General features: G+C 42.1%; 4 protein-coding genes across 5 annotated transcripts; 2 read left to right on the top strand and 2 right to left on the bottom strand.

Annotated features, from left to right (window-relative positions):
* Window positions 1-4,034: 4,034 nt before the first annotated feature.
* geko lies at window positions 4,035-6,644 on the top strand. Its single transcript, XM_066302141.1, has 4 exons — window positions 4,035-4,401; window positions 5,152-5,287; window positions 5,889-6,106; window positions 6,451-6,644. Exons 1-3 carry the CDS (start codon window positions 4,179-4,181, stop codon window positions 6,058-6,060), a joined length of 531 nt encoding a protein of 176 aa, XP_066158238.1. The 5' UTR covers window positions 4,035-4,178; the 3' UTR covers window positions 6,061-6,106; window positions 6,451-6,644.
* Window positions 6,645-8,029: 1,385 nt separating this feature from the next.
* On the top strand, window positions 8,030-10,961 carry LOC136350471 (uncharacterized). The gene is made up of 3 exons (XM_066302205.1): window positions 8,030-8,603; window positions 9,535-9,730; window positions 10,183-10,961. The coding sequence occupies exons 1-3, from the start codon at window positions 8,408-8,410 to the stop codon at window positions 10,307-10,309; spliced, it is 519 nt and encodes a 172-aa protein (XP_066158302.1). The 5' UTR covers window positions 8,030-8,407; the 3' UTR covers window positions 10,310-10,961.
* Window positions 10,962-11,269: 308 nt separating this feature from the next.
* On the bottom strand, window positions 11,270-13,234 carry LOC136350340 (uncharacterized). 2 transcript variants are annotated; one of them, XM_066301910.1, is made up of 4 exons: window positions 13,020-13,234; window positions 12,819-12,962; window positions 12,158-12,481; window positions 11,270-12,099 (listed from the first exon to the last, which is right to left on the bottom strand). In XM_066301910.1, the coding sequence occupies exons 2-4, from the start codon at window positions 12,917-12,919 to the stop codon at window positions 11,292-11,294; spliced, it is 1,233 nt and encodes a 410-aa protein (XP_066158007.1). In that variant the 5' UTR covers window positions 12,920-12,962; window positions 13,020-13,234; the 3' UTR covers window positions 11,270-11,291. The 2 variants fall into 2 exon arrangements, with proteins under 2 accessions (XP_066158007.1, XP_066158006.1); XM_066301909.1 differs by lacking the exon at window positions 13,020-13,234 and having other exon boundaries at window positions 12,819-12,993.
* Window positions 13,235-23,831: 10,597 nt separating this feature from the next.
* Window positions 23,832-32,100, bottom strand: LOC136350411 (uncharacterized). Its single transcript, XM_066302054.1, has 3 exons — window positions 31,492-32,100; window positions 30,498-30,790; window positions 23,832-26,567 (listed from the first exon to the last, which is right to left on the bottom strand). The coding sequence occupies exons 1-3, from the start codon at window positions 31,676-31,678 to the stop codon at window positions 26,424-26,426; spliced, it is 624 nt and encodes a 207-aa protein (XP_066158151.1). The 5' UTR covers window positions 31,679-32,100; the 3' UTR covers window positions 23,832-26,423.
* Window positions 32,101-60,948: the final 28,848 nt, after the last annotated feature.

Here is a 60,948-nt window from a genome sequence, read left to right as displayed (position 1 = left end):
TAGGAGAGAAAAAGTTGCAACGACGAAAATCCTTACGGCATTCAACGTCAAATTGCCCGAATTCAACCGGTCTCTTGTAGTTCCTGAGATCCCCGCGGCTGGGCTCCAGGCACCCCGTATATCGTATCTCAGGTTGACTTTTTGGCCGGCATGATGGCAAATTTGACTAATCCCCATGTCACCTCAGTTTCCTGTGCGATTTCCACCACGCCATGGTCAATTACCCCATATTACTCATTTTTATGTGTATTTTAATCTGAGTTTCAGGCCGGAGCGTTCACCTTGCACCACTGTTCGCGACATAATTAGCAAATTGGCTGAGTTACTTCGGACATTTATCACATTTAGGGGTGCTTTATTATGCACGAATACATAATGCATCGGTATAAATCTTATAGGTTTTCGCATGGCGGAATAACTTAGTTCCAGCCACGGCCGAACAACAATATAAGGCAATGGAACCGGGATATAATAATTCTTCGCGGAGGTTAATAAAATAGAGTGAACTTAAAAACTGCATTAAAACATGGCGGGCCACCTTTGCATGAAGCAATAAATTGCAAATTCAACGGCTTTAAAAAACTTGATCTCTGCCATTAGTGCTTAAACTATCATAAATCCTCAATTGGTGTTCGACATGTCGACTTTGCAGTCAGGGACGGCGCATCGATAGTCCCGAAACGAAGGCGCCGATATATCCCTAAATTTCTGATAAACCGCGATTTTGCCTTTTGTAAGTAATTTTTTGCGCCGCTCTTGGTGCGCCTGACGCACTTTTGGTGCACCCGACGCACTTTTGATGGCGCACGAACGAAGCGGAAAGCGGCGAGGGTTCGCATCGCCCCAAAGGCGCGCCACTGGAAATTCGTCGCTTTTAAAGTAACTGCAGGCGAGCATTTAAGGGCGCCCAAGTATGAAGTTTATTTGTCGTCCTGTATCGGATATGGTGAAATTTGGGGGCGCGTGACACTTTTATTTTTTAAGGGATGGGAGGAGGGTTACCCCTGTTACTCTCTTCAAGATCACCCGCACGTAATTATCAGTTATCGGCCAAGCGTAAAAGCACGAGCTTTTTAGCGCCGTTTTCTTTAAACATATTTATGTCAAAGCTTTTCAGTTTGCCCATGTCGGAGCCGATATTTCACGTTCGAGCTTCAGTTCACCCAATTACCCGGCAGCATTCAGTTTGATCAGCGATGTTTTAGACGCTGCACACAATATGTCTTAATTGTAATCCTCGAAAAATCTCGATATATTGTCTCATGTTCGTACGTTTAACGCTATTTCCCTGACCAAACTCGCCTATCTATCTGGCCAAAGGGCACTTGTACTGGACGCCTCTGGAATTTCCTCGTTTTGTGCAAAAAAAAAACGCGAGCTTCGTCCTAACCACCAAAAATTCTCAGGGTTGGAAACTTTCATCCACGAGACTTAGCTCCCGATTCTCGAGGTCGGCCGAAGGTCCGAAAAGTCGCCACTTCAAGGCTGCACGGGAAAAACGGCGCCGCGAAAATTTTCCTGCGAGCTTTTCGATTTTGAACGCCGATATCTCGGGAACGCGTTGAGCAACGACTTTGGAAAATGGCCCAAATGGGCGGGATCTTGCATAAGACGAGTTGCAAGACGGTTTTAGTTCCCGAGATTTGGGGCCGCATTAGCACTGATTTGTGCGATTTTGAATCGGCTCCAGGATCCCGCTGAAACGATGCACCGCAGTTCGAGGAAAAATGGGACGAAAACTCCTGAGTAAGGAGTACGTAGATTTCGTTCGTATCGCGTAAGTTTCTGTTCAAGTCACAAACTGCAACGATTGAGAGTCGCCTTGCGTAAAACAAGTCATATCAATTTGATGCGCTAAAAAAGGATAAAGATACATTCGAATGTCTAAACAGTAAACGTCAAACCCTATTTTTTGCGCGGTTGCCGCTTAATTTGTTGACATTTTTGGAAGTAATTTTTTTTTTATTTGCAGCTCGCAAAGTCCCTGCTACGTATTTATTTTAAAGAGATGTGGCACCACCGCTGCGGCGTAGCCTGTGACGTGCATAAAGTACGTGATTTGAACCTTACATCAATAAACGCGCATCACAAATATTAGCTTATGGTATGCACAGGGTTGGCTTTAGCGAGTCTGGCGAAATTTTCAATTACCACCTGCCCACCCCTCAAAAAAGACTGTCGACCAGGAGAGTCTGCCGACCTGAGCCGTCCTCCTACCACCCCTCCCCCTTCCAATACGGCCGGTACTGCGCGTGCAGATATGCGCCAATGAAGAATACCTAGATGGTAATTGAGTAATAATACAATTCTGATTGCCGTGGTGTGTTCTTTACACGCAAATTGCCATGAAATATGTCGAAGCAAATATATGCATTACCGAACGTCGATTTTTCCCAAGTCCTCTTGTAAACAAAACCCGAAACAAATTACCTTGGAGCTCGCCCCACTAATTCGATTTACTGTGTTCCTTTGGGGGATAAATATTTATAGTATTGATGTTAGAAAGGCAAAATTATAGGGGTTGCAGGTGAAATTATAAGAAAATTGTGCCTGACATCGTTATTTTTGACTGAAGGCGTCGCCTGAAAAATTTTTCAGAACGTCCGAGGATCCTATTTGCTCTATCAACTGAAAGTACTGTGAAAAAACGGCTAAAAACACAATTATGTATGATAGTAATCTTGACAAATTTCCTTAAATAGTACACATTCTGCATAATGGTGGCTTTGTACTTAATTGGCAAGAGAAAAAACATGTGTCCGTACATGTAAAAGGGTAGAAATTAAATCGTTCGAATTAGATGGTCACCACCATAGATAATATCTCTGGGACGAATGATACGAGCCTCATTTTCAAATACCATTAGGACAAATTACCTGTAATTTGGACGGGACACATTTCTTATCTATGAGTTTTATCCTGGAAGCAGGTCTGTTATTACTAGTTTCGTGAAATCTATATCGTCTCATAATTAATATTACAATGAACCAACGTAGTATGAGGTTATTTTAGAAGCGGACAGGTATATGAGAGGAAGTTTGCAGCAGTTGCAGAAGGGATGTTTCCCTTTCGGCCCTCTCAGTGCTGCGTCCCGGGTGCGGTCCAGTTTTTTGTTCCAACGGTGGTACCAGTTCCTCCACAACAGTACGTAGATATCGAAGTTAATAAACGGCCGGCAGGCATGCGTACAGCACACCAAAAGTTCCAAAAATAAAAAATTGCAAAAAGTAAAAAAAAAATTTTTAATGCAGAAAGTGCGGAAAGTATAAAAAAAAAACGAAAAATACGAAAAAATACAAAAAATACGAAACACCCAAAAACTGCCAAAAATAAGGAAAAGGGCAATTTTTGCTTGTTCAACGCTATTTTTCAACTTACCAGGTCAGTAAGGCAATTCACTCTTTACGCTAATGTCTGCGTACAGTTTGTTAGTTGTGGTTCTTCTAGTTTGTACGTTTCGTTGAGCCACCTGTAGTTACGTAATTTAAAATTTTAGAATAAGCGTGCGCAGATTAAACGACTCGACCAACCAGACCAGTTTCACTTTCATCTCGGAAGGTTGCTAGGAAGTGTGTCGGTTACGTAAAATATCCATTTCTTCGTCTGACCATGTTAGTGTTACAGCAGCAGATAACAAGAGCGTCTGTCTGACGTAGAGTTTTAGCAAGAATTTCGTCGGTTAATGATGATTACCACGTATCGTACGAATGCGTGCGTTATTCGTTAATCGACTGCCGCCATATGGCGGCAGCACAAAAAAAAAAAATGTTTTGATGGTACATCTAGAACAGCTGAAATTCTCCAGAAAATACGGATCGGCACCTCTGGGCACATTTCCTCGCTGGGCCCATGAGGATATTGCTCGGCGAGGCGCAAGGCTTAAAACCTTGGATAAATCCCTGCTTCTGCTCCCCTTTTATTTAAATACGATGCAAGAAAAGCTCGTTTAAAGAACCTCTTTGGTTATTACCGAACCACTGCTAAAACGAATGCTTTGATTTCGGCTTTCACTATTCGGCGTGTACACGACGAAACAGAGGTGCGCGGAGGGGCTAAAAACCACAAGGTGAGCGGGACTTACTAAGCGTTTAAACAATCAGTTTAACCATATTTTAGTTCCACATAATGTGAAGTAAAACGTTCTTTTGAAATTTTGTCACGAACAGATAGCATGTATCATGGTTCTTTCTGGAAAAGTAATTATAAGAATTGTGTTCGTTGTGTGTTTAGTGCTTCTTATAATCTCGGATTACTCGGGACTCTTCAACAAGCTGATTGGGGGCAGCCGGCCGCAGGAGAGTAAAAACACTCCGCCTCGCCCTACGAATCCTGGATATGGAGACTCGAAAGCCGACATAGATATAGATGCGGATATCGAGGAGGAGTCCGTAAGACATTTGAGTGAGTTCCAATACTTAATAAAGCGATAGTGCGCAAGTGATCAGGGCCGTACCTCCACGACATGACACCTTCCAAGAACCGCAATTTTCGGCTTTTCTCTACGTGCCATTATGGATCTTAAAAAAAAAACTTTTACTTTTTACGAGTTCATGAAAACTTTACGGGCAAATATGCGCTGTAACACTTAAGGCGTTGCGTAAGTGATTGAGGGTTTAGTTTCGGTGCGGGCGCAGTTTTAGAAAGTGAAGAGTGAAAGGAGAAGTCTCCTAGTCGCATCCTCAAAAAGGCTTTCTTGCGCGGGGTCGGGGAGATCGGCCTCAAAGGATTCAGGGCAAGGCAAAAATAGGGTCGAGGAGCCTGTGCCGTGTGACGAGCGGTTGAGGCTTCCGTGGAGATGACGAAAGAGACTGTCAGATCCTCTTTGAGGTTGTTGGAGCTCACCAGAGCCCCAGTCAGATCTCGTCGGCCTTTGCCAGATCCCGTTAGGCCTTGCCAGAGTTTCAGGCAAATCTATATTTTGACACTTATTTTTCATCTCTCCCAATTTGCATCCGGTGCCGGCAGCACTGAATTGAATAGCAAATAAATCCTTGTATAATTCACATCGCAACACACAACCACATTCCCTCTGTAATTAAACTCCGTTATAGATTTCTGTTCAGCAATTAGATTTTCCATATTTAGCCCAATTTCGATTAAGCTTTATTGGCTTTATTACTGTTGTATTAACATTTCATTATGTATTTCCAGCTACTCAGACTGCGAGGTCGCAAATATTGCAAATGATCAAAAACGCCTGCCTGCCGAAGTTGATCTGCGAACTAACGGCAACACCCCAAAAGGAGAAACTAACCGAAACTGAAAAATCCCTATTGAACTTACTGCGGTAAGTCCCCTTTCGCCAGGTCGAGATTGGAATTTTTTCCAGAGAGTATCGGAAATGGCCCCCTTCGCTGCGCCATAATTTCAAGTGCACTGTGCACATTTACTTACTTAACCAGCGATAGTTATCCGACAGTGACGTAACTCGCCTTAAACTGGCACACACGCATTCGCTTATTCGGAGAAAGTTTCCTGCTCAGTTGTTAAGTAACAGTAGTGTTACATATTATAAAGACGTGTGTAAACAATGCATTAAAGCTGCTTGGGCACATGTTGCACGCGCAGGTATCGCTTACTATTTACGTTTAAAAGGACATAATATGTACGTGCGCAATTCAATAGACGCGTTTGTAAGGCAAGTACGCGTTATGTTCTTGACCCTTTCAATCGAATTTCTAGACAAAGACTTCGTTTTGGTACCGTTTAACGGGGACATAAACTAAACCTATTTCGCTCCGCTCGCTCGGAAACCAACTCGAGATAAAAAGAGCTTGCTTTGGCCGTCCGGAATTAATCAACTCCATAAGTTTTCCGCTGACCAGTCGAACGTCTGGTCAATAGCAAGCGGTCAATGAGAAAACGGAACCTACTAATGATTTTTCCAGGGACACAACTATAAGCACTACGGCGGAATTGACCTCTAAATATCACTTTGCGGCGCACATGGGCCAACTAATCGCCGGAGTTGACGGAAATGGTTGCCATAATTTTTATCCAACATGTCCATTTCCTGGATTGCAAGTCCTTCAGATGATGAAAAAAGTTCGAATGCGGTGAAATTAGGACGGGCCGTTCAGAGGGAATTGGGAGAGTCTCTTTTAAGGTGGGTAATTGGCAACGGATTGTCCGGAGGAATAAGGCGTAGCAGTGCCCAGAAAGCCCGAATATATCTACTGACACTGTAATGTTGGAATAATAATGAAATTTTAACTATCTAAAGAGTAAACGGACCTCCGTTTACCGGCCCACGTGTTGGAAGTTCCTGACTTTGTTACCGAAATTGAGCGATAGTGGGACTGATCCAGCCGGTCAGGAAACCATCCCAGAACTGCTCGGGATTTTTTCTGGGCGACACACGTTGCAAATTTTGACCCGACATTCGCACTGCGCCTGCCCTGGATTGGTCTGGAGTCATTGTTTATGTACAGTAAAACCATTTCTTTTCAGGTGTATTCAACGGACACAATATTTAATAGTGGTTTGGTATAGATACAAAGAGAAGGTGGCTGGTTCGAGCCAACTGCATCGACAATTACGAAGCTGTGATATAGATTGTACATTAAAACTCCGCTTATCTCCGTTAATATGTTATCTTAAGTTTTTTATTATTGGACATGCAAATAAAATTATTAGAAAACTGATATATGGTTTTAATATGACGATAAACGTATGACGGGTGACACATGACAAATTATCAGTGACCCATCATAAGCGACAATCGAAATGTGACGGGTGATTGGTGACAGTTGAAGTGTGGCAACTGTCATATGTCATCTGACAACGCGAATTTCCTTGCAACGCAGGATTCTTCTGGTTTGAGCTGCCCCGTTGACCCTGCCATACGTAGACCGAATGACGATGAAATATCCAATAAAATCTGCACACTCTGGCGCTCGTAGAGCTGCCATGGCTTGAATTTGATTATTGCTAAATCTGTGTACAGAGAGCGTAACTTTACAGCGGGAACAAAAGGTCCTAATTTCAAAATGAAATAGTTTGGAAATGTATTCATGGGCGGCAATAAAGACCCAGCTCTTTGTTTTTATGCAAAAGAGCCATAAAGTTTCGCGCGCGATATATAAATTTATTTTCCAGAGAAGAATTACAACGTCTTTTCCATTTTATATCAGCATATTTTAAGTTAATTTGGACGGAAAGTGTACGAAAACTACATTCATTTCCATAAATAAGCTCCTTCCTAAGTTTTTATGACATTTTGCTGAAGTGTAACGCGCTTAATTACATACAATGAAATATTTCTTGTTTGTGTTTAATCTTCCTTAATAATTTAGGTAACGGTCGAAGGCGGCAACAAGAAGATACATTTGTAACACTGTTGCCCCTTTTTTTTCGGAAAAATGCGTTTAAATGATCCATGGGGGAAAGTGTCTCCAGCTAGTGAGGATAGCTTAAAGAATTCGACGGAAATGGGTTGGAAAGACCCGCAGAAAATTAAACGTTCAGTACGAGTGCTCCACGAGCGATTTGTCATTGCCTTTCCGACCAGAGCGTCGGCGGCAAGATCCTGGCAAGTCTGGGGTTCCCAGATAGATGTTGCCGGTTCCCACTAAAATCCGTCCGCCGCGCGAAGCTGCGAACGCGCCTTCGACCTCCCCACAACGCTAACCTGAACTAACCAAGTCGTCGTAGAAGGTGAGAGATTTTGTCACCAGAGATGTAGTCTCGGATCGATTTTCGGGACCTACACAGTATCGGCCGGGTATGTCGGTCCAGGATTACCTGCCTCATTTGTACCCCGATAATCCTGCCGGAACTGCAGAGGCTTTCGTTCGGGAAGGGGCTGGACCAGTTTCTCGATCATTCAAAAATTGTCCCTCCTTTGCCCCCCCCCCCCCCCCTTCTCCTTGCTCGTCATTATTTCATTTTAAGTTTTTTTTAATCCTTTATCAAAAACCCCGCGACGCTGTTCTTTGCCAGTCGCACATGTAGGACTTTTCGAGCAGCAACCCGGCAATGTCCTCCCAATCCGGCAATTTTGCCACCTTCGCAAATGGCATTTTTTAATATTCAAATAATGTTCGAATTTTTGTGCAATCACCCGGTACATTACATAAATTAATTATTCCAGAGTGACGCAACGCCGCCAAATTAATGAAGCAGCTTCATGCGCTTCATTTTAATGACTTTGTTCATTGTTTGTTTAATTCATCATCGCTCAACTACGATTCTATATTGCATTGTTACTCAATTTTTGCTTATCTAATAGTGCCTATTTCGCATATTTAACATCGGCATGCCCTCCACAGACAATTTAATTATGTAGAGTGGTGGTCACTTTCACTCTTAAAGTCTGACTTACAAACATAATTCTTAACCCACTCTTGCTTTCGCGGTTCGTGGTACCATTGAACGTCTGCGAGTCTGTTGTCAAATATTTCATAATATGAACGTTCTTAATTTTACTTTTCTTATGCACTTTTGCACGTGTGTTATATTCGTTTTCATGGACTGTCCTAACCTAACGGCTGCCCAAGAGCCAACCTTCGAGTTACCAGTGGAATTGGTCGGGTTTCCTGTTATTATTGTCGCAGTGCGATTATCCAATTTTGTTAAAAAATTGGCCTACTCATTAAATCCCAGTAAGTAATTGCATGGTAGGCCATATGGTTCAATCGAAATTTTTAATTTCTGGTTGCGTTAATAACATGACCTATTTGCTGGGTTTATGAAGGTTGCCCGCTTTCTGTCCGCATTTCGTTCAAAAGCGCACTTGAAAGCGGCTTTTGTGCCATTGATGGTTTCAACGGACCTACAGCACGTACGACCTTGGTGTTCGTTTCACTTCCTAAGAAATCATTATGGCTTAGTTGCACATGTATGACAATAGCAGAGGAACGTAACTGGTTTTTAATTTTGCATTCACCGTTGCGAACGAAGAAAATCATAATTGCTGTAATTTCCTCAGAGCTGGTACTTGAAGGGGAGTGTCGGGTTCTAGCCGTATCAGCCGCGGAGCCATCGGTAGGCACCGCTGGGGACCTCCGGAGGTTTTGATACGCCCCTTGGACCGAATCCAGCGTCCATTTCTCGGGGTGGTAGCTGACGGCAACGTCCCCCGATCGTCGGGGATGGTCCGGCGCCCCGAGCGAAGTTTTTAATCATTCGTGAGAAAAACCGCCGAGCGGCGAGGCCCGCCGCCCCGAGGAGAGTACTGCCTGCAGTGAACCACGATTTTCCTTTAAAAGCCATTTTTCTCCTCGCAAAACTCTGGATTTTAACGGATTTTTACCCGTCACCCTTCCACGTCATTTCCTCTCGGGTGGAAAGTGCCCCCGCCCACCCGGGTGGATTTCGGTCTCAACCAGCGTCAAGAGATTCCTGAAAAACGCAGGAAGTTTCCCTCGTAGAATGACTCGTATCGTTGCCAGCGATAAGCAAATTAGGTCAATGTTTGCCCCTCGCTGGGGCGTAGGTTGGCCCAGGTTAGCTGGGGCGCAGGTTGGCCCAGGTTAGCTGGGTCGGAGTCACGTTAATTTATGACGTCCAAAAACTGTTTGATTTCTCTTTTAGGCACGTATGCCAGCAAGAGGGAACGCAGGAGCATAAGCGATGAGGAAATGATCAACATGATCGAAGCTGAAAAGCGTTTGGTAACCGAGCTTGGTCAGAACGTGTGCATCTACCCGAGGGTGTGTCTGCACCATGCGGAAAAATCCCGGAAATTCGGTCCGCAGCACCTCGAGATCAATTGGGACGATGTGTTCAAGTAAGTAGGAACCTTCCCTGTGGGTAAGCGAACGAACTGCCTCGCTTACCCCCAAAAATATCACACGTTAATAACATCACTTAATTAAGATACTATTTGCATAATAGCGGGCGCTATTATGGAACTCTAACACATCCAAAAACCGAGATAACAATCGAAAGGGTTGTCTAATGAATTAAAATTTAATTAGAACAAATTGGGGTGTTTAATTTTTAACTGTGCATATTGTGGAACAACGTGTTTTTGGACGTTGGATGTAACTGCTGGCGTTCTCAATGTAAATTGGTCACGGTGGTGCTGTTGGACACAAGTTGCATCTGCCCCTAAACGAGTCTGTACCAAATTGCAGGGGAATTTCATGCAAATGATTTGGATTTAGCATTGCAGTATTAAATTCAAATATTTCGTTCTCGTCCGAGCAGGTTACTTAACGAACGCTTTTTTATCCGCAGCAGTTACAAAGCCTCCAAGGAAAAGCAGAAGGAGTTTTACCTCCTTAGCGTGTTTCTGGGGGACTTCCTGGCCTCTCCCAAGTTCTGCAATCAACTAGTCAAGAGGGGACGCAGCTGCAAAAACTAGGCCTCGAGCGCTGCGGAAAGGTCACTTTTCGTGCACCTAGTGCATGCTTTGTGATAGGTAATTAGGGCAATGTGGTGATAGTGCGAGATGAGCGTTTTTTCAATTTAGGCGCATACGACGGTTCTATCTTCCTAGCGGAGCGAATACCTTTAAAGAAAATTAGGAGCAATTAAAGTCAATAAACGTAAATAGCTACAGATGAGATCGTTTTAGGGGTTGCTGACCCCTAAGAAATTCACGCTTTTTTCACGCCCTTTTGGTGACGCACAACCAATCTCCATAATTACACGGAACAAGAGGAGAGCTTGTTCGCATCAGTTCCAACCACCCTGTATATTTATAAACCCTACGTCCTCATGCGCCATTTTTAATTATAGGTAGTGTAGTAATAAACACATGTAAATAACGTTATTTATCGAAGAAAAATCAACTAGCTGCAGCTGAAATAAATCAACGCAGACACGAGAGTATATCTTTTTAGGCTTAATTGATTGATGAAAATGATGATATAATTATTCGTGTATACGCCCGTATACTATAAAGGCCGAACGTGCAATAAAATATGTTTTAAGGCTTGCTCATGTACATAGATTGAATATTTTTATACTAATTGTAGCTACTCTTCAACAAGCACAGATTTACCAGAAGAAAATCGAACAGGAGTTTCATTTAAATTTCCACAGTTCGCGCATACTACAGTATGGTTTTTCGCACTTAACCGAGTTTCAGTGTTCACGTACCATCTTCACACCACTTTAAATAGATTACCGAACTGGGAAAGGCTAAAATCCAAGATGGTTCCTTTAAGAAAAAAGAGAGCCGATGGTGGCTCTCGGAAGCCGAAACGTCGGATTTTAAATATGACGTCGCTTCTTCTTGCGCCGTGACCCGTACCATAAGCATAAACGCCAAATTAATTTGTTTATTAACAACCAGAAAAGCGTTAACGATATAAATTAAAAAAAAAACAATCCGACAACTTCTACTTGACAGAAAATATTACATTTGGACTTCCTTGAGTGGGGAAACTCAAACGATGAGACTTCATCTTGTTATCACTAGGAAAACTATCATAGAGAAGCTCATTGTAGTGATCAGCTTCATACGGAGAACTCTCTTGGTAAACCGACTCCACATCGTGAGAATCCAGCTTCAGCTCTCCAGTTCCAGTTCTGTCAGGAAATATGTTTTTGGATGGAACGTGGTTGGGTAGTGGTCGTTGAATGTCCAATGAGTCCACGTCGTTTGATTGCAAGAATTTGAGCCTTTTTCCGTGCCTAGATGGAACATCGTGAGTTTCCAACGGAAACTTGAACAAGCTATTTTCCTCCTGCTGAAGGCCATTATCTCGAATATCAGTTTCCGGAAACGCCACCTTCGTCATCTCCCGTACATAATCATTTACGTTATTATGACCAAATGAAAAACCTCTGTATTTGTTATGATTTAACCCCTCGGAATTGTCTGCATAGAGTCCTGGCCGGGTTTGAATTCGCTTTTCAGCTACGGCCGCTCCGTTCCCGAAGAACCCTGAAGCATAGCGGTTGAAGCTCTGAGCGTAGTTCTGATGGTGATATTGATTTTGCTGGGTATTCAGACCTTGAAAGAACCTAAAGAAACCACCATTGTGATTGTTCAGATACTTGATCAGTTTCTCGGGATCGCTGGGGCATTCCGGATACGCAACTCGACATGACCCGGTGTCGCCTCTAGCAGCAAACCCCAATAGGGCTGCTTTCCCAAAATGCAGCACTGGAGACATGTTTGCACTGTGCAAACCCGAGAGGAACCTATTAAAATGGTAAATTTTAGCAACAGTTCCAGCATGATTCGAGAATAACAATGTACGTGGTTAAAGACCCCAAATCAACTCCCATAGGGAAGCTCGCTCCTGCTTGTCTCCCAGTTAGGCCTCCAGCAGTGACTTCACACAATAGTTTTGGAACACACTGTAGATCGTCATTCTGCGCTATGGAGAATAAAGCGTCCATTACAGACTCTCGGCTTTTCTTGAAAATGTTTGGAGCCTGGTAAGGTGGTTCTGGGCGATATCCGTAATGGTATTGATAAGGCTGATAGTGCTGGTAGTAGGGTGGGTATTCATCGTATTGGGGATGGTAAGGAGAGTACGGTTGGTATTGTCTTCCTTGTATCGCGAGGTTGGAAAGGGATCTGAAAGATGAGAGATCAATACGAAATGTAGGCTAGTCTTAAGTAGAGGGAAAGAGGAGGAGATGGCCAGGACGAGTGGAATTTGCACTGAGCACTCTCCCCATTGCCGTATTTGGTGGGAAACGATGCAGGGGAGAGTAACTCGAGGTGCCGACCCACTGAACACCTTTGGTGTCCCTCCACAAAGCCTTCCCGAAATGTCGTTGGCATACCTTCAGAAGGGGTGGAGGTGAGTGAACCTAATTGAACCAATCACCCTGCTGAAGTACTACACGAGAACGGATTGAGTTAGAAATTCGCGATGAGTCACATAACCCTCGGAAAAATTTGTACTTACAGCGAAGCTTGATCTATATCCCCAGATAAATTTCGATTTGAAATGCACCGGACCCCATTTATCGCGAAGATGACCACTGATGCACTAAACACTGAAAACATTTTCACACGAGAATTTAAATGAATGCGATCTTCTCAAAGAGTCCTACAAAATGTTCATAAACCTGAAGGCAACCATCAAAATATCTCTTAAGAAAGTTACGTAGGATAGAAAGCCCACGCTGGGATTGCAAAATATGTGTTTTTGTTTGGACACTTTCTTTCGCCAAACATATCGAACTCGGTTATAACGAACGATCGTCTTTAACGAACTCAATGCGTAGGTGGTACAAAGTGTCCGTTTAATTAAGTGTTATTATTGGTCGGATGTACCGGACCATCGATTTTAGCGAACGCTTTTCGGAGGAACCATTCGGTTATAACGAACTAACGTTCATCAAAAAGACCATCCTGAAGAACTGCTTGGGCTAGTTTTAGGGTATTTTTTTGTCGGGATGCTCTTAGCGCCAATGAATCCCCAAGTATTGAATCGACTTTGCACGATTTGGGATTGCATTACCTGCATTTTATTACCATTGGATGTCAAGACTTGACCGAGACACAAGTCCGTCGATGCCCATTCGTATAAACTTAATGTGCATATGTATGGGTTTAGTTCACACCCTTAATCAAGCGCCCTTCTAGTCGACGCAGTTAGCAGCCAAAGCGCGCGTAGTATGTGTATGGACATATTAACTAGAATCGGATATAAGGAACATCTGGCTATAGCGAACACAATCTGTGGTTTCCTTGTGTGCGTTAAAACCGAGTTCGATTTCTAGTGTGCGTCATAACCGGTCGTTATAACCGGGTTCGACTCGCTTATAACGATCGGTTACCCAATAAGATTGCTGGAAATTCTACGAGCTCGTGTCAACATCTCTCCTGCAAATGGTCACTATTGGGGTCATCTAATTCTTGATTTTATAGCCTCCTCGTAACGACGCCGCAAAGACATACTTTTCGAATCTTGCTCGTTGTTCAATATTGAAGAATTAAACGAAATGAGTGTTTCGAATATGTCCCCGTTCCGCATTAATATTAATGTGATGTACGTATTCATTTATTACGGCACAGTGTATGACATCAAATACGTGATTCACTTTATATGCGGGATCCATACGGCGTAATTCTGCATATTTTTCTGTAAAATTAAATTCATTAAATTTAAAAGTCACCGCATTACATAACAGGCTAGTGTGAACAGTAAAGGGGACTCGAAATTGAATGGAATTTATGGAAAGGAAATATGACGGTGCGGCGGTAGGGTTAGGGCTTTAGATTAAAACTCCTCAAATTAATATCAAAGGTTTCACTATAATTAAAAAGCGGGAAATGGTAATTCATTGTGAACTATAGAGATGCAAAGGCTCAAATGAACGTAATAATAAGTAACCGATGACAAAAGATTCTTTGACTGTGGCAACTTCAAAGTGTTTGCGACACGTCGAAATCAGAGAGCTTCCCCCAGTTTTCCGTTTATCCCTTAATACTATACAAATCCGTGCCTCCACGGAGCTTACCGTCGGTTTTTGTTATTCCTCCAGACATTGTTCTTCCTCATAGATTTAGAGGAAATCACAAGGGTGACGATTCCTACACGCCTAAATGATCTTTTTATAATCCGCAGATTTTACAGGTGCACGGATCTGCCTGCATAGACGCAATTTCATTATTCACTGGTTTCAATATTTTACGTTATGAAATTGATGGAAAACTTGGTCACATGAAAACTTAATCGATTCGCGGACATTATTTTTAGTTGATTTAACCGTTTAATTACTGATTCTACCAGATTTTCTATCGGGAAATTCCAAATTGGGAAAACAAATGGCGGGAGGCCATAAATGTCAAGTTTCGGCGGGCCTCGAACTTGATGTTTCGGCGCGGCTGCGCAGTGCCAGCACGACCGCTGTCGTTTCACGATGGAAACTAGTAGTGATCAGAAACTCCAGATGGCGTGGATTCCGTTGTCAATTAATTCGTTGTTTAAAGCCGAATTGTCCAGAAATCTTCTACTCAGAATGATTCAGGGGTGAGTCGGTGAACCGTAGAGGTAGACCAGGGGACGAGGCACTCCTCAGAAAGTCGAGAAAAGCTGAATCATTTGTGTACTGCTCGACGTAGGGATTTGGCGTTGGAGGCTAAACACCCGCGGCTTCTTCTATCGAAAATATTTATAAAGTGTTTTGAACCTATCACGTTGGACTCACAAGTCATGGGCATCATTCACCCAAGACTCGAAAATAGCGGTGATGCGACAACGGTCGGAGGTAAGAAGCAACGAAGGGGCTGGCTAAATTCGATGTTAGGCAGGAATATCGCACAAGAACCGGAGTATCCTCGAAGGGAAAGGGGCTCAATGAAAGCCAAGTCTCAAATAGAGGTATTGATCCTACAAACGCCGAGGAAAAGAGGGAAAAAAGGGGGCTCGACAATCGCCTCTTTCCACTCTCTTCCCTTCAGGAAGGCAGGAAAATCCGACGAGCATCCGAGAGTAAAAAAAAAAATAAGATGGTGAATATATGCGAATTGCAATAGAAATCGGGAACAAACGCCAGATCCAAGGAAGAATTTGGAAAATTGAAAGTTCGTCGGGCGAAACGGTGAGAACGGTGTGATTTCGAATAAATCATCATCACTTCGTAAGCAAAGCGGTCACCGAAGTATTCACTCCTGCGTTAATTGGAGACGAGAAGAGAGTTCGAGAGCTTCAAATTATTCAATTTTGAACGGTTCAAAAAGGTGGACGTGGAATTCTCATCGACCCCCGCGAGTGCGCGACGCCCATCTCATCACTCCATAGAATAACTTTTGAAGAAATTGTGAGACCTCGTCAACCTTCTCATCTACTCGACATTTCAGAAGATCGAATTTCACCTAGTATTGAATGTCGCACGGGGGCCATGAGTCATTCAATTTACATTTTCGACCATACAGAAGAGTCTGCTAGTGGTTATCTATACTAAACTCAATACGTGTGTCTGCACTATGCATTAGAAATTAGGGAGGAATTCGTGATTCTGTTCGATTTACATGCCATTGTTACGGATCGTGTTTACTTAACATTACCATTTCATATCTCTTCACGTGAGGTAGGAAGAATATACGGAACGTTGTAAAGATATAATAGAACTAAATATTGACTCGTGCCATTCCTACGTGCAGATGCGTTCGGTGATGCGGCACTGTGAGTCGAAACACTCATACCAAGCGGGGTTCGCAAATTCACGTTTCGTCATTACCGAGGGGGGTGATTTTTTTCAAAGGCATTTAGTCAAACACAAAGAGCTGCAGTATAGCAAGAGACCTTGCACCGAGCATAGACTATTTATTGTTAATTACGATATCCCTTTCTTCCTTCTAATTAACGTGGCTGAAAGCAGTGGCCTATATAGTAGAGTGCATGATGGAATACTGCAAATAATCTCGGTATTACTAACCTACATTACACCCCTCGCTCTTGAGTTTTCATAAAGGAAAATGTGCTTTTTATATTTAAAATCCAGAAGGGGGGTTTTTTCCTCTCGTATCAAGGGCTGTAGTGCATCTTTTGTTCTTTAATAAGCGTTCCTGAAATATGCAATATGAAACTCGTTTAGTATCCACATAAAACCTTTTATCTAGGATTGCTACGCAGAAATTACGCCCCGCAAATATTCGGCTTCGTCCCATTTTCCCGCACAGAAAAATCGCGAAAATTACACTTATTTAAAGGGTTAAAGCGATCGGACCTTTATGACTGATTATTTCTCTTTATTTGCGCGGCTTCGCCGCAGCCCTTTGGGCACAAAAGCCTATCGAAACCAGATGTCTCTCCCCTATTTGCTCTTACTTAAAAATATCCATGGAACACTTAAAATCGTGGAGACAAACGCTATAACATCAGTGTTTCTAATTGTTGATACTTGGAATAAACGAGCGACCAACCGTATTTACATATCTATCAAACACAGGGTTTCAAAGGGTTATCACACGCTAAGCAAGAATAATTAGATGATTGAAACGGGCATTTTGTATCAGTCAACCGCACACTATTTGCTAATTGCAAACAATTAATTACAGTGCCACGTGATGACATTGCGAATGACTATTGTTCCCAATATCTTGCATACCACACGTTAATCAAGGAAATGTGATATTCAGACAAATTTCACCGGTCGAGTATTACATAAATATTGATTTACAGCTATGGCGTTTCCAGATTATACAGTTTCCAGAGGCCGGGGTTCGGGAGAGCGCGGCTGGACTCAGAATCTTGGCAACGGCTCTACACTCCCGAGCCCCTCCGTGCCCACTGAAACTCGTTCTCCGTGCGGAGTCGAAGGACTGTGAGTGGGTAGACGGTACCTGACCACCAACAAGGATATGCTGAGACAAGAATTTGATTATTGCGAGCTTCTCACGCTTCCAAAAAAATGGCGGTAGATTCGGGTGGTGAATCTAACCGAGATCGTTTGAGCATAGGTATATAGCGGAACTTTACAGAACTCTCGAAGAAGCTTAGTCGGTAGAGGGTAGCACCCTACCAACTAGGCTTCTTTCGGAGTCTTCCTTGGGGATTCGGGGATTTGTCGTGGCTTCTGCAACGAAGGGCGCGAGAAATACGTTTTGCGCGCGCGCTCATATCTGACCTAAAACGACTGATTGCTGGTCGACAATCTGTGGCACACTTGCCTGAAAACGATAACCAGTCTTGACGGAAATTGTCACCTTGAGTTCGTAACTTTACGCAAACGGTAATCATAAAAATGAATCTATGTCGAACAGAAGACTTATTAAGCTGCAATTTCACGTTCAAACACGGTAATTTTGGAATTCATCTTGGAGTATAGCCTGTGATTAGCAACTATAGAGGAAATTTAACCCGATTTTAGTGTCTTGTTACGCAAATTTCTGCAAAACGAGGAAGTTTTGATTTAAGGGGTGGGGGGGGGGGGGGTAAGGTGTTGCAATGCACGTAATGGGCAGTTACCGCACGAAACTTCCTATCTGGCCCAATGCTCTGCCATCGGGGTTTCGCATTAAGACAAGTTGCATTTCGATAGGAAAGAGAAAAAAGGATAATGAATGCAAAGTAGAATTTTCAGTGCTGAAAATCTCCGAATCGCTCTTCCACTGCGTAAAATTTTACGGTACTCGAAAAATCTTGTAACCGAAGCCTCTTGATATGATAATGTAATTTTCAATTTCAATTCTCCTTCGTAATTATTGTCTTTTTTGTCAGGAAATTGATGGCACAATAGGGCAAATGGGGGCGTAATATTACGTTCCACGAAGGCCCCAGAAAGTTGACAGCCAACAAGAGTCCCCTTCACGTCACCGACAAATTCCACTTGGAATAAATTTAGCCATCGAATTGTTATTTTCCTGTCAACCAGTTCATTGCCCGTATCACTTGGGGGTTCCATTCAAGGAGGCAGAATTTTTGATTCGAGATATTGCTAGTGACAATTGTTTTCAGGACAATCTGCTCTCTTGCAGCATACGAGTTTAATAAATCACTCTAATCCTCTCCGGATTTCTTATTGAGGGCTAACGCCAGATAAGAGTTTCGGTTTGAGGCGGCCCATCTACATATCCGCAGCAAGTCAAATGAGATGTATCATCGGCAAATCGGATCACAATGCGAACAGTTCTTTATGGCTAAAAACGAATGAAAGACAAACAGTGACACGCGTCACATGTGTCAAATATCAAACGCCCCCTCGCGCGCTAGTCCTAAACAAATGAACTCCGCAAGTCACGTGCTAGTTACTAACGTCGTTATTTTGTACGAATCAAAATGATTCGATTGAAAGAGATTTTCGGGTGTAAATTATAGTGTAAGCTTCAATCTGCTTGGGTGGAATTAAAGAACATGATATAGATGACGGCGCAAGATGAATGATTCATCAAACACGCGTTTCGGTTGACAATTAATTTCATGTGCGAGGATTAAGAATATTCATTCTTTATGCTTAATCTGCGGATGGAACGGGGAGAAGCCCTCATGTCGGTGGTGAGAAGGGGGCGCGTTGGGCAAATTCGTCCCATCTACCCGAAACAATTTCCAAAATTTCTGCTTTTTGTGAATTCGAATCGCCCTCCGGCCGGGTGTTCCATTTGACATATCGAAGTTGCTGACGTCATTTTGTGCGAGGTGTCCCCGAAATTTACGCAAAAATCGCTTGTTGTCATTCCACATGGCGTCAAATTAATTTTTTCCATTATGTCGATTAGGAACAAATGTCCTAATTTCGTCGTTTCCAGTCGTGAAATTGCTCCGTGGGGGGTTTTTGGGTGCGATAAATTAAATTACATAAACCTGCGTACAGTAGGTGAAACTGATTATGTCGCGCTTGGAAACCATTACTCGCAAAGATCCATTAATCAGCATTTAAATAATTTTGAGTGCAATTAATGACTTTAAAATCGATTTAATTCTTTAATCCTCCGGCAGGGCGCGTTCAGGGCCGTACCCGGGACTTGGCGTAGTACTCGGATTTGGGAGCGGGAGGTCGCAAGGTCTCTGCTCATGTCAGGGACGTATCGTTGCGTTAGTGATCTTCGTCTAATACACACACACGATTCAGTGTTAAACGAACATCAGGCTTTATAATGCGACCATATATCGGTTAACGCGGCCCAAAATGTAAATCAGGAAGTTGACATAAAGCCCCAAGTAATCCGTCGCAGCAGACCGAGCGACCGTAACTTTTTTAAAATTTAACAAAGGGGGTATCAGCACATCAGGGGGAGCACATTAGGGGGAGGAAGCTCACGCTTGAAGTGTGATAATGTTTTAGAATTGACACCAGCTTCGATTCCATTTGCATTAAGCGAACCGCAGATTCCATCTCTGCCTAATCTGATGACGAAATTAATTCGATATTGGGTATCAGTCGCGAATCAGCTTTTTGCACGTGGACGATTAAAGCTGCACTCCACCATTGTCCAACATTTAATTAAAAATCGTTTCTAATCTGGAAATGAACGAAGTAAAGAAAAAGCAATCGGCTAGTGCGACTCCTGCACATGCCAGAAAGAACAATGATCGGAGCGTGTATGTGTATGGCAGAACACGAGAATTCCATAAAGAAAATGAATTTACCTCTCCATGCCCCCTAACCATGGCCAGTGACCGCTAGAGGAAATCGGAGGAGAAAATAAAAAGATTAAAAGATGAGTAACTCAGAGCAAAATGATTGTTCACGCAAAAGCTGCCCCTAGCACGTGTCAAGTGTAGTCGCAAAATAATGGAGGGAAGTCTTCCAAATAAAACGCAATTACTCCTTATATCTGGCCCCTACGCCGGTTTATAGCTCCTCGTTACCACCAAATACCCTTCTATTCTCGTCATCTTGGACATTTTTAATTAACTACGCCGCTTCTCTATAAAAATCCTTAAAACCTCTATAAAACTAAAATGTTCCCATTGATTCTTGATGCGTGGTTTAAAGCAGCTACTCGCTTTTAATAACACAAATCCCTAAATTCGCTTAAAGCTTCCCTCCTTTCTTTAAATCTGCGTTCATTCCGGCAACGGGTTTACAGCACAAACACATTTGGGCAAATATGGGAGTTTTAAGGAAAATGTTTTCTTATTATAGTGGGAAAATTGAAATTATAAGAATCGAATTGAAATTTCGTGCATGGAAAGGCGCAGCGGTAATCTGCTCCGTGTTATGACAAATTTTAGTTCTCAGGCCCTTCGTGAAGCACTTTAGTCTGTCTTCGCCTCATGGAAAACACTTCGACTGTTTTGACTGGGAGCGCTTGGAGCCAGCGTGAAGTTAAAAATTAATGTCGGGCTCCGTTTCCCGATTTCTCCCATTTCTTTCACATAGGATTTGGTCCAGAAGTCGCCCTTAGCTGCTTCGCGGTGCAAAATGAGAATCGGCCCAGTCCTGGAATGAGTTTTTTTCCACTGGCCCCCTCCTCAGATCCTTTTGTCTCATCTTTGATTGCAAACATTGTTTGCTCAAGTCGGAGTTCGAGTGGGGCATTGAAGATTAGCGCACGTATCGGATGAATAACGGATGAGCAATAATTGATTAACGAAATTATTTTATAGCGGAATGACGAAACATCGTTCTGAAACAAAAACCGAGAAGATTACCCATCCAGCCCTGTTTAATTTTCAATTGGAGCTGCGCTCGCTGCAGCAGCGTCTCTTTGTTGCGCTCAACTTGAGTCACATCCAGTGCTAAGTCAAGTGCGATCTTGACTATCGCTTTGGTTTATTTTTTTATGAATATTGATATTGTAGGTTTTTTCTGACTTTTCAGTGGTTTTCCACGTTCTCTTTTGAAATCCAGCAGTTTTTGATTAAATTTATATTCAAGAGAGAGAGAGAAAGAGAGAGAGAGCCGCGTCTTTCGAGAACGCGCCTACATCGTAGCGATCGACTTCTCTAAAATTGCTCTTATTTATGCTCGCGAGAGAGCATGAAAACCCGCGGAGATTTCATGAGAATTTTTGATAGCACCAGGGTTATTACTCTGTTAACAAGTTAATCATCTGCCCGTTTCCGAGCAACCCAGCCCTATAAATCAACCAAGATTTTAATTATCTTTTTCTTAAAGTAGCGCGAGTAGCTGAAAAAAGCTGTTGCAAGTTGCAACGCACCTGTTGCCATTACAACTATTAAGGCCATAATGATCAACACTGAAATAGTTCAAACATCTGCACAGAACAGGCATTTCAAATATAACATGTGCCTATTAATAGAGGTGAATTAACTGCTTGATGAAAGATATCGGGTAATTCATTACCCTGGTACCTCAGATTCTAAACTGTCTGTCATAAGATATGTTTACCTCATAAGAGGATCACGTGCTACAAACTGCTCATAAACGTGATGGGGGTTGATCTGGAGAGACCTGCCAAACCGAGTTGTCGAAAGGACTTATTTACTATTTGGATAATGTTATTTTTAAGGGATGTCAGCTAGAGATTAGTTGCACTTGCATGTGTACCTTACACCTTGTTAAACTTGTAAACACTCATCGTGCTTAAGGGATATAACGTTTCAAGTATTACTCAATTCCCGCCTACCAAAGATATGAGCGTTTTATGTGAGTAATAATTCATTACCAAATTTACGAGGAAATTCTCATAGTTCACAATAAACCCAACAGAATCAAAGCAGGGCTATAAAAGGCCAATCTGAGCTTACGTTCTGCTACATAAAAGTTGTTGAATTAATAAAGATGAAGATGTTATTACTACTTTAATTTGAACATGTTTATGATGTGAGTTAATATGTGGGCCGAGTTGTGTCAATAAAGGCCAATTGGTGAAAACTTTATTATTTTATTAGCACAAGCCTCTGTGCATTTCTGCCCGAATGGAGCGGGCTGCTTAAATAGTTAAAATGATCTTAGATCGTCAGCAGCTTCATGACCGGTCACATTATTCTATAACAGTTAATTGAGCCTTAGTTGACTTCTGCTTTAATTAATTTTTCAAGTCGGTAATTGTTAAATTTTTTGACAATTTTGATACATCAATCGTGGAAACCCACTTGCCGAGCGTGGACGGTCCAGGTCCACGCGACACCGGCGAGTTTGGACATATGCAGCCAGCACGGACACTTGCGTCAATCCGCTTTCGGTCATGGTTGTCAGGTCTTCCTCTTTTGGTAGCGGTTACCGCACTCCCAGTAGTCTTCCTACATCCCCCGACCCGACGCGAGTGATGGACAAAAGTGGAATTTTTCACTTTGTCCAACTAACAGTGTCTACAATTGGCACAGCATCAGTGGCGAGTCCAAACTCGGTTGGCTCGCTGAGCCGGTGCTAGATGATGAGATGCCGTCACTTGACGAAGAGCTGTTGGCTTCAGAGAAGTCTGGACGAGGCTGCACCCGGAGCCGGAAGAGCGCCCTCAAGGTTCAAAGCTGGAGGGAATACCCCAGCAAGTAGATGTCTCGCCTTGACAGTACCAACAAACACCATTGAATTTACCAAGGTCAATTTGTCCAGCTTCGCCCCCCTACATGGCGTTTTCGCCTTGGCGATCGTGCTGCAGGAAGAGGGCTCACGCCATCTAAATCACCGGAAGCTGCTCTTTCTTCCGGAAGATCCTTCAATTCTTACTCACCGGTTTATCTTGAGTAAAGTAACTGGAACAGCAAAAGGGAGCTGCGCATCGGGCGGTTGACCTATTATCACACAAGTGACGCAAATTCTGATTCCAACAGGTGTCCGAACTTTAGGTTTGCGAACGAGATCGTGGTTATTTTCCGAATTGCGCACGCAACCGTGCAACTGGACAATGAAGGCACATGAAGGTTGAATCACGTAGCTCATAACCCATCGGGAGGACTTCCCACCATAGGTTTCTGTCGCCAATGCCTACACATGCAGTAACGTCGAAGCTGAAGCAGAATCCCAAATATACCTTCAAGGAGATAATCGACACAGCTCACCTTCTCTGAAAAAATCGCCATTTTTCAACCGATAGATGGGCATTTAATTAGCGGAAAACCCCAGGTTATGCCTCATTAGAGGTTCGCATTAGCTGAGGATCAATTAAAACTGGAGGGAATATTTATGACGCATACACTTGATTTGATATTAAGAGGGGAAGACCTCATATAAAGCTCGCAGAGAGGATCGATTTTATTGCGCGATTTCATGTCAATAGCCTTTATAACTAAGGGAAACATTAATAAGGTGAGGCCTAAAGAAGATTGAGTGTAGGTGCGTTAGGGAAATGCATGGTGGGTACCTATGTAGGTACCTCATGCATCCGGCGTTGAAATATGCGAGAGCGCACAGGTGCTAAGCCATGACACGAAGCTCTAAGATTTCCTAGTTAACAGGCCGGCGTAAGGGAGTTGACGGATTTCGCCAGGACCGGACTCCAGCGCCTGTTTAGATGATTTCCTGTCGAGCGCCGTGCCTATTCAAGGCAAGGGCGGACCTGCATAGGTGAAAAATGGCTAGGTTTATCATTCGAATAAGCCTTGAGGAGTAAAACCATCAAATATCTTTCGGCATGTTTACATATATTTCAAATCAACTAAGTATGTATATAAAAGTGAAAAAGTTATATTTTGAAAGACGTAGGTTGAGATGTGTGTATGGCCTCGTGGGTCACAGTCGCACAAAAATCTTACAACACATGCTTGGCGAACCAAAACAGAGAACTGAACCTTTCCATACATCACAAAAATATAATTATATATTGATATATATATATATATATATATATATGTATGTCTCCAATATATGTATAGATAAAACATTGACATTTATTATATCTGAAATTATATAGAAGCTATATTCAAAACCAAATATTTCAAGTTTAAGCAACTGATGCGGGCTATTATTATCACAGGCCCAAATGGTCATTGTTGGTCCGAGTCAGGTAAATGCAACCGGCAGGAACTTCAAAACCCCTCAAAGAAAACCGCCCCGATGAGCAGCGGGGCAGCTATCATCGCTTGTGAGGGGCCTTGAGGGTGGTCGCGGGCTGCGAAGCAGAAGGTCACCTATCAGCAAGCAATCGTCGTTTTATCGAATCAGAGAGAGTTTTGTTATAAGAGAATCACTTGCGCTATTTGGAGTGAACGTGAAGCAGGAAAACAAATCTGGTTCGTTATGATACAGTATCTATATTATGGGTCTATGGGTAAGACGAAATCAAGTAAATATGGCAATTGACAAAATGCACCTATATATAGCATGATGACAAAAATCAATAAACAGTAACACACTACTATTTTAACTTAGAAGTATAGAATAAAAACCTAGCCATGGCCCTAGAGAAAACAACGACTATACTGACTAGGGTCGTAAAATCTACCAAACAAATTTGTCAAAACGCATTAGAGATCAATGAAAACAGGAGTGTATGTAAGAGGTCCGGAGGCGTTCGCCAAAGTCCCTTTACACGCGTATTCGCCGCTGGGGCTTGATCACAGAGGTGCTTTGAAGAGCTAATTCTAGCGACGGCTTCCTGTAGCACCGGAAGCCACGTTAAAAAACTATAAACTAAACCTTAGAAATACATATCATTGCTTTATTTTCAAAAATATTCGGATTTGCATAATATATATATATATATATATTATATATATATATATATTATATATATATATATATACCTAATCTTACGTCTTACCTAGAAAAAGTAAAAAAAGTGGAAAGCTATGTTACAATCAAGGTCGTGGTCAAGCCGCTGACTAAATACGCCCGAATCTTGGCTTGACCGCTTCACATATTTACACGTTGCGCAGGACAATCTAAAACGTCTCATCTCACCCCCGGCGGTAGGAAACCTCGATAACAGACGTATATGGCAAATATTGCTATAAAAATACATTTAAAATTGACCGAATTTTAATTTAATGAACACTATCGGCGGATAATTTTAAATTGTCCTGCAGAGGTGCGAGCTGTTAGAATTCAGCTCCCTGGCCGCACCACTAATCTAACTACGGAGATCATTTGAAAACTCTTTCAGTGGCAGCAAAGACTTTGCTGCGCAATTTATACAAAAACTGACAGTCAGACTCATTTGTAGCAAAGAAACGAGCGTTAAAAGCTTAAAGTCGGGCAAAATGGACCGCACGGCGAGCGTAAAAATTTTCAATTTCGGCAACGTCGATGGGTCGCGTCGCAGCCCATTTCACCCAGCCACTTTGTGTTGATTAAAATGGGCCTCTTTTGGCACTGTAACTCTTTACCTTGGCTTCGCTGAATCCAACTTTTGACAAAATTCCTGCGGGTTATTTACAAGTAATTTACAACACCTCCACAAAATGAGAATCACAAAATACGTCTACGACTCTTGCAACCTGCTTAAAATTCGGAAACCGGCCAGTTTAATCAGCTTTTGCTCTAAACAACACACGTACATAATCTAGATAAACAGAGCTATATTTACTAATAATTCTCATTTCGCGAGATTGAGCGAAAACAAATCAGTTACCTACAAATACAAAAAAAAAAAAAATTCCTGAGTGCAGACCTGCCCTATTTAGTTACGGTCTAACTGAATGAGATCAGAAACTTTGATATATTTTTCTTTCTTTGGAAAAACGCAAACACAGATTTAGCTTGGGACAGTTTATATATCTTTTCGAACCAATTGGTGGGAGATTTTGCTGGGCGCGCTTTACCCAAGAAACGGTAGTTGTGTGGTAACTCTTTAACGCCTGCATGCGGTGATTTGAATTCTGAACTCGGCAAGATGAGAATACAAACTGTCCAAATCCACAAATGACCTGCGCGTAAAATAAACCCTTAAAACATAATCCAAGAAATATAGAATATGAATTTTACATAATATATAACAACGGTGCGGCTAGGCACCACCACACCTAATCACATGATTTTCTTATTTGCTTGGAAAATATTTATTTAATATAAATCCCTAAAGTTAATCCTAACACTGAGTATATTTATATATAGAATACTATATAAACGGAACTAAGAACATACCGAAAGTATAATATGAAAAACAACATAAAGCAAAAACATAATCTTTAAGAATGCAAAAACTCTTATCTATAATTCAATCACGTTTGCTTTGGATGAATTTGTGCATGTGGGCTCAGAAGATGTGGATGGGTTTACCGACCTCGAAATATGTGCCAACCTACGAAGCAAATCATGGCAGTCATCAGCGAACACGAGGACACGGACGCAGGCATAAGTTTGGAGAATATGCCATCTGTCTCCATCGGGTCGATCTCTTCGACGTCCACGCAGTCCAGCTGAAAGTAAAAGAAAAACACGTCAGTCATCGTCTAATCATCGGGAATTGCGCTACGGCGCTACAGCGTTATTCGAAAAGTGCGAAACCGCGCCACCCCGTATATCGAAAACGGGGAGTTTTTCAACGTGGGTCTGTTAGCGTTGGTTGCATAGTACTGCCCCCCCTCCCCCTCGCGGAATATCACCATGACATGTTACACCCTGTATGTGACGTATTTGGACCCGCGTCCCAGTTCGATGATCCAGTGGTGAAGAAAACGCCTCGTTTTCCCCAACAGACGCGTGCAAACGGACAAACGTGGAGCGAACGCGTTTCAACAATCCAATTTAACTGTGCGATGTACTGAGCAAAGTACGAGTTTCATTTCAAGCGCAGCTGACTGCTCAACGGGCACTCGTCGCTACCTACAAGAGCTACCTGTTGGGCAACAACCGCTTTGTCTTTTCGAAAATCAAAAGGTGGCGCTCGAGAAACCCCCAGTACTACTGAGGCCCATCAGAAGGCGCTAAAAACACTTCCACCCCACTCGTGGGCTGCGGCAATCAGGATATAATCCGTCTCATTGTCCGGCATGAATATTTCTGTTTCGTGCGGAGCTCCAGTGATTCAGTAGCAGCTTAGAACTTGCACTAATTTATTTCCCTACGTTTTACGACAAGTTTAAGCGGGTTTTTCGTATTGTCAGCCTTACAACGCGCTCGTTCTGTTTTACTCTCAATATTGGAGATTTTCTATTTTACGGTTTGTTCCTAAGAACCCTGCGAAATTACGTTGTTAAACAAGGCTTCTGTGGGATTTGAGGAAACGAGGAAAATACCTGTCCCCTCAAACCCCCCGGTAGAATGTTTACTTTGCGACTCTTTGTTAGGACTTCTATGAAATATCGTCATCAAACAGAGTTTCCGTCGGGTCGGATGAAGCGAGACATGCGATTTCGTATGGAAATCCTCTGCGGACGTGAACGGATGCGAATGGACAAATTCTGCTTTGACTTTCTGTTTTTTCGAAAAAACTGTCGGTTCCGCGATTAGACGTGCGTCGTTGCTTGATCACACCCATTATGACTAACATCACTTCTCGAGATAGCGATCGAACTTCAGATGGATCCGAAGTTTCTCCTACATTGGTGGTGGGATCGAAATAGGTTTTACTGCGGGTACTGCCACGGGGTCTAACTCGATTCGAACTCGTTTCCATTAATTCCCGATCATTTTTTTTCGCTGGAATTCCGATTGTCAATTGTTCGACAGGGTCTTCCTCTGAGTTTTGACGGCTCAGACACGTGATTATTTTGGTTGTAGCTGCGACGTACACTCGCAGCTGCGAGCCGCGTGCCAACTGGCCAAACGTCGGAACGAACCACGGGGACCAAACCAGAACCTCGCGTCCAACAAACGAAAACTGAGATCAATCAATATAAAATTAACTGTTTAACGTTAGGTGTAGAGAGTTTATGGATTTCCCACTGAGAATGCTGGCAGTAATCCAGCTTTATTTTTGCAAACCTGGCTAAGACGGGAGACTTATTGCTTACTTCTATTTCTGAGTTAGAAAACAAGTAATACTTGAAATAATTTATTCATTCAGGCATGCATAATTGGGTGTAAATCTGTAAACGAACGATTATTTCGCCCGACTTTGCATTTCCAGAAAAACTGGAGCTATTTACTACAGTCTTATTAGCGCTTATAATTCTATTGTTAGTTCAGTGCGGTGTGCGAAGCGAAAGGGGAACGACGTTCAATCATCTTTTGATCAGTGGTCAGTCGTTCTGGCGACATCCCTCAATGAGGTAGGTCCAGAAGTCGGTAGGTCAGTTCAAGTTCTGGGAGTCAAGAAGTGTCAAATCAGGTGGGCGAAACAATCCTGAGAATTTTCAAAGTTGTTAACGGAGAAGACCGGATAAGTTAAGGCACATTTGAGCAACATCTTGTCTTGGCATATCCAAACCATCGAATACGTCATATGTGTACCATAAAGCATCCTCCGTAATGTCTGACCCATAAGCAGTGGCTCGCCGAGCTGCGCGATTATTTTATGAGATATTTTCATGTGATAATTTCATAAACGAATCGTGCAATGTAAAATTTGACGTTGTTGGTTAATTTGCGTCTTCCAATTGTGATATTTGAAATGCATATCATTGATCTGATTGAATATTGAAATTTAATTTCTACGTTTCTCCTGGCCCGAGCTCGTTAAATACAATAGAACAATAGGAAAAGGAACTCGGTCAAGAAAAGATGAACATTACAATGTGAACAGGCTCTAGATAAATTGGAGTAAAAATTTCATTCGCATCGAACTTCGCATTTGGCGCACGTTGGAAATTGGAACCCCCATTAGCGCGAACCAATGAGACGCTAGTTGCCTCACACACACTGCACCTTTCATTCAGTATATGCTCGAAGAGTCTTTTCCGAACGACAAGATTACAAGTTCGTCTGTACAAATTTCATTTTCTTTATTTGTCTTCATTCTTCTATCATCCTCGCATTCTCGCAAGTTCAAAGTGGGTTCCCGATCGAAGGAGAGGGGACCGTACCAGCAACTCAACCAAGGGAGGGTCGCACTCGCACTCGACACCACCATCACAACCTTTGGTGATACTGTACCGACCCGACACTGCGAACCTTCACCATGCGGCTCCGGTGCGGCGTGGGCGGACGCAGCGGAAGAAACCGTCACACTTTGGGTCCGATGAGGGACAAGAATTTTGACCACCAAGAGGTTTCTGGGTGAAGGTTCACTTTCATGTACGCAGCCCGGCACCCGACTGGTCAAAACATGCGGATTTTTTGTTGCGATGCCCGGCATGGATTTAAAGCCACAATTTAACCGTTGGTTTTGGCAGGGTAGTCAGGATTTTGAACCGTCTGAACTGCGGTCGGGTAATTTTTTTTTTTTTTTTTTTAATCGGATTAATTTATCGCGCAATAAAATCGAAAACGGTTTCAAAAAAATATATATTTGCCAAACTGTATCACCAATATATTTCAAATAGTAATTGCCAGGACGAACAACATTTAAATCACAAAGATCAGGGATTCCCGCGCTGATAAGCCGTGAGTTTTGGAATATCAGATTATTTGTCTAAATTCACCTAAGCATGCCATAATCCACTTAAACAAAAACATATAACAGTGAGTTAAATTTAGTCTACTGATAACCTTATTTGTCTACAGGGATTACTCTCCTGGGGCGGAAAATCGCCATATTTTCCGGCTCTCAAGAGTAAACGACCTTTGGAATAAGTCCACGCAAGATAAAATCGTGAATAATTTCACGATTAACATTAAAGGATTAAATACTTCTTATTTTACTGCGTCGTTTAATTTATGTGAAAAGACAATAGCTATATGCAGTTTTGACCTTGGCCACCGTTTTACAGATAATTGTAAATGTAATTATATTTACTCCTATTCCATTGTTTACATGTACGTTAACAGTTTTCTTTGTTTAGCAAATGTGATGTTATCTAATAATTTGTTGTTAGTTTCGCGTAACGTGAAACAGCTTGGGATAAAGACGTTTAAAGTCAGAAACATTAAAAGCTAAGTTGGTTAGTTCAGGTTAGCATCATGGTCAGCATCACGGTTAACATCATGATTCACATTTCGTTATTTAGTGTTAGTGGTTAACATATAAGTAGCCTAGCCTATTGTATACACAAAAAAAAAATGAACGATGAAGCGGCTTAAGTCCGACGGTAGCTACTAGTAAGCGCATATTACAAGTCTTATCTCATGCGATTGTCCCGTTAGGGAAACACGTTCAAACAAGTATTATCGAACTTTCGCTGATTAGCGAACGAGCGTTCGTTGCCTCTAAGACTCAGAACAACATTTCCTAGGAAGTCAACGAGGAGAAAAACTAACACAATGTTTAACAGGTAGACACCGTAACATATTAAAAAGGACTGACTGACCTTATTCCAATCTTGAGCAACAGCTTGTTTTACAATGGCAGTGATGGAGATCTTTGTTTCGTCGGGGCTCGAGGATTCGGAAGTGGTTCTTCGTCGAGGAGATCGCAGCAATGTGTCAGTTAAAGGTGACGGAGAACCCGAAGCTCCATTATCAGTCAACGATGATAAGTTCATCAACAGATCAGGAAGGGCATTTTGAGCGGTCCGAGCAGAGGGTTCTAGAGTTAACGATTCGTCGTTTCTTGGTCTGGTGGTGGAGGACGACGAATGGCCGAGGCCGAGAAAGTGGCGAGCTGAAATGTTTCAAAATACTTTTTTCTCACATGGGTATTGGGAAGTTTCGCAAATGGCACCGAACGCTACGAAAAGTGCGATTTTCGCTAAAAGTGACGACTAAATTGGTCGTCGACTCGAGGACCACTGTAGGTCGTGGTTCGAGGTTATCGTCTGATTTGCACCATCATTTGTGAAGGTTTGTTTATCAGAAGAGATTTGGGAACGTGTGCGGCTCGGTGATAAGGAAAACAGGATAAAGTTGCGGAGCTGGTTGGGGTTAAGGATGATGTCATGCTCGGAGTTGCTAGACTTCGTCTAGACCGCACAAATTGGGAAACGGCGACGTTTTCCAGATTTGGCTTTTGAACGAAAACGTGCGTTGAATAAAAGCAGTGATGGATGCATAACACATTTTTTCCGGCTTACATTTTGCCAGTAAGTGCGTGGTGGGTAAAAAGTGATAATAAAAATAAATTATATTATTGGCCTTGGAAAGACGGGATAGGTCCGCTCGGAGTGAAATGCTAAGTGTGGCGGTTAATTCTGGCCGCGCTTCGTGTCAATGAATTCCTGGCCTTGAAACCCGTGCAAATCTTACTGCATTGCCGGATGGATGACATCGGGAGATTTTATTCGGTTTTGCATATTTTTGGAACAGAGAGGAGCAACAAGTTTTCGCGGGAAACTACATCTAAGCAACTTAATAGGGTCAATTTACCTCGAGAAAAGTGTAAAAGTAGAGAGTTTGACGAAGACGATGGTTGTTGTTGTTGCTGTTGCTGCTGTTGCGACAATTGTTGACTTCTGCAAACGGCCACCTGAAGTCGACTGAGAAGTGTCTGAAGCTGGACAACGAGGACTTCCACTTCGTTTTGATCTTCAGGTAAGTGAAACGGCACTGCCATTATGGCCAAATAAATCACAGAAAATTTCCGAATAGTGAACACAAAACACGTCCGAACACGCGGATGATTTCTAAGCGCAAGCAATCGGGACGTCCGCACTGAACGAAGCTTAAACGAACTTTGACGTAGTCGACTGCACCGCACGATACTAAAGCCACCGTTTGAGTATTGTGACGTGATTCTCACCTAACTTCACCCCGCGCTACCAAGCTCGCTGCGCAAGCGATAGTGAACCCAATGTAACGTGGATATAAGGGGAAGCGTGTTTTTGGGGCTACAGCCAATAAGCTGCGCGGATGGGCGGGCCCTCCAAAAACTCAGGGAAATATTGGCCAAATATATTTAGAAACATTAAGCCTTTGTTAGTTTACAGCTAAGTTGATGTTGTACTTACTGGCTCTAAATGACCTCAAAAATAGGGGATTGTGATTTGGTTACAACTGCGCCTCAAGTTCCTTTGAAGTTTTCACATATCGGAAAAATTCATAACTGAGGGCATGCCAAAAAATGTGCTCTTTGTTTCATGTGCGTTGAAAGTTTGAACTACTATGACTCGGAGAACATAAATTTTAGAAGTGAATAAAATGAGTTTAGATGTTATAAAAAAGAATCAACAGAACATCATCGAGAAGTTGAAATATGAGTCAATCCGACGGTTTCTTGACCCATTTCCCCTACCAGCGAAATTATATTAGTTTTGCCAACAGTTTGTTCCTTCGGTAAACAAATCGCTCACTGTACATGAAAGTAGGTGATATTTTACTGTTTTCTTCAAAGTAAAAGTCCACTCAATTCCTACTCAAAAGCCCATTATCAAACCAAATCCAAATAGAAACCCAAAAAAATCTAATGGCCTTAGATGAGGATGTTCACTACCCTGACCAATCCTTCGAAGTTCGACTTCAACAAACAGCAACTTCGGTTGACGTCGATGCTGGGGTCTAAATCCTTTAGTATTCAGACGAAGATTTACTCTTCTTGAACCACAGTGAGGTTTTTTGGTCGTCTATTATCCGGTTCTGAACGAAGTGAACCAGTCTCGGTTCAGCCAGAGTTCGATGATCTGGTTATCTATTATTAGAATGATTTTCCAGGAACCTTTATATGCATAATAAACCTTGCAGCCGAAACCTTTTCCCGGTTTCGATATTCCCTTCTATCTCCTTACGAAGCGCGGTTAGTAAAAGGTTCGAGATCAACTTGGGCACTACCACATATTTTTCTCAACAACTCTAATCATACATCAGAAAATTTCTATCGCTGATTTATGGAATTTTGAAAACTATGGCTACGGCCACCGTTACGGCCGATTTAATTACGAGGCAGCACATTACTGTAATTTTGAATTCTGTGGACAACTCAAATAACCCCTCTATTCCTATTAAGCAGGTCTCATGGGTCTAATTCATGGTTTCTGGGGGAGTGGCTGTGGAGGATAAGAGTAAATTAATAGAAATAAATGAACAAAAACAATAAAAAATAAATATATGAGAGACAAAGTGCTCTATATTGAACAGAAAATTTTGAAATTTGAGGTATTATTAAAAGGTGGCATGACGCCAGAAGAGTCATTACCCTGTGCAGGATGGGAAAAACATATTCTTAAAACTAGAAGACCCGATACTCAGAACCAGCCAGTTGTTAACTGCGTTTTTTCATTAATTTTATTACTGCATTTTCTATGGTATTTTGCGTTCTTAACCGGCTTAAATTATACCTTTCCACGATAATTTACTTTTGTTCCTGATAATTTTTGCACTTATCTAAACAAGGATCCTTTAAAAACATTGAATTCCTGATTTTCACCACCGATCCATCGTACTAGAACCGTACAGAAAATTAAGGCCACTTTGTATGACGTTTTTACAACATTTCTAATCCGATTTTGCAAGACATGAGAAATGGCCTCACATTGACCGAAAGAATTCGTTATGTAAGAGCAGGCACAATTTATGAAAAAAAGTGGCTTCAGCCAGGAAAGAAGGGGCCATACCTGCGAGAGGATTTCTCAGAAAAGTGATTCATCGAGGATGAGTCACAATATTTGCCTTTACTTTCGAATAGAAGTTTGAACCTACCGAAGTACTTCCGTACCATGCAGATAATGAAGATTATGCTCCTTATAACGTAAACGGAGTATGCGCTTTTATGGCTCAGCTGGTATTGTATTTGCATTGTTGATTTGAAGTTAAACAGAATCTAAATTCGAAACTTCTATATACTTTAATATCCCTCTTATGTCCCTTGTACGAACTAACAAAGACATACAGAATCAATGCAGCGTGAATATGCATAATCATACCAGAACAGGGGTTTATGAACTTATATGTATATGAAACAAATACCTACATATCTTTGCAATATTTAGATTAGGCGTCATGACAGATAGACTTTTTGTTAATATCGCTAATACGGTAAATATCAACGAACTGCAATCGACGTAGTTATCCACGGGAACAATTCACAGAAATCTGGGGATGATTTTAACACAAAATCGGCATGGACCCGGGGGCAGGTTTGTAAACAAATGTATGTTTGTTTTTTGTTACTTTTAAACAAAACATTTGTTTTTATTTGTTTACATTCATTTATGTGCACCACAAACAATTTTTAAATCCAAATTTAAATCAAGATGCTCAGTATACTACGTCAACTACGGGTAGCGCGTAATGGACTATGAGCCATCTGTCAACGCACTTTGACAACCGTGGAAAGAAGCGAGACCTGAATTTGGTTTCTCTGACCTCGGACAGTACAAGTTGTTTGCGGATTGTGGTGCCAAAACGATCGGGCGACAATCCAAAAATCAGACAAGCTTGATTAATAAACTAACAAGTGCAGGAACAAGTTAAGTTTCATGCCAAGCTGGATCAGCACTGCTGCAATTTCTTTTCAAGAATTATGTTGGATTGATGGAAGATTGGATTCGGACCACCTATTCTGTCCTACTTTGGGACTCTCGGCAAAAATTCGGAAGGGATAGCTTTGTAATGGCACGGGACCCCTTTCACCCTCGAATTTTTCTGCGTGACGTCACGACGCGTTGCAAAAAAAAGTCCTCAGTTACTTACTGCTGTGACTCATCGTTCTACCTCTCGACTCCTCTTGACCTTCATCAGAAATATTTCGCGTGGTGTCAGTTTTTCTCTAGCAATTCGGACAATCAAATGGGGAAATTCCTTGTGATGCTGAGCAGGGTTGGACCCGGCTGCTTGGCCCTAACAAAACGATCACAATTTTTAGTTGGTCGCGTAACTGAGAGAGGCGATTGTGAGCATACAGGATGACACCTACATTGCATCACTGCGGCTTGCTGGTTATATGGTTGGTGAGGCGTGGGCATTTCAAAAACCCTGTGAGCCGATCCCTCTCACTCGTTCAACTGCATGATTCGAGACAAACTGAGGTCTATTTTGAGAAAGCTTATTGCATAGTGCAAACTTTAAAATGTACAACAGTTAAATAGGTTAACGTAAACCGGTCACGTCCGTTAGTGAGTCGAATGACAAACATATAGATTTGCTTGTAAAAACAAAGATAAGGTATTCGTTTTCTTCAACCGTGCAATATTCACGTCTCCTTGACATTTCTGCACATCTGCACATCCAGAAAAAAAATGCGTTCTTTGAGCTCGTATTAGTTTCCTTCAAGCTGCGAATATGGTGCAATCTCTTTTGATCTCAGCATAGAAATAATTGTCGTATTAAAGAAAATGATTTCATCGGTCTGAAGTACCCAAAAAAGGTATTGGTTGACATAATATGGGAGTTCCTGTGCTCCGCAATAATACCGCTTTAGTTGGTGTTCTTGCAGAGTACAGCGTCACGTCTAAACAATTTCATGTCGGCCGATCTTCGAAGGTCCATCAGAGGCATAATTCTTGCGAAATACCCACTAAAATCTTCCCTTTACCCCGGTTCCATCTCTTGCTTCCTCTTCTCCGTGGTTTCGTTCCTCTAATCTCCTTCGTTATCCGTTTGAACAAAACTCACTTATCTCGCATTTCGTGAGCTCTCTCTCTCTCTATAGCTTCACGCTCCAGTTTCAATCCGCTCTTCCTCGCCTTCTTCAGCTTCTTTTCCCATTCAGAACATTCCAGCAGAGCATATTCTAGAGCGTCTACAAGCTGACTCCTGGTTAAACCAGCAATGGCTCCCACTGTGCACTCCTATTTCGCATAAATATGCTCCAGACTTCAGGTCCTGATATGAACATGTTAAATCTGCAGCAGTGTATAGATGCACTGCATCCATTCCGTCTTGTACCCTTTACATTAAACTTTTGCGTGTCCTTCGCATCTGTCCCATTAATTCAGCATTTTCTCCCCTGCCTATGTGCATCCTACTGCTCTCGTCATTTTTCCACATTAACTTCCTTTGATTCCCTCTCACCCCGATTCGCGAGGGCTTCGCTTGCACATGCGCGGGCTCGCTCGCTACCTAAGCACTTGTTACCTTTACTGCTAGGGCACGCTTCGTTCGTTAACACGAATTAACCTGTACTAACCCAATGGTTAAAAATTTGGATAGTAGAAAACTGGCAAGCCAAGGAATGACCTCAGCCTTAGATCGGCCAAATGTCACATATACCAATTTGATCAAGGACTTATATTGCCATCCACTTAAAGCAAACAAAATATTTCGCAATATATACTTTTTAAATAGGTACTTGATTATTCATATGGTATTATAGTTCTTTGTTCGAAAATACATGTGCACTTACTTGAGCAGTGCAGTACCTACTCGTTGGGTTTTAAATAAGATCTAGCTCAAGGTCAGTGCAATATTCCTGTTGGCTAGAACAAACTTATCTTTACTTTTGTGACGAGGCATCAATGTGGTGCCAAATTGCGAAAACTAATTAAGACCTTAAGATACCTGCTATTGCCCAACAAGTGGGAAACTCGCTTGATTGTGGTATGCATGCTGCCAGTGCTCAATGGTCGGCGAAGGTTTACTTTTTATGTGTACATTTTTATGAGCATGACTCGAAAATTGGAAAAATGCCAATGAGTTAGGAAATTAATTAATATGAAAATACAAGCTTAAGATTCAGCAGTTCAGGTGCTTGCAAGACTTCATCAATCATACGAACGCACACGTACTACCTAGGTACCTACACAAGAAAAACCTATATTTACTTACTTATGCAACATCAATGTTGCTGTATGAACGCGATTGTGTAGACAAAGTGTTGAACTACCGTGATGGAACGTAACAACGTAATTTCGATCAGACCGTAAAAGTATGCATTTTTCCTTTGGTAATAATGTCTCATGTTCGCGATTATTCATCGATATTCCAGTTTTATCTGATAGATATTTTGCTAGAACCAATTTTCACTTGTCGGATAACAGCTCGAAGGTGAAACGGACCATCAGATATTTATACAGGTTATTTTCATCCTTTCGTAAATTTGAAAAATTTTCAGGAAGTTTGTTAAAATGCCTATGTCGGATGCCGAATCCAGACCAAAGGGTCGCAGCTGTAATCAGTTCTCATACAGAGTGCCCTCATCTTAGGGTACACTTAAAGTGTCTGGCGAAGGATACTAGGAAGGTCCAGCGCTAAAACACCCAGCATAATAACTGATTTCAGCTGTCTCACATTTTTCGGGACTAATCACCAACTGAGGTGCCGCAGTCACTTCCTACGAAATGAAAAAAATATCTAGAGTAGCTGGCCCAAACGTGGACATCGTGTACCACTCTCCCTTAGCCATGTGTCACCCCACGTTAAGCGGCACAACCAGGACCTGGTTCCTCGTCTCGCTTTTAGAAGCTATAGCTTCCGCTCACTTCCACTTCGTGCGACCCAAAAATGCCCAACGAAGCCCTGTTAGAAGTCAACGGGAGATGAATGCGAAATGCCAATAATACAATAATGTACTGGTCAGTGCACGAAGAGATGAAAAATAATACGTAACACCTGCAAAGTGAGTAAAACAATCACAAAAGTTGGGACAGGTTTCGACCTGTCTAGGTTCGTCGAGAACGGCACGACCCCATGAAAGTTGGCCGGAGGCTCGGGTACCTTGATCAGCGCCAACGCTTTCTGCCTCGAATAGAAAGAATCCGATGGAGCCTATGCAATTTCGTCAGATTCATAATGTCGGATTCAGTTTCGGGTCATTTTTAATGAGTGCGCCATTCATGGAAAATAAAAATTTATTTACTTCGGATCTTAGGGTTGTCCGGAAAGGGGTCGGGAAGGGCCGTTCTTTGCCCTCCATTGCAGAACGTCGCGCTAAGGTGGAGACGGTTTCTCAAGGCACTTACATAGTATAATAGGTTCATCCAGATATCCATAATTCTACATTTTTAACCTTTCTCTTGGGTAAACCTCGCGCTATGGGATTCCACGGAAAGCACCATAGCCTTAGTCCATTGGCGCAGTTAATCTCTGACATATCCCAACAAATTACTAGTTCTTTTTGGCTGACCCTTTTGGAGTTAACAAAAACCTGTTTGTTATCTGCAGTGTCTGTTTAGTTGGCAATTTGAAAACTATTTTTCTCTTTAAAGTAGTATTATAGATGCCACTTTTTATTTTATTGGATTTAGTCGATCTTCTACGCAGCATTAAATGCGGTCATTATCGTGAGGATCAGCTACTTGAAAATTTATGGTGTTATTGCTATTTACGCTCATGAAAATATAGGAAGGTGAATCATAAGGCTGCATAATCATCAAAGTAATATTTTAAGTCATTAGCAACGCAATTTCCAAACTTTCTGTGGTTTGCTCTTATTTGCTTAAAGTACTTTTCACATTTGCAATATGGTGCAACAGCCACGGAACCGTTGATTGCAGCTTATTGGCAGGGCGGGACGTGACAAACTTCCAAATGCATGGACTTAATGGGTCAAGGCAGCCCATGTTAAATTAGTGCCCCCTTCAATGCTAATTTTGAGTCGGAAGAAGAATTTTTTGAATGATGCGTGACTGGGACGAGCTCCTATGTGGTAACGTCATGCCATCAGTTCGTCTGACCTCAATAGCCGCGATACAGGAGGACGATTTTCAAGGGAATGTAGGATATACAGGATAGAACAATTCAGTCAGTAGGATCTGCTAACGCAGTGAGTTCTACTATAGTGACCACTCTGGATTTGCAAAGAGGGTGACCATAGAAGTTCGGCAGTTCAAGGAGGAAAAAGGGGAGATTTTCAGGAAAAGTTCCTTTCAAACTAGTATAAATTACGTAACAATTGGAGCAAATACCTGTTACTTAGTGTCACCCACGAAATAACTGGGTGAAGAGTATTTGCCTATTTAGAGTCGCCTTGCATTTCACATTACTCACTTAAGTGCTGCAACGCGCTCACATTTTAAGGTACAATAAAAATATCACGACCTCCTATTTACCAAAGTATTTACTTTAATGTGGCGTGATATATGACTAATACGAACCCGTTACCTATAACGTTCGTTTGAACAGCGGAGCAAAGCAAATCACAGAAAATTCACTCATGCGCGGCACCTTGATCTGGTCAGACCAAAGCGACGCCGACGGAACGCGCAAAAACTGCCCCGGGGGACAGAACGTTCCGAGGAATGACGTAGCCATAATGCATTTTTGAGATATTGAAAGGAGATTCGGACGTCATTCTCCTAAGGGAATGCTTCACTCTCCAGGGAATTGAGAATCAGGCCTCGGGTGTATTCACTGTTCCGTCGCTTAATTTGGCTCACTCCAAGCAGCGAAAGCAGCAACTTTTGCTTTCGCTGCTTCCGGCGGGTGCAGGCGGTAAAACTTGTGTATTCGGCCGCTTATCCTAGTGACTTTTCTGTGATAAATATATGTCCTATGCCCGTCCTCTCGGGAAAATGCTTCGTGTGACGCATACAAACGTGTCGGTTAATCATTTATACCTTTCAATCCCAGACTGCTTGTCGTCATCTTGAGCCTACTTTATCTCAGTGTAATCCCACTTACATGGAATTTTGATAGTGGCTGTAAACAAATAAGTCATACTTTGGGACAAAAGCGTGGAAATATGAAGTGGATTATGGAAATAATCAGGTGATAACGCATGCACGTGTTGAAAGTTGCGATGAGTCTCAGGGATTTTAAATTGTTCTTCTGTGGCTCAGTGGGGATCTGTCCCTCACGGTGATGAACTATCAACTGGAGCTTTTCGTCGCTTGGTTACATGATTTCTGCTCGAGGAGATCAATCTCAGGAAAATCGACGTGTTTTTCGAATGAATAGGTCCTCCAGACGAGCTGGCAGCACTAGTGAGGAACGTCGCTGAGGAAGCAAGCTTCAGAGTCGTTTTCGCCACCAGTGTTTCCAATGGAACACCGCTTCCAGATCTACTAGAGCTTTTGAATGTATCGTGAGAACTGTTGCAACGAAGGTAACAGTTACAAGGTCGCATTATTTACGGAAAAGTTGCGTATTTTAATGTTTATCAAGACTCGATCAACGTCGAAGTTTAATTTATCTGTCCTAGTTTCGGAATGATCTCGACTTTAATTTCCTTATCTTTACGGTATGTGTGACACATCATTCGAAACGCAATTTTTTCCTTGTTTAATGGCGAAAGAAATCCCAATTCACACCGGCGATTTAAAAAACTGTTCCAAAATCACGTGAAGCGACGTCACGAGTTACCAAAAAAAAAAACGTTTTTTTTCGATATCTCGGAAATCGTGAGAGAGAAATCGCGAGATATACCTAACCAATTCAATCGATCGTGCATCACCCCATTGGGAATCCCAATGGTGGCATGTGGCACTGTAAAAGCGACCACTCTGTATGACTCATAATTCAACTCTGCAAAAATAGGCCGAGAACCGCTCGCTGGCTTAACTGCTTATCAAAGTGCGACATGATTCGATCTCGCAGCAAATTCTGCATAGTTTTCACTGGCCGGTTTAATCCTGTCGAGGCACTCAGGGTGCAAGTGGGTTTTTCCCAAAATCCCAATTTTACTGCGTAAAATAATACAAAATCTCGACTCCCTAACACATTTAGATAATGATTAAGTGTACCTTTCGTAGCACTCTTTCAAACCCAAAACCCCATCCGATGCACCTGATAACAGCACGCATTTAAATCAGGCTCACCATGTGTTTCCACTGCATACTTAATAAGTTCAGGACAAGAAAGTACCATAAGAGTATCGTCTCCACAAATCTGTACAAAGACAGATTGACCTTGGGTAACACAAAACGAACGACGTTGTTAAAAGGCCCAGTGTTTATTTAATTTTCGAAAACCACTCTGTATGCTGAAATGGCAATTTGGGAACCTACACAAATAAAATAAAATGTAGATAATAGTGGAGACCTGAACTCGAAAACATGGTCAGTGGCGTGCCCCTCGAGGCTGCACCAATCAACGGCGAGATCAGGAACCGCGTTAAAAAAAGGCGATTTTCTTGATGATGACTCAGACTCGGAACGTGCCGAAGAGCCGAACTCGGGATCTTGTCTGGATCGCGTGGCCGACTCATTGATGTGTGATACTCCCGTGGATGGTGAATCTGGGAAATCGCTCACTAACGGCAAAAATAATTGTCAAAAGAGCACACGTGAAACTCGCAATAAACGGAAGAATCACGCGTGATTTTTCCGTTTATTGTGCGCACGCCACTGAGTGGAGCCTTTTATATCAGGTGTGTTGTGTGTGTCTTTGCTTTAGCAAGCCATCCTGTCTGGTTTTTACAGGCCATCTCCAAGAACTTTGTGGTCATTTCTCGGAACCCAAGCCTACTCAGGGCAAGTTTGGTAAACGGCACAGATGCTGACTTAAATCCTTAAGAGGTTCGCTGTTAATGCTCGGTGTTTTGATTATACATATAGTACCACCTGGGGTGCTACGCATAAAGCATATGGGCATTTTACTGCGTAGTGGAAAAAGCGTTTGGGCCACGCGACTCGAGCATGTTTGAAAAAATAAATGTTTCTTCCTAGACAGGTTTTAAATTGTCGAGACGGATTTGTACCTGCACTCTTGCACCGTAGAATCATGTTTTTTTCGGGGTATTTTGGTTGGGTTAACGTAGAAAAAGGTTAAACTTTTGTCAGGGCGAAAGGCTGATAATTAACACGTCCGAGTTGTTGGGGGCATTTTTGTCATTTGCCTGCTTAAGAGATTATTTTAGGTAATTTTTACGTTTTGAATAAGGGCCCGGTCCTAGAAGCCCTTATGAGGAAGGCTTAAATATGCAGGTAGTGAAATGAGCATCTACAACCGCCTAAGAAATTTGGCGTCCGTCCATGACAAGTAGGTCCTACGTATCCCGTCGCTCTAACCGTTCCCGCGACATCGGGCCCACCGACAAAAGCCTGGATGCAGATTTGCAGTTAGATTTTTTTTATTTGTGCAGATCGTCTCACCATGTCACGTGAACATTCTCGATTTCAGTTGCTCCTTATTAACAAATAACCGATTTTGCACGGACGGTTCACGTTGCATTTTGTAAACGGCCAAGATACCGCATTGCATATTCCATATATGCACAAAAAATAGTTTGCTTGAGATACTTCTAAAAAAGGCAACCGAATTTCCATTCACAGGGACACGAAAACAAAATAAGTACCTGCTCGAGCCCATAAGGGGTTCTTCAACCTGCATCTTGCACACCTGGCCATTTTCTTTGTGCATCAATCCCTACAGGTAGATACTTGCATGGAATAATTATCTCATTTCAGATATTCCGCAAAAAATTTCAGTGGTTTCTTATATTGAAACAAACGGTTTAAAGTACCTTTTTGTCTGTGAAATGCTGTAACGGACACGCCGAAGTCCAAAGCAGTGCTAAATCCAAAGCATCGTGCATAGACGATGATTGAATTATTGTTTTCATGGATCAAATGAGGCCTCAGGGTAATGAGCGAAAGTCAGTGATGTGAGTCATTGACGATATTAGTTTGAGCCTGGGAAAAACTTAAACTTTGCTGTAAATTTTTTTTCATTTTGATGCGCCTAAAATTCACATCTAAAGCGTTCCACGAACGGCAAACTGAAAGTTAGAGCAATTCTCCTTGCAAATTTTCTAAGTTCATTATGCAATACATCGGGCGAGTGTGTCCATGCTTGCATGGGGCCTTGCATGGCATTTACCTGGGGTTTTGCGCGATTCTTCAGTGTTGTCAAAGGCATCGGACCAGTCCCGAGGTGACTCACGTCTGACTCGGATGCGTTCCGAACGACCACGTACAAAGCAATTGTGGACCGCCAGAAATGTATGCGCGAAACACTTGAATCGGCTCGCTGCGCATGCTTCTGATGGTTTCTGATGCTGCAAATCAAGTTTACTTCGTTGTTCGAACAGACCCGTTACGCCGCCATTGCGAAGGAAAGAAAATTCACTAAATACGAATGTTATTTCACGTGAAAATTAGGTCAAGCAATTTACTACCAACACCACCACCACCACCAGACGTGGTTTAACCTTTCTACGTGTAAAACCTGCCGTTTATTTTCAGGAGAATCAATATCTACATCAGCACACACAGGCAAATTTCGCCATATCATTGGGCAGCAGCAATCGACTTTCTGGTCGGCACGATGGCCCATCCACGCTAGATAAGATTTAGCACATTAACCAGAGAAATTGGTTTTCAAGCCCCTATGAATCAGTGTAAATCTGGAATTAGTGCTATTGGCCCTAGGCCCAATCCTGTAGGTAATACAATCTTATTGCTACGGATTTCTGCCCCATGTAAATGTAACAGAATGGCACTAACGTTGCCCTGGTTGGATACGCTTGTAAATGTCCTCAGTTAAAGCATGCGACATAAACACAGAAACCTAGTTTTAGGTACACCAACATAATCATAAATAATGGTTCCAGCTGTTTACATTTACGCCCAAGAATGCTTCGAAGGTTATATAGCGATAAACACTAGAAAGAAAATAGCCTGCTAAATACGGTAGCTTTGGAAGGATCTGTTTAGAAATTGACCGCGCCCAATTTGAAAATAAATGGGCGAAGGTCGACCTTGACTGGTACCAGAAGCTCATAAACAGAGGGTTTTTGTTACCAAAGGCAGGGATGGACTTGCGTCTTTTGAGTTTTTAGATTTTTCAAATACTCAAATCGGCTTCTACTTCCCTTTAAGGAGATCCAGCACTTTGCGCGATGGTTCCTAGGCCCGATTTTTTAGCTCCGTCTAATCGAGGATTACTTTTTCTCTATTAAAACGAAAATCAAAATGACACTGTCCGGTCCTGCTCACGTGTTTTCCGTAAATCTACTCGCTCTTTTGGCTTTTCAACTCTTGGACCAAACTGAGCCCGATCGCTCAGGGATGTTCATTGTCCGAAATCTTTTGTGTTGCTTTTTCCGTTGGGTGCAATCATCTGGTGCACGTTAGATTTGCATAAATAGAACTTTAGACAGGTTCTTTCTGCGGTTATGCGATGTACCTGGCAAAGTCAGACTTACCTGCATACGTGCTAACTCAGATTATAGGCGAACATTTCTTTAAAACATTATACTTGAATGTATGCATTCAACGCCCCTTTAATGGAGGAAACGCCCATTTCATCCATAAAAGACATTGTAGTGCATGTCACATCATGCATCAGCGACGTCAAACGCAATTAATAAAGCTAATTCCATGGACTGGGCATTAGAAAATTGGACTGTTCTAACATGCGGTAATACTACGATGTTTCACTTGCATCATGACACGGACAACCCATGCATGTACGAACGGGTACGGTTATTTTTCGGCAAGTACCTTACTAAGCAGGGCTCTTAAGGTGCGTGTTAGCCTGGGAGGAGCAGCGCTGGTGCGCGTCTTTTCCAAACGATCTGACACCTACGAGCTCGTCTATTCTACCAGAGCTTGTAAATATCATGGATAATCATGCAGTTTCAACACCCCAGTCGGGAGGTACCACTTATCAAATTTTAAGCGCAGATATGGTGGCAATCCGACGAACAATCCCATTCAAAGTATATGTATGGTCGATGACGTAACGTTTTACGTCACAAAGTGTAACGATTGAGAGTCGCCTTGCGTAAAATGACAAGTCATATAAATTTGCTAAAAAAGGATGAAGATATATTCGAATGTCTAAACAGTAAACGTCAAACTCTATTTTTGCACTGTTGCCGCTTAATTGGTTTAAGGTTTGGTTTAATCTGGCGTTTCGAACGGATGTGTTCTTTGTTCATCAATTTTGGCAGCTATCAGTATTATTTTTACATTTTTGCTCGTTGATATGATAATTATTTGCCCTGCATCTAGCAATGATGCTAAATATGTGCCAACAGCGTTGCACCAATACTTGACAAATTCCTGCTACATATTAATTCTGAAAAGATGCGACATCGCTGTTGATACGCTGCCTGTGCCGTGCATGAAAAGTTACGAGATTTGAGGTCAAATTGATCGTCTCGGTGAGACGTGCGAGGCTGGGGGTTGCTCGGCCTCTTTTAGTTTCCAAGATATGGATACACTTTAACATTGTATCCCTCGATACTGACACTACCTAGAAATGAAGGTTTTTCAAGTGGGATTTTTAACAGCTCAGAGCCGCGACGGGGCTTTCCGGGGTCGCTGCAGAATCCATATCTGTCGATGGGAGCAAGGAAGAGGTCTATGGCCGATTTAGCTGTAGATTCTCTTTTCTTCGATAGGGTATGCTTCTGGAGCAAAAGCGCGAGATTCCTGCTATTGAGGCATTCGGCAAACTCTCCCACTGGCCCTCTACTCTTCCCACTCAGGTTATATGATAAATAATGAACTGGAGGAGCGAAATCTCAATTTTACGCACAGCCCGTGAATTTTGCCCAATTTAGAAAATTCAAAAATGTCACTTTTTATTCTCGTCGGCTGTATGTAATTTGGGATATTAACGCACCCTCGCTTGATCATATGCCCATTTAAGAGATTAAATTGATTAATAAATGCTGAATTCGTAACAAGAAATGAATATTTATGAAGGCGAAATGTGTGCAGAACATTGATTTTGAACATGAGGTTTCATGAGGAAAAATAATTGTTTTGCGCGATATTATTAATAACTGGCATTGTTGCAATTTGAATAAAGCTGTGCTGGGTGTTTACCATAGACCATGGGGAATAAATCCGATCAGCTTTATTGACAAAACATGCACTTAGTACGCCTTTATGGGCTATTTGCTTGTTAGTAATAACACAGTTAGCACCTGCATGCATAATGTGCCATACTATCTACCCACTTTGAACCCAAGGAAATCATTTTGCTATGGGTCATTTTACTATGGGTAACTAGACCGAACAAACCTGTTTGATTAGGAAGCAACAGGTCTATTTTGAGCCGAAGTAATTGAAAAACGAGGAGCGTATTATTAAAGAAGGCGATAGTCCGAATTAGGGAACTTTCTCCCGAAGCTCCTCTATTCTTTGAAACCAGTTTTCCGGTCGAAAACGAGTTGTTGCCGGAATTGGTTTTGCATTAGTTTGTTCAGGGTTTACCTTGAGGCTTTCGTGTGTTAAACTCGATGAGCAACGACTAGCAGAGATGGAGTGAGCGACCCGATGATCAATGGTACCTCGCGAGAACTTTGAGTCCCATAAAACCGCGTCTTATGAGATTTACTCGACGGTTTACCAAATCACACGTTTCATCGGGATCGAAATCAAAAGCTCTGCTTCCCTAAACCGGTTCCGTTTCCAAATAATTCAGAACCAAAGTTTAAAGCCGATTAATACAGGCGCACCACACCGTACGTTGCATTACAGCGTAAAGAATTTTTCATTTCGGATTTAATCGAATTTTAAATTTTCATTCTATTGGATTTATAAGTGAAAAAAATATTTCGCACCAGCTGTATTTTCAGGTATTATCGGGCTAAATGCGTATAAACAACACCGGGGTTATCATTGTTTGTTAAAACATGATTCAATCGCATTTAGTTAATTCTACTGGTGCTAATACTCCACGTGAAACAGCAGGCTTAACGAAGTGTTTGCTGTTATTTGTTTTTGATAAAACACGATTCGGTTTCAAGCCAATTTTTCATTGTAAATCTAACTTCAAGCCGCACTGAAGCCGGATGATAACTCACCGTTATCCTGGAAAGAACTTGCGCACGCGCCAGGTCGAGAATCCACTTTTCACTACGTTATACGCGGCGTTTGAGGCCCTGCGACCTTATTTTTAAGAGGTGACTCAACATCTGAACTTTCGAATTCGTTTCATGTTACCGGAGTGCGTGAACATCGCACCATTTTCAAGGCCCCTGTCGGGAGGTACCCAATTTTAACCACTTTTCAAGTTTCAAATGCCGCTATCTCGGGAACCCGAAGAGGAATCGCGTTAAAAATAAAAGCCAAATTAATCGCCTCGGTGAGCTCTATCAGCCTGAGCGGGTCGTTGCAATTTCCGAGACATGCAGGAGCTTTAATCCTGTTTTGCGATCGTATAAATGTCTCGAAATGAAGGTTCTCAAAGATGAATTTTCGAAATTCAAGGGTCTCAAAGGCGGCTTCCCGGCTCCTCCCCAAAATATTCTAAATTTTCTGAAAATTTCTAAAGAGGCAGGAGGCAGCCAGTTTTCAGATTTAAGGGGCGACCTTTCGAGCACCCACATGGCAATTGGGGCAACAATTCCCGTTTCAAACCTCCGAACTTGGATGACGGTGATGAAAAGCCTTAGGTCGTTATACAGAGCGTTTGAAATCCGGCGAATCAATTTTTAATTCGGGGCGGCATAGAGAGAAAACCCGGAAAATTGATACGTCCGCATGAAAAATCGCATCTCCCTTATTATGCAATAGATTCAGTAAGTTCTTTCGAGGTGATTCTAATCGCCCCCTAAAATTTAAATTGCCAAGCTCCAAACATCCTGTATATCATTATCCCTCGCGGATCAGACGTTTCCTAATCGGGATAGAGTGAATTAGGCGACAGGTCAGTTCAGGTTTCGACCTCCCGCCAATCTAACTGGGAGCAGAGGAGAGGAGGCTGATGGGAACGGAGGGCCCGCTGAACCAGTGGGGACTAACCTCTGACCTAACCTGATGCAACTTAAACCAATTTCCTCGAATCTCAACCAATGATTCTATCAAGGATCTCAACCTAGCACCTTTCACCGTGTGATAATCGATTTGACAAATACCCTAACGTGTTAGTCATAGTGCAGTAAGCTCGTTTCGAAGGACTCCCAAGCGGTCATTGTCTGCTAAATGCACTGAAAATTACAACTTTTCCTACTTGTTAACCATAGATATTCTATTTACCTCTACCTGATCTGAACATCGATGAGTCACATAATCGACCAGACGAATTGTAGACACCGTTCGGATGCATGAGAATTTTAACGGTGACTCAGTACCCAGTGCTGCCCAGTTTAGTACTGATTTTAATTAATTACGTAAAATGTATTAAAGTTCATTGGCCATGAAAATAAAAACAAAGAGAGAACGCTCTGAAAGTGGAGCGAAATGCGAGTAATGAGTCGATGCCACGTTTCTGATGCTTCACAGATGAATTTGCTCGCATATCGCACAAAGCATATGTGTGATCAACGTTAAAAATCATAATATCGAGCCCTTTGTAGAACGAAATCGCCCACCGCATTAGGTCATTAATTGAGTTCCTGTGTGTCTTAATGCGGCCTTCTGCAAGACTAATTGCACTTCAGGGATTTCTTTAGCGATTTGCAACCCTTAAATTAGTTTCACCCCCAAGTAATTTAATTAGCTCGCCAATAAAGCCTGGTAATGATCATAGCTGGAATTGACTCCTAATTTTGCACCTGAATGATAAAGAGCTCATGCACAGGGATTAATTATTGTCTACCGAGTGTTACTAATGCGGCGGCGGCTTCTGCTGTCGAGCGATCTCTCTCAAGTCTCGCACAGGTGATTTCGGAAGACAAGAATTTTTCGGTATTCGTCGTATGAGTATTCATAAATCCATTGCGGCGCATCGGAACGCTTGATCGAAAATTTAACAGACGCCCGATGGTGTAAACACGCGATAATGGAAATGTTGCGTTAATGTGAACGCAAAATTCGCGCTGCGAGCTCAATCAATTTGCAATCACAAATGTTCCACGCGTTCATCATTTGGGGATCGCCTAATTTGTTGGTAGAAATTCACTAAAAAACAGAAGCTTCCAATAAAAACGTTGTTACCATTAGATAATGCACCAAGTCGTCCTCCGAAGTCATAGCCGAGGAAAGGGCGTGGGTCATTTTTTGCCATGTACATATCGCCCAACGTAACTGAATTGATTCAACCCATGGACCAGAGCGTAACGACACTCGCCGAACCATACTGCCGAAAATTTCTACTTTGGTCTTATCAAAAAATCCTGAAAATGCATCAGGCTTTGAAACAGGTTACTGCAGGAGAAGCTGTTTTAAACTTGCACGTGGCCTGGAATGCGGTTAACCAGCAAACCATTCAAAAACGTAGGTACAATCTTTTTTGCACCAATGATCAAGATGAAGATGATGTTCCCTTAAGCGTAATCGGGGAGCAATTGCGATCCAATGATGATGTTCTTGTCAGTGCATCATCGGATGTTCTTGATTTATTGAAAATGGTGAATCTTAACATTGTTTGCCTGCAGCTGACAATAATTTACGGAACGAAGATAAGCAGACGAATGATCCTAACAAGGAGGAAGGTATGGACAGTGAGGACGATGAGGACGTTCCCATCGCAGTTGGTGGTGGCTGCCGCGCGAGCCGTACAAGCTTTTGACCAGGCCTCAGACTGGGCTGAAAGAAAAGAGGTATCACACACGGACATTTCAGTTCTTCGTGAGTTACGGGCGCCGGCATTGGAAGACAATGCCAAGCGCCAATTGGCGCAGACTAAAGTTGCCGTTCATTTTCCTTCAAAATTAAAAAATACAAATCACCATTGGACCGTTTGTTCATTTTGTTATAGGATGTGTTAAAAGTTTCTTAAACGAATCGTTTATTATTCAAATGGCGTGTGCTAATGTAAACGTTTCGATAACGCGAGCTACACTCGGATCGAATGAGTTTAGATTGTCGATGCAGTATCTCGGAAACGGTTGGACGCAGGAGCGGCTACAGACCCCTCAGGAAGCGGCAAATCAAAAACTCTATGGTTTACTCAAACGTTTACGAAATAAAAATGACCCAGAACACCCGGTAGAACGAGCAGAAGCGGACATTTCGCAATTCGCGCTTCTGCGCGCACCTGCGACACGAGGAGGTAGACGCCTCTATCAATCAGCGCAAGTGCTCGGCATACCTAATAAGGTCCTAAATCCAGATTAATCAACCTAATATTGGAAATATGCCGTGAAACCTGATACTTTGAGCCGGCCAGTAGTCGTTAGAGCACGAGAAAGAGTTAAGCCAATTACTTCCCCTTCAGAAAATCAAACATCAATTAAAAAAGGTTTAGGTCAATTTTTCAGCAGTTTGGCAGCAGGGATTGAGCGCCTGTCTTAGAGACAATCAAAATGATTTGAATTAACAAGACAGTTAATTATCTAAACTAAGCAAAGAGTTAAGAGTGATAAATGATACGTTGCCAAGTCGCGTGGCCCAATCAAGGCAAATCTCATTTAGATTAGGGTGGAAGACGCTTTCCGATGCGTACAACCGGGGTAAATTTTATATTTTGGGATTTGTCGAAGTTCTAACCCCCTTAAATCGGGGTTTCGGCCGCAACCTACTTTTAATTAAGCTTCCCACGAGCAAATTGAATCGAAAGCTAAAAGAAGTATCCTTATCCAGAGGCCCTAATTGTCCGAATCCGCATAGCGTTTATAACATCGAATGAAGTCAATGCTCATGGGAACTGGTCTCCTATACTTTTCAACTTTCCGGTTTCGTTTTAAAAAAAAAACACACAACACGGACAAATTGAACAATAGAGCCCTTTAGGGAGCACCTAATGATACCAATATTACAATTGACGACGTAACTGCAGTATGCGATTCAAATATTATACTGATCCCTCATTAACTCTAATTATTCCTCTTCATTCTCCCCCATGCGAACCCCGTATATGAATACTTTTATCCCCGCATTAATTGCGGGTTTTTGTGGAAAATAAGCTAAAAAGCAGGTTTTGTTGCAGGAACATAATTTCATGCTCTATAACTTAATAAAAATAAGTGATGAAATCCAGGGAGACCCTTTGCCACACATGAGGGATTTTATCGCAGGAGCAGTGGATTTATCTCGTTTACGTCCAACAAGGACAATGTGATTTACTCCTCAACGTCTTTATATGACCAGAGATAAAACTTTTCATGCAGAAGAGTTTTTTTTCAGTTTGGAGTGTCAATCTTTTAGATGGACGTTATATTGCATTGCCGGGACGTGTCGAGACATGCGAGTCAGGTTTTACTGTGGCCCGGTTAACGCCACATGCGTGTGGCAATGGACGAACGAATAAAAAAAAAAGGAGGAAAATGTACTTTTCGAAGTTCGGTGTGAAAGAAAAGATCACATACTTTCCTTGTCCGACCTCGTTAATGGCGAGATCGTAATAACGTGTCTATCTCGCTCTTTTTAAATGAGGTATCACTGACCTTTTAAGCCTCGGCTCCAATCTCCTTCGAATCTTCGAAGCAATTGTCAGAGTCAGCTCAAAGAGGAGGACTTGCTGAAATATGAAAGTCCTTGTTTCCATGAAATTCCTGTCGCTGACTGAAGGTCTCGGTTTTCAGTTTTTCGCCGAAAAAAAAAAGGGGGCTTCGCAGCGACTCTCTTTGCGTCTTTTTAACTTTTATTGTCCTTGTAGAGGTAAATATTAGAAATTGTGAGGGAATTTTTGCCTTGCAAATATGAGTAAAATAAAAATAAAAATCGTGCCACCCCATTAGACACTCTCATTTTTGAGCCTTTATGCAAGCATCATTAAAGATCCTATCATTTCTTTTTTGTACTTCACTGGATTACTTTTCCAAGGGGACAACTTTCAGCTTGCTCCTGCTTAACCAGACATTTAACAAGGTCCATTGTAAAGGGGCACTCCTTACCTACAGAAACAGATTTTTTCCCAACTAAGATAAAATAATGAAAATTTAAGGATTTCGAATGTATTAAAGAAAACGTTAAATTTTATCTCGCTTGAAATTTCCCTTTAACAAGTTTTTACTAAATAAGAAGCGTTTTATCTTTAAATTCTAAAATTATTATCCGATGCAAAACAGCGCTGTTCTAACCTGTTTCGCTTAAGCACAATCACGATAGCTATCTTTTAACAGGCCATTTGATTAATCATGAAAGAGGAATTCGAACGGTTACAGTAAAGAAAGGAATTTATTGATCCAAGTTTTGCGTGTGACCGTATATTAGTGGGAAAAATCATTACATTCCTGGTGACACTATTACACTAATCAATACATTCCACTTCCTTGCTAACAGCTAACACCTTCTTATTTGTTAGCTTGCCAAACAGGCTTAGCCGCGGGAGAAAATTCGGATTATAATATTTTGTTATGCGCGACCGCATTGATCATCACATTCTCCTGAAGGATCGATTTTCACCTAATCAGATTCATGAAGGACGGCCGTAAGGGATGTCACCGATTGACCCCTGTATCTCTCATTTCTATCGATTGACGAAGTACTAAGCCATTACTCTCTTGGAAGCGATTCTCTAATTTCGTCCACAGGCCATTCAGGGAGTTGTTCCGGTAATTCCATGCACGTTGTGTCTGTAGGCTGCCTCTTCACTCCCCTGAGGTGCTCCCCTGAGGATTAGAGCTTTACCAACGCTTCCTCTCTCTCTTTTTCCTAGAGGTTCTGCACTCTCCCTCTCACTTTCGACTAACTGAAAGAAATACGTATCCACCCGAGTTGTTATCAAGACCCTTCTGAGGAACTTCGTCATTCTCCAGCTCCCAGAAATCGCCCTCTCCACCAGGACGAGCGCTTCTATTGTTCAGTGGTGCGCCCCACCTTCTCAGTTTCTTATCTATTTGTCGTTTATTTTACTGTCTTGTTCTCGTTGTTTCGTTGCTGTCTTCGATCGGCACTTGGACCGCTTCGATGTCGAGCGTAATCAACGATATGTATAGCGTGAAGGGGGCTTTCGGCGTGAACAGCCCGAGACTCATCAGAACTCAACGGCGAGAAGTTGTCGTAGAAACGAGAGAATGCACTGTTACTTATAATAAGCCTCTTGATGTTATGATATGTTATAGCGCCAGCAATGCGCAAACAGCAAATTATTGATTTCACAATAACGGTAATTTAATTTCGATAAGCACGAAAGTAGCTGCGAGATTATCCATTCAACTGGTTAAGGCTGATGAACAGTTTTAAATTAACCCTTTTAATAATCCCTTTTCGGTCTCTCTCAGCCATCCCGTTAATTATCGTGCTGCAATGAGCTTAAATAAAGTTCGCGCTGACATGCTAAATGCCTAATTACTTATCATCTCCAAAGGAGAATTATCGTTGATTTATTGAGATGCCGATATCAAAGAATTTCCGGAAAAGCTGGGAATTATCAAATATTTTTGTCGTATAATTTGGAACTGTTAAGATCGTTATCGTTGTCCCGCGTCCAGTCCGGCACTGGCCCGTTAGCCACAACTATATAATTAACGCAATGGCCCTGCGTTGCACTAAGTCTCCGTGGTTATTTACTTTGTGTTCAACTTCCCACAAAGCATTGTTTGACGGTGACACCCCTAATTGTAAAAAGCCTTTTAATAATCCCATTACCAGCAACTGACGTTTCGATAATTAGTAGCATACATTTCATTAAATAGCCCAGTTAACTAATCATTTCCATTGTTTGGTTATCGATTTTTGCAAATAAACCCCTTTGTTAGGCACCTGATGGATTATAGGTTTTGAATTTGGAAAAAAGCTTTATTCAGGGCTTAATGATTATTCACCCTATAGGTGTAGCGCACACATCATTTACATCGGGGATTTGCATTGTTATTTAATAAAAACGCCGATTTAAAGAGATTTCGTTTTGCATTATTAAATCAGGAAAGTAAAGACACAAAATCTTGCCCCATTAAATGTTCTCGTTCCATTTGATTCTCAGGGTTAACCATCATTGCTCTTTGTCTCCGGCTCTCACCTTTGTGTTGATAACCGCAAAATTGAGTCACCAATATCCTGTATACTGCGAGTAATAAAATCGTATATGGCGTCGCTCATATATTTATCTAGTTATGAGCTATTTGAAATTCAGAACGGTATGACATTCTTCTCTCAGCTCCCCGGTGAAATATGAAATAATAAACTAGATAACCCGAATTTTTCAAAGAACGCATCCCGCTATGTCGGATAAATTGAAATTTACATACAGGGAGTCTTCAGTGCGAGTGTATCGCCGTGGTTTATCGTTCGCCAATTTTGCATAAAATTGCATTCAATTTAGCCTTACACGTGACACTTATGGATTTCCTGAAGCCAATAAATGGCGCCCCTATTAGGGGGCTTACAGGTAGATGAGGCGATCGGACTGTGAAGTTGTCCCCCCCCCAGGGTTCGTTCTAATGGATGTCGTCTCGTAATCGCCGATTTTGGAACACCGATTCACAGTGGGCGTGATAAGATTTGATGAGGTGGACGACCTTCGTCTGGAAGTGCTTTTGTAGGTCCCAAGTCCCCTGCGATCCAAATCACGTAACCTTTTATGTACGTGACGGAGTTCACATCACTAACGCTGCCAATTAACGTGTAAAAATTAGTGGCAATTAATATTTCAATAAGTAGTTCAATGCGTGCGAAACATGCTAAATAAAATAAGTGTTCGTTCCACTCGATTCCGAAATATTAAAGTAGAATTTACCTTTCTAACTTGATCCAACGGTAAGATGGGCCCGTTATTTTCCAATTCTCTTGAGGGAAGTTGCAAGCTCCTTACGCTGGCTGTTTGAGAGTATGGGCAATATACCAACAATGATAATAGCGATACCCAAAGTAAATAACCAGCAGCCCTATTTTAATTCTCAAAACGGATTTTTATCACCATAAATTAAACAAAAACGTCAGAAATTAAGCATTAACCATGCAAAAAATGGGGTTATATTTAGACATTCAAATATATCTTTATCCTTTTTTAACGCATTAAATTTACATGACTTGTCATTTGACATAACGCGACTTTCGATTGTTCCATTTTGTGACGTGGTCAAATGTTACGTGATTTGAGCCGTGTATTAAACGCAGTCTCCATATGCAAAAAATCAGGAGTTGCCTAAAACCCGCTTTAAGCGTGGTGGATTGAATCGGAACACACGGCATATCTGCCAATGCTCTGAACTGCAATTAAACTTCCTTTAAACCGATGCATCACCTTCTTATGCTCACATCGCATTTTTTCCCCCAATAAATGCGGTTTGCGTATCGCTTCTGCGTAGTGAGTTTGTTTCGGCATTGTTACCGAAGCTGGCTCTGGAACCACGTCACAATAGGTGAACACCATTCGACCATCGATTGTTGAAACATCCCTGAATCATCGCATTGAAGGTTTCCGGGCCCCGCCAAAACTCGACCGTCGAGCTGGAATGTCCGTACCGAGCGTAAAGAGTACAGTGGCTCGAATCCAGAACAGTGGCATAGGAAAAAAAAATACGTTTTATGAGGATGTAGTAAAACAAATGTGTCATCCAGCATTGTTACGCAACAATTTGTTTTCATACTGTTTGGGAATAAGCTGTCACACGCAAATAGGCACGCAATTTCACGGTATTCTCAGTTAAAAATAACTGAGAATAACAGTCATTGTGTGCTAAGAGCTCGAAGGAACGTTGAATAATGATAATAACAATGTAGCTGCAAAAGCAATGATAAATCTGTCGAAGGAGAACTTCTCTGAAGCTGAAGCTTTCGCCATTCCTAAATGACTCTGCCTATTGCTTTACCCTCTGGCGCCCAATACTCGTTTGTCCCGTTGTTTCCTGGACACCTCGCGTATGTATAGTTCAGATTCCTAATTTTCGGAAGAACAAAATTATTGACGATCGAGTGACACGAAATAAATCAGCCCAAAAAAGCCGCGCCCAATAGCGACAAACTCGATCAAATTGATTTCCAAATTACCACTTGAAAGTCAGATTTCATTTTTACGTTTGTCGGTCGTTTAATTTCGTTTTTGCCTTGATCTGCGATCGGTCAGTTTGTCCGATATCTGCAATCGGTGTTAGCGTCCATCGGCTCCACCGACCGAAATTTTTCGTTTAAATATCGCAGTCCGGAAGATCGAAATAACCAACGCAATCAATAAACGTCACGGAATTGACTGTCGCAATTTCCCCGCAAATGACTTTTTATGAGCAATTTCACATAATGTATGCTCATTTTTGTGTATCAGATGCACAATGGGGCGGCAACGTTCCCGGACAGGTCCGCGAAGCTGCACAGACATTTTTCCGAGCTGGTAGCTCGGACCATTTATCTTTGTTAGATTTTCCAACATTTATTTACTTTTCCGGTCAGGGTTTCGAAACGCGCACACCACCACCCACCTAGAACATCGATGATATCATTTGTCTTAGCCTAAAAGGCAGTGAACCATTTATGCAGCCGTAATGCATATTAGACCATTTGTCAAAATCAGGGGGATATGAATATGATGTTGCCATTCACGAAATCTCATTATTTTATTTCACTTTCTGTGCTATTTATTTTCATCTCGTTTGAAAAAATCTTTTTTAAACTGCGATCAATTTATTCGGATTATGAGGGTAAGCTGGATGGTGAAATGCGCCGGGGTGCAGAGTGAGCTAACAAAGGCCGGCCGAATCATTACTCACAATCTTGTCCGTTGAATATATTTTGGTCATAACTTTTTACGGGTAGTTTGATTCGTGACACTATAAGGGAATAATTAATTGAAGCTACTTAAACTTTGACTTGGCGAAATCATTTGAATAAAATGGCTTTAAATGCCGGGAGGTGTTAAATGCAGGCTTAAGTGACCGGTGACGGCTATATTGTGACGTGAGCCCCTCCGAACAATGACCTAATAGACATCGGTCATTTTTCTGTCCCTTGTGCGGATCAGACCTAGCCGCGGTGGAATAAAAGCACATTTATAATATGCATGAGATTTTGTATTAGATTAAAGCAATCCTGTCTGGTGTGACATCATGCAAAAGACTTTGAGCAATTAAAGGAGGAACCCTATCATTAATAACCACTGTGCAAATAATGTCATCGGCCATTAACAGTTTGTTAACAATACCCCGTCAACCCATGTGTGCATCCAAAGAAATTCATCACTTCACGCCTGCCTTGCCAGCTGATGCATATTTACGTATGGTAAACGACATTTTTATTCCGTTGGCAAATATGATGGAGCCTATTTTTTGCCTTTTTCCATGAGAATATGTTCACCGCAGAAAATCTCGTTAATTATGGGACACTTGTTTGTTAACAACAGGTGCGTAGACCCATCCTTTCCTTCTAACGTAACCCCTTCATTTATAATTTAAGCGTTTAGTTTCGTCGTACCGTTTTTTTGGTTTTACGAAATAAAACACAAAATCGTTTTTGCGTAAAGGGCCTTAATTGGGCACAAGCAACTGCAACAGAACATTTCGGTATCCGGAGGTTCCGGTGGTACGAAGCCGCTGGGTGTGAACTGAAGATCCCAACATCGGAAATGTTCATTTGCCCGCTCGGTTCAGGTTGGGGATGCATCGGGGTGGAGTGGCTCGGGCTCAGAAACCCATCCGCACCTTCACGCGGCGACTGCCGGGTCCTCCTTTCTCCGAGTTCGGATAACCAGCCCCGGAAGAGGAAGAGACGCGGACGACGGAAGAACTTTTGGAGATTTTCCTCGCGGGGAAAAATCATCAGTTACCAAGCGTTAATACCGAAAGCAATTGAGCCCTACTGAGATACCAGCGGGGGAAATTCGTAAGTGTGCAGAACGTACCCAACCTTCGGAATTCACTAACATCGAGACAATGTAAAATGGCGTTTAATGTGATCGTCAGTGACACTACACATAGTCAAGCGAGTCCCCAGCAAGGTTCCTTTGTCTGGAGCGGGCACCATTAAAGTAATTCCTTGGAGCGTAAGGTGTAAATTTTCGGTAATATGTTTCATTAATGACCAAGAAAGTGGCTCGAGATGGGACTTTAATTTTCCAAAGTTATAATACTTGAGAGTCGATGTGTATACAGCGAATAAAGCTTTGGTTTAATGAGTGGGTTATTACAAGATGCCATCAAATGGGGGTGAGCGGGTCATTCCAGTTTTACAACTTTCTGAAGAAGGTTTATATCTACTTATAATGCTGTGTATTAGACTTTAAAATGTTCATTTTACTACATTATTTTATAAACATTGCCCCGAGGCTATTAAACGCGAAGTTGGAAAACGCCATATATTTTTATGGTTATTGAACGACAAATCCAATTTTTGGGGCTATTTAAAACGCCGAGCGAAGAATATGCACGCTGACATTTATTATTCCAGCAAAATCATTGCATTTTATGTCGTGTATCCTACTACCATTTTTATGTCTAAATTTCTTTAAGTATATCCGTTTACGTGGGTTCAAATATACTCCAAATCCCATCCTATTATCTCCCATAAAATTGCCATCCCTCACTTTTTATATTGCCATTAAAAATCCGCTCTGCTCAAATGTTATCCTTACATTTCCCGTGGTTTATGTGTACATTTACTTGAATCGACGTGTCCTTCTCCATCCTTGGCCGATTGGTAAATGGTGAGAGCCCGGAGATATCGAACTGCATCACGAACAACTTTTCACCTCTTTCCCACGTAGTCGTCTGGCGCACTTCTAGAGGAGCGAAGGAGATATATTTTCCAGTGGAAAACTGTCAGTTTGCCAGCTCGCAGTTGCAACAAATTCCCTTCAATAATATTCGTGAGGCTCTTTACTCCTCCGAAACCAATAAAAGAAAATCGGTGCTCGAAATAAAAGAGCCGCAGATATCAAGAGGAGCCTTATTTATGGGCTGATAAAAGTATGATTAAATGACTGCTTCCTACCCAGGGGACATATTCTCTTGTCACATTTCTTTCTATATGAAGATTGAACCGCTACAAATAAATGTGACCACTTGACACCCCCTGCAAATGCCGGGAACAATAGTAGGTGCCGATTCGGGGCCCACGCTCTTATCTCAGGGATTCTTACTTTTTATAAGGGGTGGAATATTGTGGAACTCATGTAAGGGATTATTATTTTCATTGAAGATACAAATTTATTACTCTGTTTTCGTCGTAACTGTTGTCTCGCGAGGTGCGGCCGCAAGTGCCCATAGGGCTTTATCGCAACCTCCAGCATCTGCGATTTATTTGCATTAGAGGATAAGCGAATCTATAGACGCACCCTCCTATTTTGCTATTTCTCTTGATGTCTTGATGACATAACATGATATGGATGGTCCCATTACCATATCCACCGTATATTTGCATGAAATGAAATATTGTTATGGGGCCTACTTCGCTCTGGGCCAATACAATTTACACTCGCATTTTTCAGCAGCATCTTTTCAATCTTCTTTTGTGGCGGGTCGAGAATTTAATAAAAGAGATATAAATGGCTCGCGATTCAAAAGAACTCGCTCCATATCTTTGTTTTTATATTGTTACGCCTTATCTCGACTTTTATATTCGATTTCCGCGTTTGTTTGTTGGGACCAAATCGTTCCATTTGGGGAACGTGAAACAGCGTTTGTATGATGAATCAGGAAGTTGTTTACCGAACGTCGCACCTCGACCCTCACAGCTCCGCGGTGCTTGAAACTTGCTCCGTGATTGGTTCGCTCCACTCCCCGCTCCCGTCACGCCGCGACAGTGCGCGTTGCGCTTGATCAGCGGTACTCCGTGTGTTCGGTCCGATTGCAGGGCTCGATCTACGTTGAGGGTGGAGGAATGGATCGGAATGTGGTGATTTAGGGACCAGATCGGATTTAAAGTAAACAAAAAATAATTAACAGTAGTCTCCATATCGAGGCGTTTGACGGGTCACTATCACCATCTGAATCGGAAAACATTTTTACTACCTCTCTGCCCGTAAGAAACTAGAGAAATCGACTGCGACAAATGGGGATGTTCAACTTTTGGCGAGGTGAATGACGAGGCGGCCGGCGAAGTGCAATGCTTCACCATGTTCTCTCTCACCCTTGAACTTCCCATGGAGTAAGTCGCTTCTCGGTTACATCATCGACATTATCACAACGACGATTTACCGAAACAAAACACAAGTTATCACTAGGACGATAATGTAAACAAAAGCCGTTAAATAATGGCGTGTGTCCACGCCGAATATACTGCGTATTCATATGGAAGTGAAGCCGAAACAATTGTGGGACCCATAAATTAGTGCCAATTAATCAAAATCTGATACTTCTAAAAGCGAGTTCACGCACCAAAAGGTCAATTATTACGAATTTCTGAATGACAAACGACCGTATTAGTGTAATATTCTTTTAATAACAGTAGAAGGAAGGAATTAAAAAAGCCCAACGACAATCAAATTAATTTGAACAATATTGTAGCACAATTGATCCATAAAAACAAAATATGACTTCCTGGCTGGGTCTAATTATACCCCAAGGGGTGCATTGGTGGCTATTTATCCCGGAGAAAATTTAAAACCTGTTATTAAGCGTGCCGTGATAGATAGTCGGTTGAATGCATTCTTCAATTTTTAGAATAATAGTCTCCAATTAAGTAAAAAGTAAAAAACTCAGGACTCAATTGTCTTATGAACACGCAATAGCTGTATTGTGATCTAACTCGACAAGTGAAAATGTTCTTGAAGGCCTCAGTTTCGTATAGGTATACCCGGTGTCCCACTTATGCGGTATTGTTCTCGACACATGCCACACCTCTCGTAGCGCTAAAAACAGGGTAAAAGAAAAGAGCAATTACGGCAGTGGCGCGAAGCGTACTTTAAAATTCGCGAAATTATGCAGAGTCATCGGAAAAAGCCTGGCGGTTTTCAATATGCGAGGTGATTTCAGGCAATGTCTCCTTAGAAGCTCCTAAGTGTAACATACATTACAATCATCAACCATGGCGCCCGTAAGGTAGGGCCTGCCATGCCCCACTGAAGAGTCCAGAGGTTCCCTGCTGTCTCTGGTTCCTGGCGGCTCACAATTTTACGCGCAGTAGATGCCCTTGTGCTCGCCAAGACAATTTGATGTTATCCGTCTTGTGGGATTACGGAGTATTTTGAATTTTTTCCGAGGAATCAAACAATTGATTCGAAGTGATGAGAATGTGCCGTCGTCGACTGGTTCCTAAAGGTGCTGTGTTCCATCGGAAAAATGCAAAATTACATACAAGTTCGACCACCCGCGAAAAATTGCTATGAGTTAGATGGGATGTTTCACCGTATCTACCCCGTACTCCC

The sequence above is a fragment of the Euwallacea fornicatus genome, chromosome 3 (assembly GCF_040115645.1).
Source record: "Euwallacea fornicatus isolate EFF26 chromosome 3, ASM4011564v1, whole genome shotgun sequence".
Classification (NCBI taxonomy): Eukaryota; Metazoa; Arthropoda; class Insecta; order Coleoptera; family Curculionidae; genus Euwallacea; species Euwallacea fornicatus.
This window is presented reverse-complemented; position numbering and strand designations above follow the sequence as displayed.

Excerpts from the sequence above, each read along its gene's own strand:
- LOC136350340 (XM_066301910.1), bottom strand. The coding sequence starts at position 12,919 with ATGTTTTCAGTGTTTAGTGCATCAGTGGTCATCTTCGCGATAAATGGG. Across the intron at positions 12,482-12,818 it reads GATATAGATCAAGCTTCGCT|ATCCCTTTCCAACCTCGCGA; the intron begins GTAAGTACAAAT and ends CTCATCTTTCAG. Across the intron at positions 12,100-12,157 it reads GATTTGGGGTCTTTAACCAC|GTTCCTCTCGGGTTTGCACA; the intron begins GTACATTGTTAT and ends CCATTTTAATAG.
- LOC136350411 (XM_066302054.1), bottom strand. The coding sequence starts at position 31,678 with ATGGCAGTGCCGTTTCACTTACCTGAAGATCAAAACGAAGTGGAAGTC. Across the intron at positions 30,791-31,491 it reads ACTTTTACACTTTTCTCGAG|CTCGCCACTTTCTCGGCCTC; the intron begins GTAAATTGACCC and ends GAAACATTTCAG. Across the intron at positions 26,568-30,497 it reads TTGCTCAAGATTGGAATAAG|CTGGACTGCGTGGACGTCGA; the intron begins GTCAGTCAGTCC and ends TTTTACTTTCAG.
- LOC136350471 (XM_066302205.1), top strand. The coding sequence starts at position 8,408 with ATGAACGTTCTTAATTTTACTTTTCTTATGCACTTTTGCACGTGTGTT. Across the intron at positions 8,604-9,534 it reads GGCCTACTCATTAAATCCCA|GCACGTATGCCAGCAAGAGG; the intron begins GTAAGTAATTGC and ends TTTCTCTTTTAG. Across the intron at positions 9,731-10,182 it reads AATTGGGACGATGTGTTCAA|CAGTTACAAAGCCTCCAAGG; the intron begins GTAAGTAGGAAC and ends TTTTATCCGCAG.
- geko (XM_066302141.1), top strand. The coding sequence starts at position 4,179 with ATGGTTCTTTCTGGAAAAGTAATTATAAGAATTGTGTTCGTTGTGTGT. Across the intron at positions 4,402-5,151 it reads GGAGTCCGTAAGACATTTGA|CTACTCAGACTGCGAGGTCG; the intron begins GTGAGTTCCAAT and ends ATGTATTTCCAG. Across the intron at positions 5,288-5,888 it reads TCCCTATTGAACTTACTGCG|GGACACAACTATAAGCACTA; the intron begins GTAAGTCCCCTT and ends TGATTTTTCCAG.